The 72,089-nt window shown below is 47.1% G+C and overlaps 1 protein-coding gene across 1 annotated transcript; it reads right to left on the bottom strand.

Annotated features, from left to right (window-relative positions):
* Positions 1-25,303: 25,303 nt before the first annotated feature.
* H2BK1 (H2B.K variant histone 1) lies at positions 25,304-52,901 on the bottom strand. Its single transcript, XM_069643102.1, has 2 exons — positions 52,604-52,901; positions 25,304-25,613 (listed from the first exon to the last, which is right to left on the bottom strand). The coding sequence occupies exons 1-2, from the start codon at positions 52,721-52,723 to the stop codon at positions 25,377-25,379; spliced, it is 357 nt and encodes a 118-aa protein (XP_069499203.1). The 5' UTR covers positions 52,724-52,901; the 3' UTR covers positions 25,304-25,376.
* Between the last annotated feature and the right edge of the window lie 19,188 nt (positions 52,902-72,089).

Raw genomic sequence — 72,089 nt, forward strand, 5'->3', positions numbered from 1 at the left:
CCTTTCCAAAGTAGGACTCCTTACACAAGGCCCAGTTGCCAGACCAGAGCTTATAATGATCTGCCAAATCCTGTAACAATGATTGATGTGACACATTGTACAAAAACTTTTTTCATATATAAAAAAAAAAAGTACAAATTCAGTCAGGACCGCATTGAGGGCTACAATCGTTGAAGCATTCTGGTCAACCCCTGCAAGGTTCACAACATAGAGGACAGACCCCTTTGTGGATGTTGCACCGGAGATTCTAAATACTAACTTTAACCATCTTCCATCAGTAGTTACTCCTCCATTTTTAAAGCTCAGTAGTTTGGCCCGAGATCTGGCTTGCATTAATGTCCAGTAAAACATTGTCTGAAATATAACCTTCCGGACCCTACTCCTGTTTCTTCCAAGAGGCTGCTTTATCCTTGCCAATCAGTTCAAAGAAAGCAGTCATTTTAGACAAGAAGTTATTCTCGTTTGATTCCTGGGGTTGAAGTAACTCCTCCATTGTAGATGGAATAACTTCCTTGCCTAGCAAGGCCAGCAATGGTAGGGCCCTTGCATGTTTCAATTGCCAGGCAAAATTACATACGGCCTTGGGCCCCATATTCACTTTCCTTTTCTCTTCTTTCCTGACCATGAGTGCGCATTCGGTAGTTGACCACACTTCTGATCTTTCCTAGCACTGTTGTGCGGTCTAACAACCCGGGTGCCCCCTTTCACACACAGCAGAATGGGCCCACAATATTTCAATTATATACTATGCGGATCATATGCCTTTCAAGGGGACTGCTTGAAGGCTCTAGGCCCACAGTCCCCAACCCTAGAAGGAGGACCCACAAACTAATGATTACATTAATACTGTGTAGATCCCATAATGTTCCAAAGGAACGGCTCCAAGGCCCACAGTCGCCACCCCAATACCTCCTTGTCGTTTTCCAAACAAGAAAAAAAGGAAAAGAGCACAAAAGTATAATCACAATAAACAGTAAGCCTGTCTGGTACTTTAACTTAAAAGAACAGTTCAATGGCAATCAGCCAGCAGTCAACGTTTGACCATTTAAAGCACAATATCACCAGTTCCACACCAAGTGAAAACGGTTACTCTCTCAGAGACAGAAGTGCGGGCGATCTCAAATCTATTCACAAGTCGAGACACTATTTTATTGAGGTGTAAACTAGACCTGTCATACTTCGGGGCTATAAGCATTGACCAGCTACTGGCCCAAAATCACTTGCGAGATCAAGGCATATGCAGAGCAGGAGCTGGTGATCAGAAGGTTCCCGCCCCCACAGTCCACAGGAAAACAAGAACACACTGCTGCACTCTGCGCTGCCTATGTGGATTTAAGGTCTTGTGCTGGCTCTGGCTCTGCCTCTGAGAAAAATCTGCCTCCAGAAAATGAACGAAGAAAGGTTTCACGCAAAGATCAGACCGGGCCACCAGTAACACGAGAAGACACCACACACTGTGCCAAAATCATTTATTTCCTATAGTCACAACAGATGGTGAGCAGAGACAAGCAGGCTGCATCTAGAAATGGAACATATAAAGAACCTAAGGGTGTGGCTCCCAAAAGACCTCAAGGTTATACAATCTCAACTACAGACGATACCGAGAGCCCTAAAATCCGTCCTGGACAGAGGAGTACCATGACAATTTTCTGGATGGGGTGGGGAGCATGACAGTCATAAAGATAGATCTACCTAGGGTCCTCTTTCTTTTTTCTATGCTCCTGGAGACCATCATTTTAAGGAATTAAACTATAAAATCAAGAGATTCCTCTGGGGCAAGGAAAGCAGTCGGGAAGTATTGATGAGACCTAAAGAAGGGTGTAGATTCAGCCTGCCAAACCCACCTGAATACTACAAGGCAGCACAGAGTTTTTTCCCTTGAACACAATAGAGATGGATTTAAAACATATTGGACTTACCTAGAGGACTGTGTAACGCCCAAAGGTCAGACTTTGTGTGGGGCCCAAGGAAAGAAATTCCATGAAAAGTTAGGGGCCGCCCAGTACTGAGAGTAATCTGGGAGTTTTGGAGGGGGCAATGCATCGAACAAGGGCTTATCAACATGGCCATCGCGAATGAGCTTGGTCGCAGGAAAACCAACAGACCTAGGGAAACTAGGAGGACAGATCTGGTCGTATTGTGGGCTGGAGAGGGTCAGAGAATTCTTTACGGCAGGTGTCTTTAGAGAATATGGGGAGCCCAAAAATATACTGGGAGATTATAAACTAGGAGTACTGCAATGACCGAGAATAAAAGGGAACAATCCTGAGGACAGAGTGGAACAAAAAAACATGAGTTCTCACTCCAATCGAGGACATCTGGAACAAGGCTAAAAACAGAAAAGGGTAAAGCTAGAAACTATAGAAGGCGATTTGGCTCAGCAACCTAGAGTAAAAACCAAAATGTAAGGTACAGTGGGAAAAACCTACAGCGGGATCCAACTGAAAAGCATTGGGGAAACATTTCTAATCACACATTCCATGGGAAAATTCAACCGATGCATGGACGGGATGTTTCAATGCTACAAAGATGGCACCTTAATCCGGTCAGGATTGCACAGAGGTTTACGGGTAGCTCACCCATTTGCTGGGGGGGGGGGGGATGTAGAAGCCCAAGGCACGATCTCACATGTGGTGGGGTTGCTCCACTATACAAATATATTTGTGTGAGCCCTTGATTTGGATTAGAAAGATTATAGGGCAGGCTCTGGCAGCAGGACCATGGACAAGATTATTCTGTATGCCTCCGAGGGTATATAACCACCATTGACTCCCTAAGATTCGGGTAGGTTAGCTGTGGCACAGAAATGGAAAACCGTTGGGACACCCACAAAGTCTGTGATGTGTTCATGTTAGATATGTTCACCCACATGGCTCACAATGATTTGGGGGGAGTTTATGGTGGGTTTTCCTGGACAAACACGATGGGGACCCCTAGTCGCTGTTTATACCACAGGTATGGTCATCACTTCTAGTATAGTAAGACAGAGGACCAAAAGGGAGTGAAGCAAAAAAATTGAAGAACAAAAAAGGGGGGGGAGATGGGCACAAGGAAAGTAAAAGAAAGCAAGAAAAGAATGGGAAGGGGAAAGAAATGGAGCAAGAGGGGAGAACGTGAAAGTAAGGTAATAAGGGAGGGGAAGAAAGGGGAAAAAAAACGCGCACGTCCGGGTGCCCAGATGGGTCCTCCATCTCAGAAAGATGGATCTGGTAGGTCGAAGGGATAAGAGGGAGGAGAGCACAATGGCAGAATTTGGACGTAGGGGAAAGGAACAAGGGCAGTTACCGTTTGTTTCTTTAATAAATTGTTTAACATGTTAAAGTGTAAAGTACACTACGGGAGTAGGGTTTAAAAGAGATACTGGTAAAGCAAACATTCGTCAATACCTAACGGATGCAATTAAAGTAATATTGGATATGGAGAGGGGTTTGCAGGACCTAGAAGGGGTAATGAGATAGCGGTGAGCTCGAGGAGACTGGACAAGAGCATTAGCTGCTTAAGGGAATGGACGATGGACATCTACTGAACTGCAGCATCTCTGTTTCCCCTTCTTAATTTCAAGCTTTAATACAGAGGTTATCCAAAAAGTGATCTACATATGAATGAGCTGGTACTTGCATTGCTCTCTCTTTGGAAAAAAATGCATCTTCAGCTCTCACCAGGGAAAAACATTGCCCAGTCACCCCCAAACTCCTGTCAGAGCTATTCCCCATATGTTGCTGCAGGCAGCACTTTAGTCTTGTAAACTTTGAGAGCAAGGCTTACTATTTATTTTTACTGTGTGCTTGTTAGGCGTTTCTACAATTAGAAAATACTGTTTTAAGCAACGACAAAGGAGGGAGCAGGGGTGGGAAATACGTTAACAATATTTAAGAGCAGGGGGGGGGGGCGATCCTACTATACCTTGTAAGTATTCAAAACGTGCAAGTACAGCAAGGACGAGGGGTGAGGGAAGAGGGGGTAAGTGCTGGGGAGTCCGAGCTCATGGGTGAGCCACATATGAAGTGCTAGGAATGTTGAGTGCTACATGGACCCGGCCACGGGAGGAGTAAGTGCAAACCTCCAGGGCGCAGGTTGTGCGGATGCAAGTGCTGTGGATAGACGGGAGCTGGGCAGAATTGGTGTGGCAGGTGAAAGCACAGAGGGTGCATAAGGGCCCACGACACCAATCACCACAACCGTGGGATTAGCAGAGGTGAGGAGGAAGGGGCAAGTCTTCAGGAGCTTCCAGAATTTAAGAAGATCCTGCTCAAGGCACAGAGGGAGGGAAAGTCTATTCCATAGGAGGGAGCCCGCTGAGGAAAGTGAACAACCACCTACTCTTCCTTTAGCAAAACGCTTTACACACAGAGTTGGTGCGAGAGGAAGAGTATTTAGTGAGATAATGTTGAAGATAGTGTGGTCCCCGGGCCCAGACAGCCTCGTGGATAATGCAGAAGGATTTTAATTGAATCCGTGCAGCAACCAGGAGCCAGTGAAGACTTATTAGTGCAGGAGAGATGCAGTCCCTGGGTTTAAGACCAAGAATAAGTCTTGCTGCCCTATTCTGGATTACCTAGAGGGGTCAGAGTGGAAGAAGGTAGATTCAGGAGGCTATTGCAGTAGTCAAGCCTAGAGGGAACTAGGGCTTGGGTCACATTAGGCCTCTAACGGAAAGTGAGAAAAGGTAAAATTCCTTTGAGAAGGAAGAGTTGACAGTGGGACTTTTTGGCAATGTCTGGAGTGTGAGGGAGGAAGGAGAGGAAGATGACTCCAAGGTTTCTGGCTTCAGTTGAGGGCACAGGGGAGAGCCCAAGGAGGAAGGCCAGACTGAGGGCAAGAAAGTGGGAGCAGGGGTCCCATTGGGAAGGATCTCGTTTTTACAGGCGTTGATATCGTTGGAGACTGGATGGCAGATAGGCAGTCAAGGATGATGGAGGGTGCAAGAAGGTAAGCAGGGAGTTTGAAAAAGAGCTGTGTCATCTGCATAACATTGCAAGTTGGAGAAGGCAGCAATGATGCGAGAAAGCAGAGCAAGATAGATGTCAAAGAGCCAAGGGGGAACGAGTACAGAGCCCTGAGGGACACCACAGGTGGAGGAAGGAGGAGAAGGAGGCCAGGATGACTTGGGAAGAGCGGTTAGTGAGGAAAGCAGTCAGCCAATCCAGTGCCGGTTCTGAGATGCCAAGTGTAGCAAGATGCCAAGGGAGACTTTGTATGAGGGTAGAGGAGAGATCGATAAGAACAGCTGGGGAGTTTGAGTCCAGAGATGTAAGTAGTTCTTCACGGGTGTTCAGAATAGCAGTTTCCGTGCCTCTGGGTGCTCAGAATCCAGATTGATGGTCGTGGAGACCACCAACTAGTTCAGTGTGTGAGTTGAGTTGGGCCAAGGGCAGCTTCTCAAGCAGCTTCCCCAGGAAGGGGGTGATGGAAATAGGACAGTAGCTGGCAGGCCAAGTAGGGTCTGAGGATGGTTTATTCAGGAGTGGATGTACAAGCGAGTGCTTAAGGGGTGAGGGGAAGATCCTGTGGCAGAGTGATTGCAGAAATCAGCGAGAGCAGTGGCAAGAGAGCCAAGGTCATCCTCGATGGTCCTGGATTAGCAAGGGGAGACCTGTTTAGAAGAGACCTTCATGGAGCAGACAACACTAGTAACTTCAAGTGTGACAGGTGAGAAGGAATTTGGAGGGAGGGTGGGGAATGGAGTTGAGGGGGGTGTGGGATGGGTTGTGAGGGAGTGTAGAAAGAGTGGTCAGGATGGCCTGAGTTTTGTTGGCAGTGTGAGGCCAGTGCGTTGCAGAGGGCCTGGGAAGAAAGGTTCAGCCATGGTAGATGTGCCAGAGACCTAGGCCTGTATGTGGGATCTTTTCTTTGCACAGCGTCTGTATTGCCTTTGGAACAGGCGGCAGGCCAGTTGTTCAGAGGGTGATCCTGAACTTTGCCATTTCCATTCTACCACCCTGAACTTTGGTTTCAGGGCCGCAAGATCAGTGTCGTACCAGGTGTTACATTTAGAGGCAGGTTTCAGGCGGATCCTGAGGACTGTGGCAAGATCATCAAGAGTGTTGTGATGGACAGGTGGAGTTTGCTGAGGGCAGAGTCGTTAGTAGAGTCAGAGGAGAGGAGGTTGAAGGTGGGGGGGAAGGCAGCCACAGTCACCCGTTTCATCGGGCAAATGTTAGCGAACGAGTATGGTGGAACATTAGGGGGGGGAGGGGCAGACAGGGGGCCAAATGGACCCAATTGGGCAGAGAGGAGAGAATGGTCCATCCAGGAGGGAGTGGGGTGACTAGTTGGGGGAAAATCGGTGGGGTCAGAGTGTATGAGAGCATCCAGGGTGTCCAGCTGAGTGGGTTGGCCCAGAAGGGAGAATGGACAGAGAAAGTGAGGTGCAGGGATCAGTGAAAAGAGTGGATGCAGAGCCAGGGGATTCCAGTTGAATGTTGAAGTCACCCAGGAGAAGGATTAGGTTAGAGGTGGATGAAAGTAAGGAAGAGCAGAAGTCAGCCCATTCAGTGTGGTGGTGCCTGGAGGCTGGTAACCCACTTGAGGAAGATGAGGTAACCCACCTGCCAGTACCGTGAGGTTGCGGCTTGGATATGATCTGGATGCCATTAGAGAGGAGGAGCTGGCATTGAACCATGTCTCAGTAAGAGCGAGAATGTCGAGGTCAATCTTCAAGAAGGAGACCGATGTTGGAGAAGTGTTTGTTGGCTGAGCAGGCATTAAGAGTTGCTAGGTGGAAGAGGTCTGTGACTTTGAAAGTTTTCTGAGGTGGAGTACAGGAGCGTGGTACACCAGTCAGAGGAGGGAGCAAGAGTAAAGGGGGAGATGTAGTAGAAGGATGGAAGTTAATGAGAGAAGGCAAGATCCGGTCAAAGAGCAGACGGTTGGGTTGTGGGCCCTGAACCAGGATGGTGCCCGTGTGATAGACATTAACAAAGCAACGTGAGGATGAGAAACCGGCTCAGATGGCTTCCCACTTGGTGCCACTGTTAATGAAAGAGCATGTGAAAGGAGGGAGAGGAGATGTGAGATGGGGTGTCCATAGATCTGAAGAGGTGACAGAGAGAATATTATATCAGTGAAAACCTCTCTAAATGAGGCACTGACATAGGTGTCTGCAATGGGAAGTCCAGGGCTTGCACTTAGGATGTCTTTTTTGTGCTTTTTCCTACCAGATATGGGGGGGCCGGTGGACGAGGTGATAGTGTAGCAGTTACAGAATATAGGAGAAATTGAGAGCCATAGGTCGGCAGAGGTTTTGACAAGTAAATAAGGATGAGAGGCTGCACAGCACAGTTGTAGCTAAACGCACCAGGACAAGTGGTACAGAAATGTATTAACTATATACATAAATTCAATTTTGAAAACCGAGGCAAAAAACAATGCAATGTTACTCGGATGTAAAACTAAAGCAGATGGAGCACAAATCTATTTCCAAGCAGAGCCAACTTCGATTTTAAAATGGAGGCAGCAAAACAATGCAAGCAAGCAATTCCTTTCTGAATTTTGAAACCGATCAGGTTTACCATTCAGGTGGCAGTGGCCCTTTACATTGTGGGATCCAGGGAACTATTAGTAATAAACCAGACAACCAGATAATGTGACCACTATATCTAGTAGTACAGTACCTATATCAAATTTCAGATCTTGGTATTGCCACGACCATCTATCATAGCTTGATTTTCTTTACATTAATATGTAGGTAAATATATGTAAGCGGCTGAACTGCCTGGTAGTGTGCATACCACAAGAGTCACTGCACACCAATAACTGGATGAGCTCATGATCTCAACAGTAGCTTTATTTTAAGAAATCCAGATCGCACCAGTGCCAACAAATTGGGACCAGTTCCACCCATTGCATGCCCAACACCAGCATCTGATCTCCTCACAAAACTGCATTGCCCACCATTGGTGTGCTGGCAGCTCCCTGCCAATCATCCAAGGTGCCTCATTCCAGGTTTGCAATCTCTTTCCGCCCCGTGAATACACTGTCCTACTTTACTTTTAATTCAAAGATGGGCTGAGGTTCCCTACGGGCCACCACAGTGCCATTTCTTCCTTGGGCACTGAAGGCATGTGCAGGTTCTTAATCATGCCACACATGATGAAAACATCTCGGCGTAGAGTTCCTTCAGGCTCCTGTTCACATTTCAGAGGTTCGGCAAAAAGTCCAGATAGTTGAGGAACAGCAGCAATTCTACTCTCACCTGCAGGCATTTGATAAACAGTGTAAAATAGGGGTGGAAACCCTCTGAGTGAGCAGAGGTGCCAGGGGAAATCGCATGCCAAAAAAACAGTGCAAACATTTGCCAAAGACCTGTTTTAACAAAACCCATATAAAACAGGGACAGCTGTGGACATTAACACAATCTCTGAGCTTGCAGGTGACTCCACACTTGGCAACAGTTTAAAAGTGACAATTACACCATTGTGCCATTGTCTTCACGATTACAGAACCCTAGGGTGGGAACAGATTGTTAGGGGAATCAACTAGATATACATTCCATAGGGGTTAGTACATACATTGGCTGCAATCTGGTAGCTCTGCTTGAGACCACCTACTAAACTGATATGGGTGAAAACATAGCACACTACGATTGGCTATTCCAACATTTATAGATGAGCGTTAAAGGTGGGTAGGGATTGTTCACTGGTGTCCTCAGCCATGGCCCCTTGGAATGTTACCAGCACATTAACAATAAGGGTTGGTGAGATCAGCACCAAGGCACAACTTCTCCCAATAAGGTTACCATTTCTGGTTTTAGCTTTCACCATTGCGCTACCTTGCATCTTTTGTCCATCAGAAGAGCAACCCAAGCAGTCCGGCATGTATATGGGTGCTGTGACGAGTAGGGTAATCAGTCCTAGAGACTTTCTATATGTTCAGAGTGCCCGAATTTATCATAGGTCTGCCCTGCATTCTGCGGTCAGGTGTTGAGGCGTAGTCTGTTGTAAGTAGGCAGATAATCTATGAACAGCACAACCACATCCTTGCTGTATACTGTGTGTGGATAGCCATGCCAGTGGAATGGTATATTCTACTTACCTTGCAGCCATTGGTGGTACGTTGACATTAGGGCATCCACTCAAGTATTTGGCCTCTTCTGTTGTAGCTGCTTACTTTATGCAAAGCTGCAAGAACAGTCTTTTAGGATACAAACGGGCTGTGCTTCCAAATTCTTCTAAGTGGCTCAGGTGTACAATTGCAGAGGTGGTAGCATTGGCTCTACACCACCACTGGGCTTCCAGTACTATTGCGATTGGCCCGTTTTACATACATGCCTGGTGCAGGCGTTCATTGATATATGGGAGTGCTGTGAATCATCTTGAGGGAAAGGTAAGCAAGCTATATGGAGGTGTGTTGTCCAGACAATCGCAAACAGCAGGTACCACCTGGTGAGGCAGTTCATGTGTATGTATTCATGATTTATGGGGTTTTCAGGATAATGCAGTAAAAAGCAAGGGTTTCAGGGCTTTTTTGACAGAGGTCGTTTTTGGTGCAGCAGAGGAAGTGTTCCAGATGGTGGGTGCTAGGCTAGAGAAAGCCGAGCCACCATCTCTAGTGGAGTGGTGCAGTAGAATAGCCAGGAGGAAAGCCAAGTCTCAGATTTCTAGGGGGCTAGTAGTGGATGATTTTGTTCTACAGCCCTGTATGATTGGGTGCGGGATGCACATGGCTTTGAAGGCTGCTGTTCAGTTAACCGGGAGCCAGTGCAGATGACTGTTACGTGAGGTGGTAGTAATGCTTTTAGGTTGTGGTTTCCCCTTCCCCGCCCAGCAAAGTCAATCCATCCTTGCCATAGTAACCCACGCCGCGACAGCCAGCTACACCATATGTCTGGATATTCAGTTACCAGCCAGGCAAATGCACTAACCAGCCATCACATTGTTAATGCTTTATGTGAACTACAGCTTTCAAGAGGAAAGACAAATACTGTACTGAGCAACTTGAAACAACACATCTACAGAAAGTCAGAAGCTTCCGTTTAAAAGAATCACAAGGACACCTGTAGGAACCTGGAACCCACAACCACCTTACATGGTATCTAATCAACGTAGCTCAGTCCATTACCTTCTTGCACCCTTTTTCGACCTTACAACCCATATAGCAAAGACACACCTATCAGCTGCTCTTCATTTAGTGCGCACAACACGCACACTCATCTGGTCTATCCCACATGTCCTTACCACACCCACTCGTATGATCACTCAGCTAGCAATATAGCATCAAACCAGGACCCCCCATATGAAAACAATATTCTTGTGCCCAAAACACCTAGACTCTCCACATCAATCGGTTGCTCCTTCAAAGTTCTATTCCACAGTACATCCACCCCTCCCAACTTGCAGAAGCTCGCACCAAGAAGCAGCAGAAACAACCAGTTGTACCATCATCGATTAATGTACTTGAGGTCCAATTGAACATGCCATATTTTTGGGGTGGGTAAGACGACCACTGCAAGAGGACCATTTCAGAGCTGGAGGAATTTCTCCAGTGGGGTCCCTGAAGCCAACAGAGCAGTGCTCGGTTTCCCTCAAAGGTAAAGACCCACGCCACAGTTTCTATGGCCCTGTACTCCTAGCAAAGCTTGCTGGCGGATGCTCACGCTGCCCGAGCATTACTGCACTAATGGGGCTTTGTCAGGTGTTTGTAGAACTACCAGTTTACTTCAGCGAGCAGCTCTATGCTGGGGATCGGTCGTGACAGGAACCAGATTTATAAGGCATCTACAGGGCGACACTTAATAAAAATAAATTTACAGGGACCCACCTGACCAAAGGTTTATTTGTATAGCGCAGCAGAACCCTGGGGTAACTGTACGCTTTATAATTGTCAGCAGTGGTTACAGAAGGTTGCACATACAATGTGAAGGAAGATGAACCAATACAACGGATAGTGTGAGGGACCGGGTTACAAGGTGGTCCTTGACGAGGCATAGATTAGATACAGAGTACATGCGTCACATCTTTGATAGAAGGAAGAATTAGATACAAATAAGTGCCGGTTTAGGCTAAGTGTCAATCTATTGCTGAGCTGAGTTCCTTCACCTTGTGGCTCTTTCACCATGAGAAACTGCTTCAGGAGGCTTACACCAGACAAGTCACTGTTACACATGGCCTGCTGGTGCCCACAGCACAACTAGAAGCTCATACAGTCAAAGTTCAAATGGCAGCAGCCATTTCACCAGGATGCAACGCAGTTGGTGAAAGCAAACAATGAAGTGCTTCCATTTGATTCAAGCACTAGTGTGCGTTTGTGAAGTTCTTGTATAGTGGTGCAGTCGGCAGACCAGGTAGTTCCATCCCCAGGAACAGGTAGGAAACCTCCACAAGAAGGTTTATGCAAGGGAGCAGTAAATCTAGCTGAAAGAGCTAACCCTAGCTAGAAGGTGTGGGGGAGGGGGGGAGGGACTGAAAGGACAAAGTGAAGTAGGATCATGGGGGAAATTAGTGGTGGGGGTTAGTGGACACCCAAAAGGCATGGTATGGGAGGAAGGTTGATAACCAGGAAAGCGACTAGGGTAGGGTGGAGGAGACGCCCAGGAAAGACCTGGGGGTGGTGTTGGGAGACAACAGGAACAGACTTGAATGCGGATGGGAAGCCACACCCAGGAAAGACTAGAATTGGGCTAGGGAACCAGGGACGATGGGGTGGGATGCACACCCAGAAAATGACACGAGGTAGAGGGTCAACAGGAACAGATGGTGGCAATAGGCAAGGTGAAGGAAAACAAAATGGGAGGCAAGAGACAGAGGTGAACCAGGCATGACTGGAAAATTCGGAGAGGCTGGAGAACAATAGTTCTGGGAGGAGCAGCAGAATATGGAAAGTCATCCAGGAAGAAGGTGCGAGGAAGGAATGGAAGTAAGACACAGCTGATGGGCCCCAGATAAGGGGCAATGAGCTAACAGGGTGCATAAGGCTCAAGTAGAGACGGCAGGGTGTACAACCAACACCAATGGGTTAAGCCTAGTAATCCCAGGGACCAGCAAAACACCCTCAAGTGCCATCAGCATCAAACCTACATCCAGTTGAACCGGATACAAAGACTTCAGCCAAGCATTACAGCCTCAAAACTAGTAGTTAAGACTTTGCAGAAACCAATCCCAAAGCAAGGGATGGGGCATCATTGTGACACCTACAGTGCATAGAGGGGTGCACTTCAATTTTGCACAAAGTAACTTTACCATGTAAGAGAAGAACACAGTGAAACCCATTCACACATTAGTTCAGTGAACATGTACATTTATTTTGTTTGATTTATATAGCACCTTAATCCAAAGCAGTTTACATAAGAAAGTTTAAAAACATTACAATAGTGTGAGGAATTGCATAAAAAACCAAACATCAATCCTGCTGGATAAGATCAACGATTTAAGAAAATAATTAGGCACAAATGGACCGTAGTTAAAGAGCATTCCAATGCAGAGGAATTAGAAGAGAGAATGTACAGACACGTGACAGCACAAGGAGCGTCTGGCAACATTAAGGCGAAATAGAGAGCAAGAATGAAGAGAACTGGTATAAAATGAGACAAGGATAGATAATCCAGGCCAAGACCATGGAATGATTTAAAGAAAATCAAGTTGAATTTAAGTTGAGCCTGGAAAGGAAGCCAACCAAGATTAAGAGCAGAAGAAATAGAATCATGTGGAGTCTAACAAAAAAGTACACAAATTAGAGGCATTGAAGACAGGGGAGCAAGACAAGAAACCAGAAGATCAAAGAGCATAGTGGAATAGAACCAAAGATGATCAGTATTTGGGTGGCATCAAAAGTTAAGAGCGAAAGCAACTGGCGTGAGAAGGATTGAAATGTGATGTGTAAAGGTAGAGAAAAGTCAAAGTAAAGTCCCAAATTACGAGCAGTTGATGCAATGGGGAGGTTAGATGGTGGAAATTGTATAGACGCTGTAGGAGGGGGAGGAATAGTAATGAGAGGAAAAGAAAAAAAGTACTTCCGTTTTAGCAGTGTTAAGAGTAAGATAATGAGGACATCCAAGATTTTATTGCCAGTAAGCATGAAGACAGCTGAGCATGTATGTCAGCTGAGGTAGGAAAGAGTTCAGTCTTCAGCATAGAACTGATTTGATAGGCTGTTAGAGGAAATAACCTTGGCCAAAGAAGGAGAACAGTAAAGGTCCCAGAACTGACCCTTGTGGAACCCCCTTTAGGAAAGAGCAACAGTCTGAGGTGGACCCCGACCAGGAGACAGAAAATGCCCACTGGGATAAAAGATTTGAATCGAGAGAACAGAACCTGAAAGACCAAAGGATGAAAGACCAATAGAAACGAGTGGTCCACGGTGTTAAATGCAGCAAACAGATCCAGTAGGATGAGAAGAGTGTTTGGAATAGCATTCAATGAGCAATGAGTTTAGAACTGACAGAACAGCAGTCTGTTGAAGGCAGGGGGCAGAAACCAGACTTAAGGCGAGGGAGGATTGGGTTTGTCTAAGCTACTTTGAAATAAAGAGACTTGGGCATAGAGACATAAGGAAACAGATTGGACAAAAATGCAAGACGAGAGAAGAGTTAACAGGTTTTCAAAATAGGACTAGAAGCATGCTTAAAAGAAGGAAAACTGAGGTTGAGACATATCAAAGAAAGATGAAAGGTAATATGAGAGATGGATAGACTTTAGAAATAAGAATCAATGGGCTAGGGTCTGTAGGAGCAGTAGGACGGGCACAGGTGGGACAGCAAAAAGGGAACTGTCACCATCTGGGATGGAGGAAAAATGAGCGAAGTTAGTAGGGGGCAAAGCAGGAGAAAATTAAATTGTAGGTATGGCTGAACGATGAGTGGATAGCCTCATTTTTCTCTAAGGTCACCTCTCTTTGCCTGGCTAAGTCCGAAGCAGAAAACGAAGAGTTAAGCAATGGGGGAGGAGAAAGTGTTCGAAAAGGTCATTGTGGATGAGATGATTATGTATACAGGAGATCAGAGAAATATGATAGTTTAGCAGAAAGAAGGCAGTCCTCATAAAATGTGATATGAAGAGTAGGATTTAAAGACAGCCTCAGACGTTGAGTGTAGCCACCACCTTTCAAGACTATGTAAATCATGTCACATTGAGAGAAGGTGGGCCGAAAGCAAAGGCTGTGAAGGTCAGCGAGGCAGAAAAAACAGGATAGGGTGTCAAGAGTGAAAGTGAGTAGCAGGGGTACAGAGATGAGGCAGTCTCCATGAGAAGCTCCTCTCTCCAGGGCCATAAGGAGGGTCAAGCCCACCCTCCCACAAGAAGCCCCCACCAGAGGCCCAGAGCACCGTGCAAAGTCTTCCTCTGGCTGGGCAGTATGGGAGGAGCCAAGGGCACCCTGCAGTCTCGGCCCCAGTGCAGAGGCCAGATCAGGGACCGCCCCCCCATTCTGCCTCCCCCACCCATGAGCAAGGGAGAGAGTAGCAACAGAAAGCAGATGCTGCCCCAGAGCAAAGCAGTGGCCAGAGACAAGCTCCTAGGATCGGAGCACAGCAGGTACCTCACCACATCCCACCAGAGCATAGTGGGGCACCCCCAGGGAAGTGCTGCAGCATCCGCCCGTAGGTGGTTGTCTTGACCTGGTAATGTGAACAGGGAGGGGCTGAAGGTGGGGGAGGCATACTGGATTTTAGGGAGGGGGGGAATCTTTCCTGGTACAGGCTCACAGCATTAGAGACCTCTACGAATAGGCACCCTGAACATAAAAAGTTTGAACTCAACCCACCAAACAATCCCTGGTTACAAGGGAATTTCGAATGTCGGAACTAGATGTCATGTGCCAGGAAACCAGGTACTTCAAGAGAGAGAAGAGTCCCATGCAGGTGGGTTGGCCAGGAGTTCTGGGGCTCCAGCCCCATGAGAAAGGCTGGGGTGGGTCTCCTGATAAAGAAGGGACCTAGAATGGAAGTAACTAAGGTTTGGTCAGCTATGGAGGGGAGGGCCCTACTGGTCTCGGGGGAAATTAGAAAGACAAGGTACACGTTTGCCACTATACACCCCTAATCCGGGTCAGTTAAGATTTCTGAAGGACAATGGCAAAAATGTTGGTAGAAAGTTTGGGACATTTTATCATGGTGGTGGGGGGCTTTCAACATGTGAACAGACCCAGACATGGATAGGTTTGGCACGGGGGATAGGGCATGAGAGCCTCCAGACTGTTTCAGGACTCCTTGGGGGAGGGGGGGGTTGAAGGATATATGGTGCCACCTTCACCCACGGAGGTACATGTTTTACTCCCCCACCGCACAAGACAATAGGATTGATTACCTCTACATCTCCAGAGACATATGGGAAGAAGCTCGGGGATCATTCAGATTTTCTGGTCCGACCAGTATATGGTGACAGTAAACATACAGTGGCTGGACCCACTGGGTCTAAATGGAGGAGTAATGAATCTCTTTGGAGGGACCCCGTGTTCTACTCCGAAATGAACAAGGTAATAGTGAAAGATGAACGACAATGGGGAGGTGGATAAGAAACGTCTGGGAGGCAGGGAAGGCGACCTGGCGAGGGAACCTAATTCGGGAGGGAGCATGAAACAAAAAAAATAAAAGGGGAAGGGCACTAGTGGAGCAGAGATTGAGGGATGAGATAAGAGTGCATGACCCCTCCCAGAGTCGGGAGGAGTACATACAGAAAGCAAGGGGGGAAAGGGAGGAACTGAGGCTCTTGGAGGGAAAATTATAAATCTGCAATTTAGAAGGAAAAAAAACGAGAAAGGGGACAAAGCAGACTCCTTGTTGGCCGCTAGGCCGAGGAGCCACTGTGCAGACAGGTGGGTGGCGGAAATTGAGGGGGACAGGGCAACAGATCCAATAGGTGAGGGCGTTTGAGGCCTTTGCAGCCTTTTACGAGAGGTTATATGCCACAGAGGTGAACCCAGAGGAGCACAACAGACTCCTACTTGGAGTCCACTAATCTTAAACTCTGATGGATAAACCTCTGTGCTGGAAGCTCCCATAATGGAGGAGGAAGTTAGAAAGTCGGTGGCAAGTTTACCCCTGGGGAAGGCCCTGGGAGAAGATGTTTCACTGCAGGATTCTATTAAACATTCCTCCCCGCCCTGCTTCCCTTTATGACTGAGTTCAGTCTTACTTAATATGGGTCAGGCCACGGAATCCCGCTAGGCTCTTATTACAGTGATACCCAAAGGGGTAAGAGACCTTCTGAAGTGCGGGTTGTATCGACTGATCTCCATCCTTAACACGGATGCCAAGCTCTACACCAGGCTAATAGCCATGAGAATGGCAGGGTACATGCCTAGACTGATTTCGCTGACCAAGTGGGGTTCATTAAGGGGCAGCAGAGTGGACACAATGAGGAAAACATTACATCTGCTACATGCATCCATGACATGGGGGGGGACCCGTCCTATCTCAATAGATGCTAAAACAGCCTTTTGATAAGAGTTCAGTGGGGGCTTCCTTGTTAATTTGGTATTGAGGACGTGTACACTGCCATGATCCCTTGCAGAAGCCTGTCCCAACAGCCTCAGTCACGGTGAACGGGGTACTCGCGGTGGTTCGCGCTTGGGAGGGGAACCAGACAGGGGTGTAGGCCTGGTCAATAGAGCCTCTGGGCCAGAGGATCAGAGAGGACCTGGGACTGGTGGGTATGTCAAGCAGGGAGGGGTGAGGGGGGTGGACTATAGGGTCACCTTATATGCAGACGACATGTTGCTACATGTGAGCAAACCCATGGTCTACAAACCAGCTGCATTGTGCTTGAACACTATGGTGCTATGGCTGGGCTGAAAATGAAGAGATCAAGTCCGTTCTGTTTCTCTTGGTCAGGGGGGAATATTGGTTTACACCCCTCGGGCTGGAGGTTACTTTCACCACAATGCAATACTTCTGAGGGATCTTGAGGTTATTCGAAGCAGATTACCCAACCATGAGATTGTTGGCTTCTGCCATTTCACTAATTTTAAACATCAGTGGAGGGGTAATCTTAATGCATTTAAAAATGGTCGTCCTTCCGAGGGTTCTGTACCCATTCCAAATGCTCCCCATATAAATACCCGAGGGGTTTTGTTGGATATGGGGCTCTACACCGGTTTCTCTGGCAGGGGAAGAAGTCCAGAATTCCCAAGGCCACTTTGATTTTACCAATGGAGAGGAGGGGTGGGCCTCCCTGATCTGTGGCTCTACTATAAGGCCACCCAATATTATACATCAATATAACAGATTAAGAGGAAGCGCTGGGCATAGGCAAACTCAGTTTCTGTATTTGCAGCTAAAAGGGGCTCACAGAACATCAGGGACAAGACAAGGAGAGATCTCGCCCCTTTTCAAACATTACTTGACAAGGGCATTGAAATGAGCGTGTTGATATCAGCCATGTACGGTCCTGTGGTTGGGGCTGTTAGGAAAGATTTCGTAATTGTAGGTCATTTTCCTTCCATGTGGCAACCCCTAAATTTTTGCTGTTGTTTTTCACCTTGTTCTTGACTTTGCCAGAGAAGTGCAGCCTTCTGCCGCACTCCTCTGGGCTTTCGCTCCTTTTCTTACGGGGAAACTGACATGCCCTTAAGACAGTCAGTACCGGGGAACGCTGTTTCCCGCAGTTTCTTTTATCATGTTGCGGCTTTAGTGCAACATGACACAAGAGGGCACTGTAAGCTAAGTTACAGCTCTCTTGGGTCTCTAGCCTTCTACAGGCCCTAGATACTCTTTTAGGATGGTATTTTGATCGGTGCAAGTCATTCAGGGACTGGAATGGTGGCAGCGATCGATTTGTGTATTTTGAGCTCCTTTTGGCGTTCTGAGCGCGTTTTTCGCACTGAACCCAAAATGGTGGCCTGGCTCCCAAAATGGCCAGACCACGAGGCTCCTTTGTCCTGTCCACTGACCGTCTTGCTCCCTTCACCTTCCCCAGGTCGAGCGACCCGGGGCCTTCCTTATTTGGGCATGTACTTTCCCGCGAAACGCAAATGCTTTCGCGGGCTTCTACATGTCGTTTGTGTGCCTCCAGGGTGAGGGCTGGGATGTCTGGTCCCAATACACATCCTGGGTGCCAGAGAGTCTAGAGTGGTGTGAATGCCTGGGACCACCGTGGTCCGTGATTGGTCCACGTATGGTATGTGTGTTGATGTGCGGATCTCCCATTGGCTCCCCTCCGTTTTGGCGCGAAGGGAACCGTGGATAAGAGGGGGCTGGAAACACCACTACCATGTCGATCTCCTGAGTTCTCACGAACGAAGGAATACAGGAGCCAAGTATCCTGCAACTACGAAGCTGGACCGAGGAATCGCTGGTGACCCGCTGAAGGAATCCTCCTTTGCACTGCTGTCGTCCTTTGAAACCCTTTCCTCCTTGGATCGAACCAGAAGGCCTGTACTGGTGCTTTGACCTTTGGAATAGCAGGAACAGCTATTCCCGGCGACTTCATCATCTCCTGCCAAGGAAGCCTTCGGAAGTGTCTCTGGGCCATCCAGTTGACTGACCAGCTTACAAGGGAGTCCTGCTCTGTAACCGCCGCCAGGTTGTGTTGTATTTCGAGTCCTTGTCACTCTCCCACGCTTCGTACGCTTGGCGTTCCCAGGTCTGAAGGGAGGAGTGTACATTTGGCTCGAATACATACGGCCGCTCCGTTGTCCTGCTGCGGCAACAAACTGTGCCGGTTTCGTCGATTGGGACGTCTTTTTGCTCTACACGACCACGAGGCCTTCCCTGCTCTTCTGAACCTGCCAGCTGCTGAAACTAACGTGGAGAAGCCTGGGTCTGCTTGCTTCGGGGACCGGTGAGTAGTATATCTAGGATCTGGTCGCCCTCCTGCAGTATCCCATTGCTTTTCCCTGCTGTGTAAAAACAGCACCCTTTTGCCGTACTCGCGCTCTGCTTCTGCTCGCTGTGGAGGCTGCGCTTGAGTTGCGGAACCTGTTCCCCTTCTGCTGTGCACTAACCTGAACTGCCTGACTTCCTACGAAGAGCTTCCCCTTTTGCCCGTTGGCACCGGCATGGCAGGTACTTTGAGCACAAGGCTCCACTCTTCGCAGGGCTCGGACTTCCATCTAGTTAGGTGCCTCTGAAGGCAAACTGAGTCTAAAGCGTTATCGCACTGCCTGTGTTCCTTTCCTTTCAGGTGGACTACATATTTCGTGCTTTAAACGCTTGCGACTGTGTATTTGTATATATATTGTGTTGATATGGTATGTGTTGGTTTAATATTGTGATATTGTGATTTTCTCGCTACGGTCATTATTTTAAAGGCCTTAAAATAAATGTGTATCTATTTTTGATATAACAACTGTTTGGAGTAGTTTGTAAGCGCTCTTGCTTTGTGTGCTCATTGCGGGCTTTCAGTCACCCTCACCCCTCTTGAGACCTAGTCTTGACCGCCGCGATGGCTACCTTGATTGGTCTGGCTTGTCCAGAGGTTACCCTGTTCCAAGTAATTGGTTGGCCTTCTGAACTTCTGCGCCACCAGGACAGAGTTCAGAAATCCGTCTTAACAGGGGCGACCACAGATAACGTGGTGGGCAAGAGACTTGAGATGGAGTACCTCTCGAGAATACTGTGCATGTGGGGGTTTCTATGACATTATCTTGCCAGTATAACAAGCATTCCATCAAGCGCCTCAGGTGGCAATTTGATCTGTCAGACTGTCAAAGAGGTTTCCCGCTACGAGTCCCAAGTGTTGTAAGGGTGGTGTAGAGAGCCAATTGGCAGATGTGATGGGGCCGTCGCCAGATACAGGTCTTCTGGATGAGGTCCTCGGGTGGATCATAGACCTAGATGGGATAATTAGAATTAAGAAACCCCTTACTGGCCCTGTTCGGGATAGAGAGTACTCCAGGCTTCTGCAAATGGCAGCATCTTTGTTGTTGGCCGCCAGGGCATGCATTGCCACCAAATGGAAACACCCAGCAAGAGTGAATGGTCCAACATGGCCAAGAGCATTTATACCATGGAGAGGATAATGGCGGGGCTTCACGAAGGTCAGGGCCAATGGACAGGGACCCCTTGAAAAAATAAATGTGAAGCCTGAACCGTGGGATGGGCAGATCCGGTGTAACCCCCCCCCCCCCAACCCTCCCTTCCCCCAAGGAAAGGTGTAGAAAGGAGGTGGAGTATTATGGGTGGGGGGAGTCTAAGAGGAGGGTTTGATATATCAGTGGGTGCCTTCACGGTAAGGGGTGGGGGAAAATGAGGGGCCTAAAAAGTACATGGCACACCCGACAGGGGGTCTCAGCACTCTAGTAAACAAGGGGTAAGCAGTACCAGGGGGAAGGGAGTTGCTTGGGATTCTCTTTTTTGGGACTGTTTTTGAAATTGTATTCTTGTAATGTCACTCTTCTGCCAGATAATAAAATCAAATGTGGAAATAAAGTGAGGAGAAAAGGACTGAAGCCACGTCAGCCGCCGATGGTGCAGTGAAGGCAGAGTGAGACGGTAAAACCGAGATACAAGAAGCAAGGCGCAGAGCATCGAAACTTGCAAGAGAAGCAGTCGGTAGTGTTGGCAGTGTATGAGAAATTGGAGCAGAGATAAGAAAAGAGATAAAACTCGAGAAAGTCAGAGAAGAGGAAGCAAAATCAAGATGGGACCCAGAAATGCGAGGGTGTGTAACAAGAAGAAAATAAAATCTAGCATGGCGAGAAGTGGAAGTGCAGAATCAGTAAAAGATAAATCACCTAGAAGAACGAGGGGATTAGAAAATGGAGATGGAAGAAAAAGTGTAGAATGAGAAGTCGATCCCATGGGGATGATGGAGCAGTAGTAAAGAGATGAGGTTTTTAGAAAGTGGTAAAAGAACAAAGGAGGAAAAGCTTGGAGAAGGTGAAACTACATAGCTAGCACAATATAGTGTTCCAGTCCCTCCACTACAACCAGAGGCACACAAGAGTATAGCAAAACGTTTGCGGTAGTCAGGGAAGCGGCAACTGTGGTATTGAAAGATGAGCTCCATGTCAGTGACAGAGGAAGTGTGAATTCAGTCTACGAAACCAATCCAATACAGAGGAGGATTTGTTGCATAGTTATCTAGCATTCCGTAGACCAAGATAAACAAGGGACAGTGGATAGATTCCATGCCTAAACGCCGGAAATACCCCTTTTCTGCTAATGTTCTTCCATCCCGTCTCCTCCCATCCTTTTTCCTCCCTCTAATCTCTCGATTTCTCCTACTGCTCGCAATCTCGGTCTTTACTTTCACTCTAATCTCTCATCACATCTCGCCTCACGTGCCTGTCGTTTTCATCTCTAAAATTCGCCCTCACATTTTATGCCACTAAGCTTCTGGTCTCCTCACTAGCCTTTTCTCAACTCTTCTACTGCTTGGTTCTATTCTTTGGTCTTCCCTGCTCTCGCCTTGCCCCTCTTAAAATCAATCTATCACTCCTCTAGTAGCTCACTGTCTGCTTTCTTACTTCATCTCTTCCTCTAGGGTGGTCCACTCAGCTCAAATATAATTTCCTCAGTCTAGTATTCAGGGTCTTGCCCCCGATTACCTTGCTTCTGTTCTCATTCTATTCGCCCTCAGCCTATTCACTCTGCTGGACTTTTCCAACTTACTGTTCCTTGTGCCATTTCCAACTTCTTGCCCCTCTTCACTGGAACCTCCATCTCTGCTCCATTACCCCCTATTCTTTGTTTCGCTCTTCCTTAAAAAACTCACTTAAGTCAGTCATCTGTGATTGTTACTGGTTGATTTTGAACATAGTCTATGCTGATATTATCAGACTGTTGACTAGTCTCGCTAAGCACTTTCAAATACAAAAATAAATTTAGATGAGTAGTTTCTAGATGTCAAAAGCCATGACTTACCCAAGCAAATTGCTGGTGGCATTAAGGTCATGGGCAATGAGCTAGGAAAAGTACCAGCAAAGGACCAAGTTAGTCATAGCATCCAAGTTGGTGTTCTGGACTAGCTAGCGATGGAAAGACTGCCTTGAACTGCACCAGAGGAGTAGGCATAGCAGATGCAAAAGCACGGGAATGCTGTAATGCCTCCCACAATGGCTTACAGGCTTTCCAAAAGCATCCACTGCCCCAGTATGAAAGTCACTTGCAAGAATTTCACGCACAGTGCGCCAAGCAGGCATGTTCTATTAGCCCGGCCCCCAACACCTGACCAAACAACATCCAGTGGATTGGCAAAACCACAGCAAAAGTGGATGCATGTTTGATTACCTGCGGAACTTTAACCAGGATCCCAGTGACATCAGTCGGCAGAGACTAAGATGCTGAAGGGCGACTGGATGTCTGCCTGAAAGCCTGACTGGAGTAGCTTTGTATTAGCTAGACGTGAGGCTGTTTGGGTACTCGTAGCCTTTGAATACTGACACATTGGCTTAAGCGCGTCTTGATCTCTGCAGTCCCAAAATGTAAAGGACGTCCCAATAAAAGATGCCTAGGGCAAGTTCTGCAACTACACAGCAAGTTAGTCCCTGCATGCCCGTGGGAGAACATGAAATGCAGTGACAAAGCCACCCCTCTCTTTGGAGAGAGGGGAATCATGTCAAGGAACATAAGGCATTTGGTCAAAACAGTGATATTGGTGGAATTCAATGGAAAGCTATGTAGAGGGCAGTGACTGTCACCACAGGGAAATGTTTGCACTCATTAGCAGACTACTACTGTGGGGAGATCACGGCTGCACCATAGGACAAAGCAAGCCTAGATATCATCACCTCCCTTGACCAGATTAAAAGTGTCAGCTGGTGTACAGGGATGGTGGCCCACCACTTTATTCCAGACACAAGCAAAGGGCTTCATAAAGATCTCGTCACTGGTAACTGCTGTTGGTTTTACACAAAATAAACGGTAAGCAATTGAAAAAGCCCTGTATTACACAATGAAATGTGTAGGCAGAAAGGCTGGACGGTAACAGTCAGCAACTTCTTCCAAAATTAGTACAGGTGACCTCCCCATCACCATTCCAGATGATTTTGGATGGCCTGGGACTATATTCAGGCAGTTTCTCCATTATTGCCTGCGATGCAGATTGTAGGGTGAGACGAGCAGCCAAGAACCAAACTCTGAAATCCATATGGGGGATGTGGAAACCACCAGAATTCACAGAAAAACTGGAGATGGGCCATTTGAGAACCACCCTGAAGTATGGAACATGTCTGCCCTAGACAGCTATTGAGCAAGGTAGTTTAAGTCTTTGAAAAGGAATGTTGGTGCCACTGAATGTTGGTAAATGTATACCAACGTTTTGTCTTCGACCATGCATGGATCCCAGTGGCTAGGTTGGTTGTAACAGATTGCTCTTGCTTCCCTCCTACAACATCTCCCAAATGTAATCAGAGTTATGTTGGCACGCGACAGTTACTAGATGCTACCAGGGCATAGGGCAGGGTAGCAGGGGGTACTACATTATGGTCCCATGGTGAAGCCCAGGATGCAGAACCTAAGCAATACCTTTTCCAGCCATCCTCACGGGGCTGCAAAACCAAATCTCCAAAACCGTTTTAGGTGGCGCTGGTCGATCGTTTGACAGAAACAGCAAGCTTTGTAACCGTAGGCTCTCTGCTGACAGGGTTTACAACAGTCATCAATTCCAAAGTTAGAAAGCAACGTTCACCGAGGAAGCAGGCCCGCCCTGCCAGTAATGGCCCACTGAACAAAGTGAAATCCCCTTAATCTGGTTGTCAGTTCCTTTGGCAAATAGTGCCATTAGCACCTGTGAATTACATAAGGTGCAACAGGCTGGACTAAAGACAACTAGGGAGAAGTCATGAAGCTCTACTGTAGAGTATGCCCAGGACATCAGGGGAGGATTTTGTATAGGATGGCATCAGATTCACAATGAAGACTATTTTCTTTAATGTAATTAGAGCCCTTGGCACCCACGTGCCATCAAGGGCTCAGCCCAAACTACTCAGGTAATCAGACTATAGGCTTATATCTAAATAAAGCTTTTACTCGAAGCATCCAGATGGTCCAACACTAATCCAGGGTGCCACTGTGTAGTGTGGAACCAGAGCTCCAACCAAATAGACCTACATGCTACGAACACATCGCCAGCTCTCCGCCCAGTCGGCAAGTATGGAGGTGCTGCCAACTCAGGAGGCTGCATTCCAAGCTTTTTTTCATGTACACTGCTCGACTTGGAAGAGGGCCAGGCGAGGCTGTGCGTTTCTACCAGGAGCCCACAAGCTTCAGTACTGTTGGTCTATTGCACTAGGTAACCTTACCACTCAGAAGTCTTCGGCTAAAACGGATAACTTGGGGGATAGTCCCCTTCCTCACAACTGAGCACGGGTGTGCTTACACTACAATAAGCAGGCCAAGGAACACTTCAGCACAGGTGTCCAGTTGCATTAGAGTACGAATCTGGCATTGCTTCACTTGTTAGGAAACAAATCAAATGACAGGAGGTTGAAATATAACTGGATTGTGGTGCCCAGAAGTATGCAAACACTCTGAATGCGTGGGACTTTCGTTTTAATGCTTGCGGCCAGATTGTGGGCCTTGGTTCTCTTCTGTGGACTTGCAAAGAGTCGCGAGACCTACCAGTATACAATTTACTCAGTAATTAGGAATTGTGCACATGAAGGCCTGCAGGTTCTGGCGGGGCCCAGGACTGCAATACTGGAAGACAAGGGGAAGAGAAAGTTGGGCAGGAGTTGTGCCTCCCGAGGAGAGGGAGGGGTCCTGAATAAGAGCCAAGGCAGTACAATGAATTCACACAATAAGGGCCGGAAAGGTAAATGAGACTAGTCCTATTTGGTCAAAGGTGAAAAGGAGCGAATGAAAGCTTGGAGGGCAGAATTAGTAGGTTAGCACAGATCAGGTGAAATGTTGCTGCAAACGCTTAACCTATTCTACTGTTCAGCTAGGTCTAATTGGCGTGTCAATACACGGCTCGCCAACTAGGAGCCCCATAGATGAAGTCTCTGAAAAGGAATCCATCTTTGGGGTACCATGAGGCAAAGAATAAAAAATGTAGAGCGTCAGCTTAGATCACAAGTCCCATTTGAGGGCTAACTTTGAATGATGGGAGATAAATGAGATGCCCCAGTGGTGCAATTACATTTGAGACATTAGTAGCATCCAAGGAGGAGCTTTTATTATACTTTCTGTAACACTGCTCTAAAAAAAAAAAACCCGACCACCTTGGCTCAACAACCCTGTCCCATTTCACACACAATAGCACTAGCATGTGGAGACTGCACTAGATTTCCCGATAGGCCAGTACGAGCCTGGAGGTACTGGCTCCATCTAGTTGGAAGCTCGTGCAAAATGGTTTTTCCTGCAGAGGTGTTATTCAAGGCATGAGGTTTACTCTTGTAGAGCTCCTGGATGGTTGCACAGGGTGGTTTTTGTTCCAAGACAGGCTATCACCATCCTAACTTTAGAAGATTCAGAGAAATGAGAAAATGGGGCGAGTCATGAAGTAGTCTTTATTCAGATAAAGATCCATTTTATAATAATGTAAATCCAAGACAGTTGTCCCTCATTTGCTGCTCGTGTACTTGGTGACCGCCTTGGTGCCCTCAGACACTGCATGCTTGGCCAGCTCCCCTGGAAGGAGGAGGCGCACTGCAGTCTGCACCTCACGACTGGTGATGGTGGATCGCTTGTTGTACTGTGTGAGCCGTGCTGCCTCTGCTGCGATGCGCTCAAAGATGTCATTTACAAAGGAATTCATGATGCTCATGGCCTTTGAGGAGATGCCGATATCTGGATGTACCTGTGGGACAGAAGTAAGACAATGTCAAAAAATATATATTTATAGCTCTAAGAACCCACAAGGTGTGGGGCAAACGGACACACTGTAGGCACACATTACACACTAGGAGACTTCAAAATTCCAGGGACCAAAATAGGGTGGGGCAGGGCAGGCAGTCAAAAGTAACCCTTAATGCTACACCCTCCGCCTGAATCCCAACCCAGCAAGGATAAGGACATTCAAACCCCCTTATCCGACCATTGATTACAGTTAAGCAGATTCTGAATCACCCACATACCCCCTTAATGACTCCCAATACAGCTGGAAACTGCTCCAGACGTTGCAGCTGCAAGATCAGCATCTGTGTACAAGCAAGGGTCAGATACAACACCCTCAAACTAGTAGTACTAGCTCTTGCAGGCCCTTCAGACATGCTTTGGTGCTAGGAATATGGTGCTCCCATTTTATGTTTTGCCTTTCAGTCCCAAGTTTAGAATTATTTTGACTGGTACAGTAGCAAATGTAGGGCATACATTAATTGTTCAAGTAAGCATGCAAGCCCCTATACTGAGCTGTATATTGTGGGGCCTGGTGATGGCTAGTGCCAGACATCGGAGCTCCCAAACAAGCTGTGTGAACTTCCATACTACCCCCCGCCCCCAGTAAATGGTCAGGATGTGGAGGTGATGTGAATATGTGGAGGCGAGCGCCTCGGGCATCACTCCACTGCAGGTACAAGTAGGGTGTATGTGCTGCCTGCCCTTCCCATTAGCGGGGCTTGGGAACCTGCTTTACCACCATTCTAATGTCCAGCTTGACTGGGGGGATGGGGGGCGGCTGCAGAGGCCTGTAGTGTTCCAGAGATGTCAAGTCACCAAGTCCCCACCCGACAGCCCAGGGATGCCATAAGACACATTGTTGGATGTGGTTTATTGGGCTGCCACACCCCAATCTCAGGCAAATTAAATGTGGCAGTTTCAAGTAAAATCTCATTGGTGCTTCCAATCATTCATAAAGGGTAGACATGGTGGTCAGAAGCCATGTTTCCAGTTAGCCATTAGACCAATCTTTCTATAGCTACAGAGAGGTACAAGGCCTTACTGCTCGGGTAAAATCAAGGGTTTAAAGTGAACAAGCAGAAGGAAGCAGTCCCAAAGCTTCGTTGGATCAGTCAATATGACATGAGAATTTATTTTTTGCCATTGGAGATATGATCCGCCCCCCCCACGCTCCCTCCCCAAAACACTGCGTTTCCTTTTTCAGACGAGTTGGCCTGCTCCATTTAGTAAAAATTGACAGTTAAAGCAGAGCCCAGGACTTCACGAGTATTGGGCATTGACTCTGCCCTCAATCCTTTATGCAAAGCAGATTGCCTACTAAGCAGAACCAAATAGGATGCCTGGGAATAGAGCTGGAGTAACCAGGACATCGAATGCAGGATGCCTGGGAATAGAGCTGGAGTAACCAGGACATCGAATGCAGGATGCCTGGGAATAGAGCTGGAGTAACCAGGACATCGAATGCGATCTCAAACACCAAAAGAAAAGACTGTTGGCAAACATGCTGGGTGTCTGGATAGATTGCTGAAAGTAGAGGATTACAGGGAGTGCTGTCTGACCACTTGGGACAGGTTAAAAACAGCAATACAAAGGGGCACGGTCTACTATCCAGAACAGATTGACCATTCAAATGTTAGTACAATATAGGCTACCTGGAATGGAACACTTACAACCCATCATGGTGTGGTACCTGCATCACATTGCTAATGCATGCAATCAGATTACTTCATGTAAACTCAGCAATAGCCCTTTGTTTAAAAAAAAAAAAGGATGCTCAAGGTATCACTATGACATACCACTACGCTAAAAAAAATGAAAAACTCAAGTGTACCAATGGGGATTCGAAGATGGCCACCGGTGGATAAGGACGTGAAGTCCTTAGTCCAGGCACACACTTCAGCAGGTCGTGCACCCAGGCCGGCCAAAAGGAGACATTGGGAGCCAGGAAAAAGCGAGGGATAAACAGTTAGCCGAGGTTCCATCCCTCTGAGAAGGAGCGATCCGCGGGTTTACAGGGACACACCCAAGTGCACGAGGGGAGCCAGCCAGGGTCGGTGAATGCTGCTGTAAAAGAAAAGTTGATCGCAAGTGGAGAAAGTGATATTTAATGCCTCAATTGTGCAGCAGTAAAAGGGTGCACCAGCAGAGATTCAGCGTGGGAATAGGTGGACAGTGGGTGCAACCCCTCAGATGGTCAGGAGACAACACGATGAGTCAAAGCATGCATTTATGTTCTGCGGTGGTAGAATGGCAACATAAAGGTCAGAAGATGAGCCTAAGCCAAGTAGCCTGTGACTTGGGCAGGGATAAGAAAAGCAAACAACTGGCGCAGAGCTCCATTTGAGATTGAATGTGTGAGCACAATGATTCAGCATGCAGAAAGGGGAAGGAGAGGTGGACTGGCGTGCCTACATAGTATTTGCGAGGAAGTGGTCAGTGGCTAAAGGTGAGGGGGCAAGGAGAAAATCTGCACACTGCTGCAGTAAATTTGCGGCTGGAATTAGCCTAGAGACCAAGCATCAGGAAAGAGCAGATAACAGTGCAGTCAAAAGGATCAAGAAGCCTGCTGAGGTAAGCGGGGGTAAGGGGCTAAGAGGCTATCAGCACCAGACATCGCTTGAGCCCAGTGGACGTGATTGTGCATTTACAGACTCCCCCACCCCCCCCAGATTGGCGCATCTTATAAGTGCCTATTAGTGGTGGAAGGGGCATGACAAGAAAGAAGGTGTGCTAACAAAGTGAAGGAGACCGAGGTGAAGAGGAAGGAGCAGTGGCTTTAACAAATATCGTCAAGCAAGGAAAGAATGCGACAGTGGGGATGGACAAGTATCTAATGGCACAAAGGCGTAAGGTCAATCGAACCCTAATGCCAAACCAAGGGTACCCAGGCTAGAAGGTGGCAACCTCACGTTGAACAGGAAGGTCAGCTTGAGCAGTGATGGAAACAAAGGGGAGGCACAGTAACAAGCAACAATAAGAAAGACTCAGAGGGGGGGGGGGGGAGGACATCCCGGAAATGGTGACATGGTGTTCACCAAGGAGGACCTCCAACAATGCTGAAGTGAAATGAAGGGGGGGTGCGGGGGACTCCAGGTTTGGGTTTATAAAAGCTGGCGATCTGTGGGCCCGCTCAACAGCAAATTGTGGTGACAATGTGGGGTTCACCAGGAGTGCAGTAGGGTGGATTCTACCCATTGTTCGAGGGAGGGTTCAGAACTGCTCTCTGGGACCCCAATAATGTGAATGTTGCATCGAGAACGAGATTCTAGGTCGACCTTTTTCTCCGCCAGGCGTATCCCGCCTGGAGAGTGCAGCTAGTTCAGCCCCCTTGCCTTCCACCAACGTTGGTTTTTGGTCCCCCTTGGTCATCCCTGTGCGGTAACGTACAGTTTGAGTGGAAGTGGGGAACCTAGGATAGCAGGCTCCGCAGACCGTGATCTTCTGCTATGCACCACAGTAAACCAGCCGGGCGGGGGAGCTGCAAGGCACCGATCGTATGTCAGAGGGCCAGGATAAGTGGACACCAGGCAACCTCAGTTGTGTCTACAGCCTGCGCAGGGTAGCTTCAGTGTGGGTGTCGGGGCCCTTCAGGACAAGATATCTGAAACTTGTGCAGGGCACGTGTAATGGCCAGATTACAGGGAGGACCAGTCTGCAAGAGGCACAGTATAGCCACCCACCTCCTCACCCCTGCCAAAAGGGCACCCAGGAGGTACATCCACTCCAGCACACAAAGCAATACAGGTTGCGTTTGCAGGCTGTCCTAGGCAGACCTTGGGCACTGCCGGACAGATGAAGGTGATGACCTGCAGCCACCGAACCTTATAATGGCTTGGTAATGTGCCACAGATTAGTTGGAATAGAAGGTAGGTGGAAAGATAGGGTAGCTTTAGTGTGGGAGCCGGGGCCTTTCAGGATAGCTGTTAGGAGTGCAGGCATCAGAACCTATGGAAGGGCACAACGAGAAAGTTCTGACCCGCCAGAGCAGAAGCATGGCCACTCACCTCCACACCAGGAGAGGGCGCTCAAGCCCAGGACAGCGTTTTACATGCAATAGGGATATTGCAGGCTATGGCACCCTGTGAGAGGGATTATGTTGCTGCGACTCCAGGTGGATCGCCCTGACAGCGCGAGTTAAAGGGCTGCACCCCACAAGGCCTTGCCCCGGACACAGATCGTGGTTATGCCTCACGTCATGGGGCAGGTGCGCCAAAACCAACAGGCCAGTCCTGCAGCAATTCCACTGCAGCGCAGTTGCAGGTGAAGGGCCGCTCCTCAAGGAGGCCTCTGATGTCTACACGATCCCTGGTGGTGTGTGTCAGGCTCTCAGCCTTCCCCCTCACTACCGGCAGCGCTCTCAGGCAGCCGGGCGTTTCGGTCCTTCAGGTGATCTTTGTCCCTCACTTGGTGCCGACCCCTTTGGCCGTCAGATCTTAGCTTTGCTAGGTCAAGAGAGAATTCCCTGGTAGCGCAGCATATGTAGACCCTGCTGATAGCACTCATTGAAGATAACAGCTGCTGGAGCAGCATATGTCCCGCCACAAATGGTGCTGTGTCGGAGCTCTACAAGAGCAGCCATCTCTTGGCGTGCAAACCCCCCCACCCCCCAAAAACGGCTATAGTTAGCTCCGTTAAATAAGTGTAAAGAATTAAAGAGCAGAGAGTTGACAACTAAAGAATTATATTAGAGCTAAAGCGGATACATTGTTAGCCTGACACTTGAAGGGAAGGAGTCTGCGAAGCGGATACAGCGATTATCGCAGCCATATGGGTCGATGGTAACCGAAACAGAGGCAAGAACGGAAACTTTATCCCTTTCTATGAAACTTTGTATGCGTCGAGCCACCCTGACTATCGTGAGATAGTGCTACATAGATGGGAATTTGCCAAACAGCAGAGGAATGGGAGGGTTTAACAGATGAGGTGGTTGTGGCAGCAATAAGAGTCATCAATGAACAAAGCACCTGGACCAGATGGTTTTCCGGCCATTTTTTTAACAAATATGCGAGGCAGCTAGTCTCAATTAATTGAGCTATTCAATATGATAGTGACAAAGGGAGCTGTGACACCAATGTCAGAGGCAAAGGTGGTGGTCTTTGGAAAACCAGGGAAAGACTGAAATGCGGGTCCTATAGAACCATTGCCTTATTAATTACTGATGCAAAGTTATATTGGCTGCGAGATTAGCACTGCTCCTTCCGGGATTGATACATACAGACTAATCCAGGTTTATATTGGGTAGACAGACTTCAGATAACACTAGGAGTGTGACCCATTTCCAGACCCCCCCCCCCGTCGGCGTCCCCCTGCCCCCTCCCAGCCACAGTTTGTGTCTTTTGCGTGGAATGGCCATTTATTTTCCACAATGGAAAATATGGGAGTAGGGACCAAGTTTATAAGCCATGATACAATTGACGATTAAACAACAAGTATAGAAGTAAGGGCACACAACAGGGGTGCCAGTTATCACCACTACACTATATATTGGAAACTGTTCGAATCAGAGCGAGTGGGACAATACAGGGCATCCATTTGGAGGGGAGGTTGTTTGGACAAGAAAGGCCTCCAAATACACAGGTTACCCAGATACTTGCAGCGATATTGGATATAGCTATCGGTTGGGAGCTATGGCCACATGCCCATCTCCATTTACTCCACTATTTAGTCATCTGCAATTTCACCAAGGGAAATTACAGGGAACGTTTATACCATTTTGGTTTCAAACATCTGGTTGGCCTTACAGAAAAGGCCAAGTTGGAGTATCATCAACTAAGACATTGGCTTGTTGGATCAGATGGGCCTGCAGCAGCAGGGAGAGCTCACATTTGAAAAATATATTACCCCACATACCGGAATGGTGTCTAAGCTGTTGATTGAAGGCCTGGATATATGCATAAATGGAAGACTAGAGATAAACCTCCTGAGAAATCATTGGGAACATATCCCCATGTTAACAAGGTTTATTCAGATTAGGGAAAAGTGTTAATGTACCAATGGCATTATACCCCTGAAAGATTACATAAAATACCGCTACAGAAAAATGGAGGATGTGGAATGAAAGGGGACTGGTGACAAAAATGGTGCGATTTGTTAAGAAATGTTTTAAATAGTTACAATCCAGATAAAATTGTTGGTTTCCCCTTTAATATGGTTGGTTCGATCCAGAGAACCGTTTACCCACTGCGGTCCAAAACAAAGCTTTTATGTTAATAGTGATAGCGGCATGGCTGGTTCTTGCAAGTGCTTGGAAACAAAAGATTGCCAGGCGTAGGGTCGGGGTTCATTGGAGTGGGCGACATACAAACTTCAAGGGGAACAAGTAAAATGTCAAGAATGGGCGGTAGTTATGGACTTTCCATGGTAACTTTGTACAACAATGGTGTCCACATAACTTAAAGATGTGGAACATTATGTAAGCAAGAATTGTCTACTCAGACAATTGGATTATGTATCGGATACGAGGGAGTTGTGCGAAATGTTATTTGAAAGTGAATAAAAATACTTTTAAAAAAAAAGTTCCAATGGTGGACATCCACATGCTGTGCATGCTTGAGCTACATCATGTTAATGTAACAGCCACTCATCTATTGTAGTCCCAACACTCACAAATCGCTGTAAAATAGCACACTTCATTGACATTTACTTTACAGGCAGCAAGGCTTCCAAAATCATGCATTCCCACCAAGCTTCACTGTTAATATAAAATGGTGAACTGCTCAGTTTATCAGGGCCCTTTTGAGCCATTTTAGCCACATTTCCCAAGTTGCTGTATTGGTGGCAAAGTTACTGAATTTACACTCGGCCACTCAGACCAACTCTACAGAGCCATCGATTCCTGGCTAGATCTTTCTTCAGAAGCCATTACTTTAGGCGGGAGTTACTCGGCAAGTCAGAGAATCTCGAGATCTAAGCAGATTAGGCAACCATTTTAACAGGTGTGCCTCCCCCACACCCCATTCATTTGTTCTCACGGACCTAAGTTTCAAGACAGTTTAACCACCAAATAATTGTGAAGTCATTAAAGGCTTTAATTTCCCTTTTTACTCAGTTGTCCGCAAGATTAACGTTATAATTCTGCATTATACAGTCCTACATGCCAACGTGTATTCTACATGGTTATTTCAGATGTGAATGAATAAAACTAATTTAAATTAAATCCTCCAAGTGTATCGAAACTATGCCCTCAAAATTATGATCTATTCAATGGCCAGGGAAATTTAACAAACGGGAAGAAGGTGGCCAAGTGTATGGGAGAAAACAAACGTTTAAAAAAAAAAAACTATGTTGCAGCACCCTTACTTTGAATTCATGCCACTCAGCAGGTTATGCTGGACCACTTAAATTCCATTCCATCAATGGGGTTCCTCCTTAAGCACAGATGCAGCGATTGGTTTGTAGGTCATCTGAGATGGCTGTCACAGATAAGGTCATTATGCATCACAAAAGTTATTGTAGGGAAAAATGTGCAAGGCATTTGTTGAAGGTGTACGAGTGAATGTGGTTGTGTGTCAGTTGAAGGGATTCGCCATTTGCCCTTCATTCTTAAGGTTCGCTAGAAGATGCAAAAGAATTAAGCTGATGCACCAGCAAACGAGGCAGGCATGCGTATGCGGATTGTGTTGGTTTGAGATTTACTGCAGTGCATGCAAAGCCATCCTCGATCACACCTCAGTTATACGAGTGAAGGTTTACTGGTCCTCATAGTTTGCTATACTTGTGATGTGATCAAGGAACTGGTCCACTCATTGAGAGAGGCGGAACACTTGGCCATATGCCACCATGTCGGAACATTAGCTGGGTTTTCTAATGCAATTGAACCCATCTCAAATTTGTGCCATTGCTGGTGTACCCAGAACTTGTGGCAGGACACGGTTTCAATTACGGCAATTTAATTACTGAAACAAGAGCCTGCTTTCTTGGAGGGTGGGGCTCTCCACTTGCCCCTAGGTGCGCTAGTTTCAACACCCAAGCTGCCCGACTATACAGTCCTAGCCATCACCTTAAACACAGGAGCCAATGCTTAGCCGGAACATCCCCCCCCCCCCCCCCCCCAAATGTATTCTTTAGCCATTCCCTACAACTAATAGGTAACGGGAGCCTTTTTTAACTCATTATCCCACAATACAAATTGCCTTACACAAAAAGTGCTTTAAAAATGCACCTGGCAAAGTTACACTGCCCTGCATGAGTAACAGGCTGAGCATGACCTTCAAAATCTTATTTAGCCCAATACTATTGCAAACAGTAGTTCAATCAAGGTGAAACTGGCATAGCATAAATGTTATACATCAAAAGTGTAGGTAGCTTGGGCCGAGGAAGGCTTTAGGAGGATCCAAGCCAGCCTAGAAGCATCCAAAATGTTACAGTATAAGGCTTTGAAGGACAGAACCCATTAGAAACACCCCAAGCCCTCTAGTGAGATGTACAGAGATTGCAGCTTTGGAGAAACGGTACTGATTATTGAAAGCCTCCCCCGCCCCCCCGTTACTCCCAACAGTACATCAGGCCTTAAAAATGCAACTGTGGCCCACAAACCAATGCCGGTGAGGGTGTTGGGGCGGGGAGTAGAACCACTGATCACTTTCAGGGTCAGCAGAGATCCTGTATTCAGGCTGGTTGGTGAGCTGGCTCGTCAGGACTCAGTGATGAAATTCAAAGAGCAACAGCTTGGAGTGGGGAATTTGTTATGCAAAGAAAGATTGAAAACTGGCTCCAAAAAAGCAGCGCAGTTGGATTACAGCACAAAGCTTTGTACAGGCAGTGATGTTCTGGCAAGAATAGCTCAAAGCATCTTGAAGTTGGCAAAGTTGCATTTGGTGCATCATGGAGTGCTCATACTGGCTCTTAACTGCAGAGCCAAAGCTGCTTTTTGTCCCTCTAGGACTGGAGTGCCCTTCAACAGGTTCCTGTGGAATGGAGAGTTGCAAGCCAATCTTCTGCCTGTTGCAGCTAGACTGTTGCCAGGAACACCCGCAGGTATTGCCACAAGCAGCAAGCATTGCATCAGTGTCCACCTGCAGTCGGAGGTGTAGACAGGGTAGGGCCCAAGCAAAAGGCCCACCCAAAACCTGTAAGTGACCACTCAGCAGTGCTGTGTGGGCATTTAAAGATGGTAGTGTCACTGCAACGGGCCCAGTTACATTAGCTTCACGTCCCACTTGTCCTGGCTACGCCTCGGCCTGCAGTCCGAGCCGCTCGCCTGAAGCTGTAGAAAGAGGGTCTGCACCAGCTTTAAGTCCAGTCTTCACCAAATGGACTAGTAACCAGCAGCCTACAAGGCTCAAGTGAGCTTAAGAATGCAATTGGAGTGTCAAGATTTTTTAGAATCCAGGTGGGTTATATAGCCACTGCAACATTGTTGCATTCCATAAATGCGAATAGTGCTTAATGCTGTACCAAGGGTTATTGTTGGTGGCTCTATACACTAGTACAGAGCTGGGGTGTCCATTTTCGGGGGCTGCATTGAGGACAACAAAATATATGAAAAACGCAAAGGGTTCCACAGAAGTTACCCACCTTAACATGCACAAGGTGTGAACGTCCACACTTAATACAATTATACACAAAACAATAATCAATAATCTCACAATTATTAAACACAAAAAACAATACATGATCTAACATTCACAGATGCTCTTAATCACTAGAGCAACACCACAAAAGTGTTAATTCGGTCTCAATCACAAAAGTCAGGTTAGTAAGGGGGCGAGGGATGCGATTTTAACAATTAGCCCTCTGTTTTCCTCCTTAGAATTCGTCTACACAGTTTCTGGCTCCCAAACCAAGATGGCACGCAATTTAATCAATCTCATTTACATGATCTAATGGGCCCGTCTTCAGGACACTAGTGGCACAAATTAGTCAGATTATGTATTGTGTAGAAATGTTCAGATATAGGGCATGCGAGGGGTCATCTCTTGACGATTGTGACAATCCATCGTTGAGTGGCACTTCATATCCACTCGATAACTTGTCAGGATATTCCCCGTATCTTGTTCCGTCTACCTTCACGCATTATGGATACACTCGGGCTTTGTGCCGCGCTACAGAAACTGCATGAGCGTCTTTCGATTGTTTGATTCACGATTGACAACTCCAAGTAACACGAAGGTCCGCCTTCCGTTCGTGTAAAGAAACCACTAGAGTGCAGGAAGTTATGGGGTCTTGGGAAGGAAGAGAGGGGCTGGTGACCCCAGGATAAACCGCAAACGCTCACCAGGAACAGATTACCAGAGGTACCCTTTAAGACTGCTCTACTGGAACAGGTGTCCCATTTACCAGCAGAGAAAGAAGAGAATCGTGGGCAAGGACCACCATATTATGTGGGTCACTTTCAGGCCAGATAATACACACATGGCACTGCAGCCAGAAAGGCAACACATTGGCCATAAGGACAGATTGGATTCTGACTATTGTGGCTGTACATGGGTTCTCAAAGTTTATCAAGTTCTACCAGACAAATTAGGAAAAGCCGTTGAAGGTTAAACACAAGTGCCAGTACCAGACTACAGCATGCATCTACTCTGTAGCAGCCATGATGCCAAATCACACATCAGGTGCTCGTGAGGGTAGAAGCCAGGGCACAGAAGGTACACGTGGGAACTATTTACAACCACATGATTTCACAAAGCAAACGTGAACAGAAATGCACACCCAACCAGATGGTACGATGTCACTGGATAATTTAAAAAATGCTCGTGGGGAACCCCTGCCCACCCTCTCCCCACTTACTCTGGGGAGGGCTCCACTACTACATTTCACCCCTCATGGAAATGGACGGTGAGCAGGACTTCCTGCATGAACAGATCATTTCATCCATCTGTTGCATTAGCAGGCCCAGTGAACCGATGAAACCTGTGGGTGAATTTTAGGTCCTGCGTGGACTTGTGCAGTGGCGTCGCTAGAGGGAGGTCTGGGGGGGCCAGGGCCCCTCTATGAAACCCGGTGCCCCCCTACCTAAGACGAGCAGTGACCATGTTCTCCCCTACTTTTGTCTGTGCCCCCTACTTTTGTCTTTGGCCCCCTCTGTGCCCCTCCTAAATTTGATTCCTGGCAACGCCACTGGACTTGTGGTAAACCTAGGAGCAGATGAATACAGGTTTATGGTCCGTCTTGTGCAAGAACAAAGGCATGGTTCTGCTACAGGGTTGACTGGGCCAAGACAGTCTTAGTAAGAGTGAAGAGGATTCTGACAAGTGCCATTTTGAGCAGGTGTGCCCAATAGTCAGAAGTCCACGGGTCTGAAACGGTTTCAACTACTAGCTGTAGAGTTGGAGCTGGCGCAAAAGGAAAAAAGTAAGCAAGTCTAACACTTGAACGGTATAGCAGGTGCTCAGGTGTACTCGTACCCGCTTTAAAATCAGACATGCCAGGTCAATCATTAAGTTATATCACGTGATAAATCTGCCCCGTAATGTTCAGAATATGTCTACAGCCAACACACCACGTGTTCAGCACCTCCTAGTAGCCTTGTACTGCAAGCCAAAGGCAAAGTGTCTGGCAACAATAAAACCGCATTCTACTCTGCAGGACACGCCTATCTGCAAGTACCTTCTCAGAAGCCCGGCTGGTTTACCATCCCACCATCAGGTTGCTCCCCATCACTGGAACTGCAGCAGATGCCGTTTAGGATAGGGTTCAGCCCAAGGGTTTTGTTACCCCCTTAAAAGTACATTTTAAAAAAAAATCATTTGGCAATCTCACTGACCCATTTATTCAATTACTTTTTGTAATTTGAGCACCACAGCCAAATCTACCAATGTATTCCTTAAACTGGGGAATAAACAAGACTGCGGCCAATTCACGCGATTGCGGTTGAATACAGATACAATTATGGCAAAGTTGAGGCCCCAAGACAAGTGGAGATTCTACCTGCCATAATGGACACGCCAATCTGGATTTCTCATAACGCGCCGAATGCCAACAAGTGGTTTCTAAGAGCGGTAGCAGGATTCATATCTTTGACACTGAATGGTTTTGTTTCCAAGACAAACGTTTCCACCGAGACATGCTTCCTCCCACCACTGATAAACACTACAAGCATAGAAGCTATTCACTGGAGGAAGCATTGATATTAGATTTGAGCTTTTGGTCGCAATTTCTTGGGCTTTAGGAATATTTGCTACCCCATTCACTAAAAATCGATCAAGTCAACCATTGCTAGGGGAAAAGGGTGCCCGCCCCCCACCACCTTTTTGGATTGTAATTTGCATGTAAACCCTGGCTAGATGCATTGAAAATGCATTCATTTGTATCCTTTACAACACGTATAATACCGGCGACCAGCACGGTCTTGCTTCCGAGACAGCTGTGTTGCCTCCGAGCTATCCATGCATAAAGCACTTCGTATAGGAACCGTTTTAGCAAACAGTGAAAAATGGTCTAATCAAGTGGATGGATATTTAGTACAGGAGCTGGATTTCTGGCCAAAGCCCAAATATTGCTAAATGTGAAACAAAGTCATGAAAAGGAATTCCTTCTAGAGTGGTCCAATTCACCCTTTACCTAAAAAAATTGAATTAAGCCCGCCTCGCCACAAACGGCCCTTTAACAAATTTAAGATTTAAATAAATAGATTGACTCTTGAGATAATCCATACAATATCCCCAGGCTTCTACACTTTGTGTCCTTCCCATTGGATCTGCGCAATTTTTCCAGCGCGGAAAAGTCATCGATGGAAAAGTTTGCATGAGAAATGTGTGAACCACAAAAGGTCCGCACATTTCCCATGTAAACGCGCATCTACAAACCCACACTCCACCCACACCCACCATACCCCTACCTTACTTATCTTCCTGCTGTCTCCCTGTGGCACCAGTTCCCCTTCACTACGAGTTGGGGCAAGGCCAGCATCTTTCACTACCACACGGAATAGTGTGTGGGGTGTTGCAGGGGCCACCCCCGCAGTTTAATACTTACCTGCAATGCTACCACCAAAGGTTCGAACCTTGGTGGTAGCATTTTTGGGACTTTTTGTACGGTCAAATCAGTCAGATTGTACAATTCCTTCCCATCACGGTCCACCACCTTAAGAAAAACAAGGTGCCCATTGTGCTAGATCTTCCTTCCATCAAGCATTTGGTGGGGCAATAGCCTCCCAAATAGCATGTTGCGCAATGATTTACAATCTTCCTAAAGGATTGTTGAATAGAACACAAGGTTTATTTATTGTTCGCTTCTGTTTCAAAGCGCCCACGGGACAAGAGGGAGGGGACATGGGAAAGAGAAAGTTATTAACTACAGTGGAGGATAAAAAGATGAACATACTAGTTTTCAGAACGTGCAAGTGCAGAAGGGAAGGGGCAATGGGAATGAATAGGTGCTGGGGTGCCCACGCTCGTGGGTGAGCAACAGATGACGTGCAGAGGAAGACAAGGATAAAGAAGCTGGGGGTGATTGAGTGTGGGAGGACAGGGCCCCAAGGATGCATATGGGCCCTGGTACCCAATCAAACAAACAGATTAGCAGAGAAGATAAGGTGGGACATGGGGGAGCTTGTGTAATTTAAGGAAGTCCGGCTCAAGACGCGGAGGCTGTTCCATAGTAGGAAGCCAGCTAGTGAAGCCATCGAACCCCTGCCCTCTGTTTAGCAGAATGCTTCACACGCAAAAAATTGGATGCCAGAGGAGCGCAGATGTCTAGTAGGTAACTATCAATCATTGCAGATAGAGTGGTCCCAAGCCCCAGAAAGCCTTGCAGATGATCAAGGGATTTGAATTCAATCCGTGAACCAACCAGGAGCCAGTGAAGACTTACAGTCCCTGGGCTTGAGGCCAAGTCCAAGTCTTGTTGCCCTATGCTGGTTTAGCTGGAGGGGATGCAGAGTGGAAGAAGGTAGATGAGGGTCTGGGGGAAAGTGAGAAAATGTAGAATTCCTTTGGGAAGGAAGAGCTGAAAGTGGCACTTCTTGGCAATGTCTAGTATGAGTGAAGGAGAGCGGAGTCGAAGAGTACTGGGGTTTCTGGCTTCAGAAGGAGCAGGCAAAGAGCCCATGAGGAAGGGGAGCTGGGGTACCAAAGGGAAGAATCTCAGTTTTGCTGGCATGAAGGCATATATCATTGAACCAGGCCTGGATGGCAGATAGTCAGCGTTGAAGGCAGTCAGCGTTGAAGGCAGTCAGGGATGATGGAAGGCGCAAGAGGGTCAGCAGGAAGTTTGAAAGATCTGCATAACAGGAAGTTGGGGAGAAGGAGCTGGAGCGCTAGAGCCAGATGGAGAGGATAGAACCCTGGGGAATGCAACAGGTGGAGAAGGAAGTAGGAGCAGAGACCAGGATGACTTGCAAAGAGCAGCCAGATAGGAAAGAGGTCAGCCAGTCCAGTGCGCGATACAAAGGGTATTGTGGAGCCTTTGGATGAGGAGAGGTCGAATGTGTCAAAGGCAGAGAGGAGATGAAATAGGAGGACGATATCCGGGGAGTTGGAATCCAGAGATGCAATCAGTTCTTTACGGGTGTTCAGAAGAGCAGTTTCCGTGCCTGTGGATGCTCGGAATCCGGATTGGTTGTAGAGACCAACAATCTCAGTGAGAGTTGATTTGGGGCAAGGCCTACTTCTCCAGAGGTTTCCCCAGGAAGGGGGCGACTGAAATAGGTTGGTAGTTGGCTGGGCAGGTATGGTCAGCTGATGGTTTATGGAGGGGCGCACAAGGGAGTGCTTGAGGGAGGAGGGGAAGATCCTGTGGCAAAGGAGCGGTTGCAGAAATCAGAGTGGGGGCAAGAAAGCCAATGCGGTCCTTGATGGTTCTGGATGAGCATGGGGTACCGGTTAAAAGAGACCTTCATGGAGCGGACAACTGGCAACTTAAGTGTGACATGGGCGAAAAAGAAGGGGGAAGAGGCGGGTAAGGGGACAAGATGTGTGGGATGGGTTGGGCAGGTGAGTAACAAGGCGGTTCAGGATCTCCTGAGTTGGTGGCGAAGTGGGTGGCCAGTGCATTGAAGAGGCCCTGGGAAGGTAGAGGGAGGAGACGGCTGCGGAAGGGTTGGCTAGTGGCCAGCAGATTTGAAAAGTTCAGCTGTGTTGGATGCACCAGACAGCCGTGCCTGAATGTGGGCCCTTTTCTTGGCACAGAGTCCGCATTACCTTTGGAGCAGGAGGCAGGCCAGTTTGTCAGAGCGCGATCCTGAAATTTACCACTTTCGTTTCAGGGTTGCAAGTTAAATCCTACCAGGTGTTTAAATTAGAGGCAGGTTTCAGGTGGATCCACATGACTGGGGTAGGAAGATCAAGAGTGTTGGTGATGGCCAAGTGGAAGTTGCTGAGAGCAGTGTTGGAGTCCAAGTTAGGGGGAAAGGAATAAAGGTGGAAGTGAAGGCAGCAACTGACAGGCGGATGTTCATAAATGAGGTTGGCAGGGCTCTAGGGGGTGTGGTCAGACGGATCCAGGTGAGGGGTGACCATAGAGGAGAGGGGGGTGAGGAGAGGAGAGGGGAGGTCAGAGTGGGTTGGTCCAGAAGGGAGAATGGAGAGGGATAAGAGATGCAGAGGTCAATGAAAAGAGTGGACGCTGCGCCAGAGGAGTCCAATTGGATGTTGAAGTCACCAAAGAGGAGCAAATTGGAGGAGATGGCTAGTAATGAGGAACATAAATGAGCCTATTCAAAGGGGGGCAGGGAGGTAGCACCTGGAGGACAGTACATTGTAGCAATGGTCAGGGTGGTGAAGGAGATATGACCAACTTGCATACCAGGCTTGGTGGGTAAGATGGAGGAAGGAACCCACTCAGGGAAGATTAGGACAATCCCACTACCAGCACAGTCATGTTGAGGCTTGGAAATTATCTTGAAGCAGTCGGGTATGGAGTCAAAAGCAGTGACTGAGCTGTGATTAAACAGTCTCAGTAAGTTATGTCGAGGTCAGTGTAGTTGAGGAGGCAGAGTGCTGGGTGAGTGGTCATAAGTCGCCAGGTGGAGATGTCTGCCTTTGAGGTGGAGTACAGGGTCGTGGTACTAAAGGAGGAGGGGGGGACAAAGTGGTAGGGGAAGAGGTCGGAGAAGGAAGAAAGTTGATAAGGGATGGCAGGAACCAGTCAAACAGGAGGTTGGCACAAGCCAGTGTGATAGACAGTGATGCAGCATGATTGAGAAGCCCACCAAGAGGACTTCCCACTTGGTGCCACTATTAATGGGAGAGGATGTGAAAGGGGAAGTAGTGAGGAGGTTCATAGGTCAGGAGAGGGGACAGAAAAGGATTAGTGAAGATCTCTCTGGAGGATGCACCGACCAGGTGTCTGCAATTGAAGGCCAGGATTTTCACACAGAATGTCATTTGTGCTTTCTCATCCAGACTTCGAGAGAGGGGAATAGTTGATAGTGTAGCATTTAGAGAAGATATGAGATGGCGAGTACCATCTCGGAAGCAGAGGATCGATGCGAGCGGGAAAAAGAAAAAAGGGTGCTGCACTGCAGTCCTGGCCTTACACCAGAGGTGGCCTAGTAATAAGAGGCAATACAGAGAAATTGGTGGGGGTGCAGGATTCAATTATAAAATCCTCACAATGCAGTGCACAAAAGCAAGCTATAAAGCACACCAACCTAGATACAGTTTTAAAAGGAACCCAACGCAGTGCACAAAATGGATGCAAGATTAAAGCACACTCAACTAGATATGATTTTAAAAAGGCACAGATTAATGCAGTGCACACAGGGATGCGAGATGGAAAAGGAAGAAGCACAGTGTGAAGTAAAAGAAAATAGTCGAGGGAGAATAAGGTTGGCAGTTAAGGAGATAGGTGGAGGAGGCAGAGGCAATAGGAAGTTCAGCCATCATTCACATTTGATCAGTAGGGAGCCTGGAGGCGCTGGGTCAATGTTGATGCAGGAGCAGGACATGCACAGAAGGCTGCAGCAGTGTTTGATGAGTGGCACGGAGGTGTGGGCCCACCTGAGCACCAGGCCCAGACAGGACCTGGAGGGTGGGTGCCGGCACTCCCATTTGCCCTTTGAGTCAGTGGTGGGCGAATCACTGCAAGCAAAACGAAAATGCAAGGGAAGGCGATCCGGTGCTTTGTAGGAGGGCGGCAGCCATAGCGTGCCCATGGTAGGTCAGGCCCAGCTGGGCACGTTGCCACAGTGAATCAAATTAACATTAGTGTTCATTGTAAAGTGCCCTCAAGCAGCCAAGTTATATATCATACAAATGCCCCCAGAGCACTCTGTAGTGTATCAAAAAACGGTGCACAAGCCCTGCTGGGCTTACATGCCTATGATGCAGCCTCGTGGTGGTCCATGAGGAAGGAAGGATCCTCTGTTGCAGAGTTAGCGGAGGAAACAGAAGAAAGTGAACAGTTAAGGTTCTTATGCTGCGCACTGGTCACCTGTTGGTCCCTTGGCACACTGTCAGATCTTAAAGCCAGAGGGTGAGGAGGGGGTGTTTATGTTGGGACTGTGTGAAAAGATCAATAGCTGTGATGTGCTGTTGGCAGCTTCTGTTCGGTTTACACCGTTCACCGAGCTTCAGCATGTTTGTTTGGTAGCCATCATGAGTGGTTGTGCGAGGCTAGGCAATGTTTGTTTTATTGTTGTGCTGCAGAGATAAGAGTGTTTGGTTCAGAGCCAAGGTGTATGCAGAGGGGCATTTTTTTTTTAGTAGGGTTGGCAAGTGCCATCACTAACTAGATGATACTCAGGCTAATCGCCACTATTCAACCCCCTTTAAACAGCCCTAAATGCAAACTGGCCGACTAACAATTGGCGGAGTACAATGATGGTGTCCCTACACAGCGCGGCTAGATTCAAAAGGCTGCAAGTAGGTTAAATGCAGACTATGGCTGATACGCATAAAAAGGCTGAATGCTGGGGAAGTAGGCTACTAGGCAATAGAGAGCTGGGGTAGTTAATGGAAAACAGCATTGGCTGTACCCACTACCTACACCACACTATCAGTTGATGCTGGTTGACGGTTGCAGGCTTCCATGGCGAATAAGGGCAAACATTGACTGGAGCTCCCCTTTGCCTCAAGGTACTTAACTGAGGGCTACCCAGGGAAGAGGCTGCCCAATATAAAATGAACAAGGAAGCAGGTGGGGAGGGTCTGGTTAAGCACTTGGAGGGCTGCATTTCAGAGAGGCACTACAAAAGTTAAAGGGCCTCAAATAAGTGGTTAGGGCAGCAAAACATTTTTTTCAAAAAAGCACCTGCAACACATGCAAAAATGGCCCTCAATTTATATTGTGCCTCTACTCCATTGTACAAGTACCTTGAGGAATTTAGAGCAGCCCTGGCAAGGTGACCCAAAATACACACTCAACTCTACTGAAATAAAGCACAAAGAGGTAGGCTGGGTCTTGGCCACTTTGTCGCCCCACTCTCCCCTGCCAAAGTCCTTGCCAACACAGTTCACCCGCAGGGTTTTACAGGTTATTCGCAAAGTGGGTTTGAAGGTACCCTAGGAAAATGGAGTTCCTTTTGGGGAGTGAGCACAGGTGAACTACACAATGCATCCCCGGGGGGGGGGGGGGGGGGCAGGGCGCTTCCCCCTGCCAGGGGGAGCCTAATTAACCAAAGGCTCCATGGATCCACCCTGTCCATTTATTTACCCTCTGCATATGGTGGTGGCAGCAATTAACATATGAATAAGTATACTTCAAACCAGCTCACATTGGGTCTGGCTGCAGATGTTTAACAAAGGAGACAGGAATCCCAACAACCTGTAATGCTTACCTGGACTCCTCAGGAGCGTAATGCCTTAACCCCCTGTGGACCTGCTACATAGGCACTTTTGGATCCCTTTTCTGTGTAAACAATAGAACTGCTATAACATCTATTTTCTGAGAGGTTACAGTACAACTGTACTTTGGTAATCCTTCTTGCAAGTTTATTTTTTCTGGAGCTCTCTATCCTGCTAATCTATAGAGGTGCGTTGGAATGAAGAAACAATGAACTTTTGAAGGCTGATGTGTTCTATAGATTGCCTTCTCATTTGGATAAGTACCTGGAGAATAGTTCCTACGTTTGAGAGATCTCCCCTAATATTTTCTTTTACTTGCAGGTTCTCAGAATTCAGAAAACGTAATGGCTGTAATGACTGCGACATTACTCTGAATGAAGAGTTAATCTATATGGAGTAACTGCATCCTTCAGGGAAGAGCGAACTTAAAAATCTTCAGGTACGTAAAATTTCTGAAGTTAGTCCATGAAAATAACTTGTCTGCAGGTTTTCGGAAAGCCTTCGGAAGATGCTGAGGCTGCGGAACAGATACTGCGAGCGAAGACTGCTGCTTGAAGACGCTGCAAAAGAACTGACAGAAGATGCTGCGGCTATGAACAAACGCGGCTGACTGAAGAACCGCTTCGGAAATACTCGGTTCAGTACGTCTTTTCTATAACTATGGAATTCGGTTATTTTTTCTGCAACTACGAATGTCTCCATTTTCTCCGACGAGACGCGCTGGTAGAGATTCCCGCTGTCAGCGGAGCAGAGGCGAAGCAAGCGCTACAGCAGAGGCGGGCTTAAGTAGCTCTCTAATATGTATAGAGTGTGCTGCAGGTTACCAATGGATCTTGTGGCGGCCATGTTTAGTGTACGAGACCACTGTAAACACAGAGACTATGAAAGCATATGCTATGATGGTGCAAATGCCAGGTTTGCCAGGCTTGCACCCACTTTTGACCTGGGTGTTCTCCCTTTCCTCTCCTGCATGCCTGAACGGGAATAGGGTTCACTGACTGGGGTCATGACAACCTTTAATAAGCACTGTGTCAAGCCAGCTCCCACCTCAGTATCAAAGGCAGTGCCCCGTCATGTCTGAACTATACATTAGTCATCCCCACAGGGTGACCCCATTCAGAAGGTATTAGTATGTGGTTTGGCAGAGGCAAAAAGACTGGTCCCATCACAGCCAAGGGAGACCTGCTGCTTTACTCAGAAAGTGCAGAGAGCTAATTAACCAGAGAATGATCCACATCAGACAGAAGATGGCTGGAACTTAGTATTCCATGTTTTCACCCCTTTACCTTTTCTTTTGCAGAGTGTTATGACCTCATGCATACAGCAGATAGTTGGTGGGGACCCAGGATTGGCTCATTAAGATAGGTAGACCCTACAGCAATCACTGTGGCCCATTTGGCTTTAAAGAAGGGTCGAGCCCCTCTTGGCAGATCTCAAGAAAAGAAGTAACAAGAACTCAACTGGACCCTGACTAAAAAGGTACAGTCGGTCTCTGCCTTACAGCTTCCGCCATTGAAGGAAGGCCAGGATTTCCAAACAGTGAAGCAAGAGCCCTCCCCTAAACATTTGAGGTAACAGAGCGAGATACTGAATCCAGAAGGACCCTCCAGCAGCTCCAGAACTGGTACCCAGCCAGCACACAGCGTGCCCTGCTAGGCTCTGCAGCAAGCTTCGTAGGTGGGAAGTGCCAGCGAGTCTCTGAACCAAACCAAGGATAAGGCTGCATCTTTGGGCCATCTGCCTTAAAGATAAGCCCAGTGAAGAAACGAGGAGAGCATTGACCAGCATCCACCTTAAAAGGACGTTTGAGCCAATCTAGCCCCAGCAGCTGCATACACCACTGACTTATGCCGTAGTCGCTCATGGTTTAAGGCTCTTTGAGCAGTGCTTCACACCCGCCAACCATCAGACTATCCCTGACCCAAAGCTGCTGTGCATGCCAGCCCTCAGCCGTCCATCCAGCCTCGCCCAACTGCCTGGCACCTGCAGCTGTAAAGCACCCTGAAACCGACTCAACCCTGTTGAGCAGCATGAACTTCTAACAAGCACATGGTACATGCTGTCTGTCCCCTGGTTCTTCTCCCAAGGCCCCTGGTGACATTTCACGACCCATTGCTCACTTTACGCTGAAACAAAGTAGCCTTCAACTACCCTCGTGCCAGAATACAGAGCGCAGCCCCTTTCCCTCTTGAAACGGTCTGTCCTCTACATTCCTTTACAAGGTGGGTTGTATATTGTATTGTGCTAGAACTATCTGTTGTGATAATGAAGTAGATGTGTGTGGAAGTAGATGTGTATACACCTTGACTGGAGTCTTAACATTGGGTAAATGTCATTGTTGCAACTAACAAATGATCCACGACCTTGGGGAGATGATGTTAAAGTAAAATTGGACAAGGAGGTTTATAATTGCCTTGTTTCTTCGATCTGTTCAGATCCCTTCTAGTGTACTAAGTGTGGGGCTGATGGTTTAGAAACGGATTATCCCCGGACCACTGGTGCCATGGAATTCGATTTATTTATTTTTTTATTTATTTAATACATTTGTTACTCGCCCAGACCCTGGGGTATCACGGCGAATGGATACAGAAGGTAGTCAAATTAATATACAATGTTACAGTTTCAAGACAGTAATATTTTTACAGACATTACAATGGAAAATATGGTCCTAAATCAGATTACAATTGGTGAGATAGTTCAATATTTATTGAATAACCAGGTTTTCAGAGCTTTTTTAAAGTTTTGTAAAGATTCCTCCTTTTTGATGCTTAGTGGAAGGGCGTTCGCACAGGTTGCTTAACATGGAGTCAAATAACCTAAGTTCATCATATTTGACTTGGGTTCAGGTTGCAACTTTATATCATTTGCATAAATGTAATAAAGTTGACCGATTCAAAAGTGAACTGATAACAGCACAGGGGCAACATGCTGGTCTTGGAAGCAAGACCACACAGAGCAACAGAGGTTCGAATCGCAGATCCGCACTTAGAAACCAAACTGGGTACGGTATTAGGCGCGTTATAAAAATAAATGAAATGGTTCAGGGCTATGTTCAGTGCAAGGCTATATTTGATCCAGACTTTGTTGGGATTGTGCGGACAGTTTTAAATCACCCGAGACACTGTGGTGGGAATTGTCAAGAGTATAAATGAGAATCCCCTGTCCAGAACAAAAATCACCTGCATGAAAAGGCCAGGAGCAGGGCAAAGTTTACAGAAGCAACCCATTCTGCGGGCACCAGGCCAACAATCCTCAGTCTCTAGAATACGAAACAAGGAGTACGGCCATAGATCAAGACAAGCCTCCCCTTCCAGAGCGGTCCCCTAGCAACGGGAAGACCAACTCTAGAGCCAAAGGAGCAGGGACAAGTGGCCATGACAGAACACAGGGAAGACCACCAGAACAGAGAGACCAACACCTCTACCGCCAAAGCGAAGCCACCAGAAGAATCACTGCACAATACACAGACTACCAATACCACCTCAGGGAGTAGAGGCAGAAGGGAAAATTAGCTTTAAAAGCCCCACTGGGGATTCCAAGATGGCTACTGTGCACCAAGGTGGTGTGCAGGCAAAGCTCCTCCCGAATTTTGCAATACTGGCACCTCAAACAGACTTTAAATGGCGGTTTCCCTTCCTAGATTGCTATGAAGATGGTTCACTGAGGTTTATGTTCCTCCAGCTACTATTTGGCGGATTGTGAACTATAATCTTGGGTTTAGCGGTAACTGGACCGGCCACGCCCTAGATTTGCATTAAAGCTGCACAGGTGTGTCGGATACACGGCTTGCCCATATTAGGTGAGACCCCATTGGAGCGGGAAGCAGAAGAGGGAAAGACAACACCTTGCGCGTGACAGGATAAGATGGACGTTACCAAGTTCTCCTACACTCAATGAGGCGAGCCAGTGTGAAATGCTGGTACACAGAGGAGACACTTGCCTCAAAGACTGGGAACTTCAGCTTCCATGTTAAAACGTTTCATGTGGAGCACAGGGACCTGCAAAGCATCAGTGTAAAGGGCCGGGGCGTGGGGGCCCACCTTCCTGTCACTTACGGTGCTGCCCATTGTGGGGTGCATGCTGCCCATTGTGGGGTGCATGATGCATGCTTAATCGATGGGGTGGAGTCAGTCTTATAAACACGAGTGAAGTTGGTCAGAAATATATCAGAGACTGTGGTGGCGAACCAGGAAGTCCTATAGTGTGAAAGCATTTATGTTATGGACTAATGTACCGTGATAAGTACCCCTAAAACAGATCAGGCAAAATATATTCCATTTGTCACTTGCACTTAATACGGCAGGCTTGGTTGGCACAGAGTACATGCTCAGCGATCTCAAGAAAGGGTGCGGCTGTGGAGTAGAAGCTTCAATAAGCATGTTTCTGGGCCAACACAGACAATGCAAAAGTAGTCATAGTGAGGTCCACTCTTGACAAGCCACGCCATTAGCAGAAATACAACCAGCAAGCCGGCCAGCCACAATTCATAAGACAGAGGACCACCCATTACCACCTCCACAGGAGTAAGGCTACTTAGTTGCAGCGATCTCAGTCAGGTTCTGGCTTACTCCTCCAACACTAGATCGTGTAGGTTCACAAACATTGGATCAATACTTTATATACCTATAGAGTCTGGGGTACCTGCATCTGAGTGGGTGGTGGTATACTAGTAGATTCAGACTTTGCGTCAGGTATATTGTATTGACTTTTCTACTGTGGCGCACCCGCTATATCCCTCAAAGCTTGGTGCCACTACTCACTCGAATTGTTACTGTCATAAATTGTCAGATCGGGGGCACCCCACTACTGGTCAACATATTCCAAGAACAAAAAAAGAAAGTTTCAGTGGCCAGTCGTTCTGTCCCAAGCAACGAAGGAAAGTCCACTACAGGATATTTGGGCTAGAACCTCTAGGTCCCAACAACCCATTACTCCCACTCGACCGGCAGACACCCCAGCAGTAATGGCAGGAGCAAAGGAAGATTTTGCAAAGTGTTTAAGACTTTGAGCTCATTCAATACAACATTTCAAACGCAGTTCACAGCATTCACATCAGATCAAGCAAATTGTTGCAGATTTCAAGAAGGATCTGGGTGAACGCACAGATGCAAGAGATAGGAATCCAAGAATTGACTGACAATAGGCAACCTGAGGAACTGTTGGACACTTGGCAAGACCAACTCACAACTTAGAGATACAATGTGAGGATTTAGAGACCCAGACTTAATATCTACTGGGCAATGATGGGAAGAAGGACCCACCCCTGCAGAGTAGAGAAATTGTAAGCACGGAACTGGAGATCACAAATGGTAGCTGCCCCAAGACACAAGGACCGCCAGGCTACAGCAAGGAAGACCCAACGTGGATGGGCAACAGACCCTCGGATGGAGCCGTAAGAAACCAATCATCCAGGGAAGGAAAAAAGATAACCTAGGTGCAAAATGCCCAGAACCCATCCCATAAGCAGCGTGAAGACACTGGGGGCCACTGAAGTGCTGTGACCTGAAAATGGCACCCGCCATGAAGAAAGCACAAACCAGCAAAGATCGAACCACACATACCATGAAGGCAACGGGGAGGGAAAGGGGGCCATCCTGAAGTACAAGCCTGCCAGGAAAAACCCCACTCAAGCATTCCATCCAGATGTGACAGGCACAAGATAGCGGCAGGAATTACAAATCCATCACCAGACTGTCCACCCCCCAGCATGTTTAGAAACACAAACATATCCTGGGTGAAGGGCATGCCACATGAAGAGGTGTCTGAACCACCATGGCCCAAGGATACCGGCAGCGCGAAAGATCTCACGCCCCGACTCCAAGCAGGTATTATCCGACAAAAAAGGGACCTGCACAGCACCAATGTCTGAAGCAAATCCGAGAGGCAGGCCGAAGACCTGCACATACCGATTAAATGTACAATGGACCCAATCGCCATTGCAAACACACACAATAAGATGCGGAGGGAAAGACACCTGGGCTGGGACTACAGGAGCAGGCCAGGATTTGTGCCATCTAGCAAGGTCAACAAACCAGACCAATCCCCATAAAAGCTCCACATCAGCTGTGAAGACTGACCCACCATAGCACCTGGAAAAAAGGTCACATCAGGAGACCTGGAGGAACACCTCACTAGGCACCGGAGGATTGTGCCAATTGTAATCGACCAAGGTAGAAACAGTCCACCCCCTGGAAAAGGAGAAAGGCTGGACAAGAACCAGGGCTCCACCATGAAGACAGCTTCCACACTTACAAATTCACGAGCTTGTCAACTGGCTTGACCATAGATGGCAGATCCATGCCCTACCCCACAAGCCATTGGGTCCCCCCAACCCAATACATAAATGGGAGCTTCGATGGTAGCTCCCAGAAAACAGCCACAACCAAAGCAGAGCAGAGCTACTGTGAGAACCTGGAACATCCATCCAGATCCCAGACTTCTACACTGAAACATCAGTGGAACACCTACACATCACAGAAGCTCACAACATGAAAACAGTGCTCCAGAGGGTGCCAAAAGCAGCCTGTAACCATGGAACCCGCCAGCAAACACTGGAGCAGCTCAAGGGACAGGAGGGCATCTTAATCCCTCTACCACCCAGAACTTTTATTTTGACTGAGATGGGAGGGGCAGGACACGAAAAGGATTCCTGTTGGGGGAGGAGGGGTGAATAGAGGCGTAGACAGGGTGAGGCCCACCCAAAATCTGTAAATGCCCACAAGCATCCCTGTGCGGCCATTTATTGATGTTAATGGCACTGCAGTGGGCCCAGCTACATTAGCTTCAGGACCCACTTGTTAAACAATCCTGGCTACACTTGGGGCTCGTGCCTAAAAAGTGTGGCGGACTCCTTAACACGTCAACAGAAATTAGCATATCAAGGTGCCCTCTGAAAAGAATGCAGGACTTAATCCACTTCAATCATGGGTAGGACACCTCACGTGCGAACACTGGGACATGGCACGTGGAGGTAATTTGCTTTTGCTGGTGATGTGGACTTGAACTGGCTGACCTATAGAGCCGTGGCGGGACAGGACCCAACAATAACTGCCCCCCCCCCCCGTGGTTGCACGGATAAAGGCCCGGAAACTCGTGTGTTGGCACCTACATTCGTGTACATACATTTTAAGCAACTGAAACCGCGATTTGACTTTAGATCTTGCATGACATCTGGGGAATGATTGGCAGGATAGGAGCAAGACACTGCTCATTCGCACAGCAGTAGATTCAGAAATTGAGAGTTAATAGCTTGCAACATTGAAGCTGCATCAGGATAGTCTCCGAATGAGCAAAGAAGTTAAATGATCCCGCACAACACTTTCCCAAACTGAAGGGTTCACCTCCTCCTAAATTTTAATCTAGGCGCACCCCTTCCATTAAAACCGGAGAAGCCAACACTCCACCCGGGGTTGGCCGGCTCCCTAGCCAGACACTTGCCAATATAAAGGCGTCCACTTCAAGCATGAAAAACAGTCTACCTTGAAAAATTAGACCAAAAAAAATACCTAAACACACGCCCGTTTTCACGTTACCAGCAACATTAACACCGTGTTTTGGGGATTCATTTTCCGAAAGGCAAAAAGTCTGATCCTTGCAATTTGCCCACCGACATAAACGTGCATATTTCACTTTCCGTGTGCCACTGAGCGTTAATTATTCCCCATTCCCTCCGCCCCACCCTAACGCTTTTGGGGGGAATCGTCAATCCCTCGGGTCCTTATGCCGCTTAAATCACTGGGCAACTGGTCACTAAAACCTCTGGCTCCCAATGGCGCGCCAAGCCTGGTACCGCCTCACAGGAATAGCGGGCATTTGAGGTGTCCGTGGAAGGGCGAAAGCCCTCGCACCGTCTCCCCCTAAAAGAGATCCACCACACCAAAGATACACACAAGACCAACCGCACAATAATTCACTTTAGAGACAGGTACCCCAAACATCAACTCACAGAAAGAGCTGGACATCAGCTTTAAGACACCCAACCGAAAGACGGAAACGCGACGTGCGCAACAGAAGGGTTAAGAGTTATGCAAACTGAACGCACCCGTACCTCACAAGGGTCAGAAACAACCCCAATTCCACAACTATTAAGATCCAAAAGTGTAACCCGCCCCGGCCCGTGGTGGGCTCCTAAAGCCGGGCCTTAATTACCCCCAGGCTCGGTCCTACCCATGAAGTCCCTAGCTCCCCCACTCGTCTCCCTTCCCTGGACAAAATTCATAGCGCCGAAATTAAGCTCCCCACATGATCAAGCCAAGGCACCCTCTTGGGGTACAATTTGTCTCACCTGCTTCAGCACTTTATAAATATATACAGAATAGGTCTCGCGTCTTTTCCCTTTCCTCTTGGGCGCTTTCTTGTCCCCTACTACAGGTTTGGGTTTCTTCTTCCCAGCATCTGCAGCCATCGTCGCAACTCCACTCCGTCTGCACTGCAACCAAACCACTTTCGAGCCTAAAGACCACACAGGTGCTGTGAGCCAGGCCCTTTATTCACTCAGCACGCACTGCCCCACCTGGGGCCACTTTGAGGTTCTGCAGCACACAGGTGTGAGAGCTATGCCAAATGAGGGGGCGCGGCGTACTGGCAGAGATTCCGATTCCACCTGCCACTCACTGTTCGGCTCCTTGTGTGACATCATCATTGGATGTCCAATCACTGGGCTTTAATCGGGTCTTCTTGCTATGCCCCAAAGGACGTGTTTATAAACAGCGTTTAACTGGAATCAGGTACTTCTCCCCGTTGAGAACTTTATTTCTTTGCATTATGGTGGTTGTCACATTGGTTTTGTTTTTTTTTTTTTAAATATCGGAAACACAAAACTAAACGTGACATAATTTAAAGTGCTGAAGTGTAAAAAGCCAGGACTGGATCAGATACTCAGGCTGAAACCCAGACAGCGGTTGTGTTCTAGGTTATTTGTATGGGGATCTGCACAGCTTCCACTAACTGTGCAATGTGACACCGTCATCTCGTCCTAACGTTTTAGCCATACACATTTTGCATTGCGGCCTCTTGTCTTACCTTTTACATTTTTTAATATAGTCTCTCAGTGCCTACATATTTACTAACATGGCCAGGGCTAGCTGGGGGTACCGCTGGTGCCAATAAGCAGCTGTTATGTTATATGTTGTTTATAAGGCTGCTTAAAAAGTGCTAAATCGTACACAAACAAAACAGGAAAACATCGTAATGCGATTTTTTTAACCTTCGCTGGCAATTATAGGAAATCCTGCCTGAGTTCAAAGATTTGCAGTGGGCACTGGCAGGTGTGGGGGCCTCAGAGCGCCGAGTGCCATTAGGTATGCTCTCATAAACGCCCCCACCCACTCTTTCTCGTCCCAGGCATACTAATGTAAACAGTCAGCGCCCCCCTCCCCCTAACAGAGGCGTTGCTGGGGGGAGGGTTACTGAGGGGGCTATAACTCCCGGTCTTTTGGTTGGAGCAAGTGCTTTAAGTGGCCCGGGTCCTGTTTTAAAGAGATTACTTGAAAAGTGCACACATCACAATAAACCAAGCAGATTATAATTGTAGCTTTCTTTTCCCTCCATCTTGACTGGAAGACTACAACTAATAGAATGTAAAGTAATATGCGTTATGTAACTAATGACAATAAAAAGGCTAAAGTTTGGGTGATTACACAGCCTAAGATATAAGGCCCCCTCACGCTGAATATGGGCTCATTACAAGTTGGGCGCAAATACTGCAGTAATTCTGCCTCAGCAGTATTACTGTTATCCCCGTGATGGCCAGCGGGATTACCGGCATATCATGACTTGACAGGCGTGTGCAGACGCCACTGCTGGTAACAGTAATACCGTCCAGCGGTATTACTGCCGATAATGGCTATGCGGAAGTAATACCACCCAGGTACGATGGTATTACCCTTACCGCTAGCATGCCCAGTGGTATTACCGCCAATGGTATAAGGTTAGCTGCCTACTCATAATTCGGCAATATAGTAAAAGTGGCAGTAATACCGTTACCGCCACTTTTACCATAAAATGCTGTACTCCTAATGAGCCCCTATGTCTGGAAATTCTCGGCCTCCCTGAATTTGTAGGACAGTGAGGGGCAGGGCAACAGGTCAAGGGACACGAAACTCATGAACCTTTGTAATTGCAAGATAGCTCAGTGAGGTTCATGTTCCCGACAAAGCTTTGGTTTGATTACCGTTAGGGGATCCAAGCTTTATAGCTTTATTCTCCTGCCCCCAGCTAAATGGCTATGTACACCAAAAATCCCAGCAGTCTCCCTCTCTCCCCTGCAGACCCCGGAGAAAGTCTTGAAAACCCAGAGTCTCCAGGCACATCCCAATGGGTAGGCAGACCTCTCTGTCTAGCTGTTCAGATTTTAAGATGTGCATTAACCCACAAAGCCAACATTCCAAAAGAAAGTCACTGAGCGAAAAGGTGAGAATGAACGTTAGCCATTTTACTGTTTCAAGATTTTTATTAGATTAGCGTAAACGCAAATAGTACAAGAATAGATAATCTATTTTTAAACAATTATATGGTCTCAGGTGTAAAAAAACTATTGATCAAAAACAAGTTGACCAAGTTATGATCAAGGACTTTTTTAAAGTTAAATAGTAAATTAGACAAAACAGGGGGGAAAAACAAACACAGATACAGGACATAAGACAATAGGAAAGGACAGGGCAGGGATAACATTGACAAAGTTGATAACATTTAATCATGAGTGTTGAGGTATTGTATAAACACATTCAATTTTTTGAAACAATTGTGCAAACAGTCAAAAGAAGAAGCATGACATTTTTCTATCCGATGGGTGGAACAAATAGAAATAGAATTGTAAGATAGGTTAGTTGCATTCTTCCAATTATATGTAATATTCTGAAAAGCAATGCTTATGAACACATTAAACAGAGTAGGAGAATCAACCTGTTTTATAGCTGGATTAACAATAGAACCAATCATAAGGTTAGCTAGCGTTAGAGGCTCTGCTAAATGAAAGATTAATTGCACGCGTGATCAGATCTTAGACCAAAAAGCATGAGCATATTCACATTTAAAAATTAAATGAGGAAAGTCTGCATTAGGTCCATGACATGACCAACAATTATTGGATACATTATCTACAGCTTTGTCAATACGCCGATGACATATTTTCCAAATTTTGGTCCAATAATCTGGAGTAGGTTGAAGATCCCAGCCAGTTTCCCAGTGTCTGATAATGCTAAGATTTAGTGAGTAAGGGGAAGAGGGGTCATTTAGGAATGCATATAGTTTGGCGGCAGTAATAGATGGACTGCTAATTAAAAATTTCAAAAAAGGCAAAGGGCATTTTTGGTTGAAAGTAGGCAGGGATTTAGTATTTGATTGTATGAGGGATGTGTGAAAGGAGAGGTCTGAAGCGGGGATATTGTATTTTGAACAAATCTGTGGAAAAGGGATTACTTCTGAATTGTGGAAGAGTTGTTTGACACATTTAATGCCTGATGAGTACCCTCTGTAAATAGTGATGAGATTAGATTTGGTGGAATTGTGTTTATTGAACCAAAGAAAAAGGTCATCTGGGTTGGTTTTAGAGAAAGAATTTCATGGGAAGCTTACTCCAGATAATTTTAAGTGGTGTAGTGTAGGCAAAGTAGTGATATTGGGCCAGGAAGAGGTTATTAAGAAGTTGGAAAGGGAGAGCGGGGAAATAAAGCTAGCTTCGATATTAATCCAGAGGGGAGCACTATCAAGGTGGGATTCATAATGTTTAAAGATGATTTATTGTTTTAGGACTAAAGCTTTGTGATATAATTGAAAATTAGGGAATTTGACTCCTCCTGAGGATTTGGGAAGTCTTAATTTATTGATGGCAATGCACAGTACTTTATGATACTATAGGATTTTAAGAAGAATGGAATCAAGTTTTTTGTAAAAAGAGGAGTGAATTACAGTGGGGATCATGGATAATGAATAGAGGATAATGGGGCTGGTCATCATTTTAACCCTTTAAGTGCCAAGGGCGAGGTAGCTCGTCCTTGGGATTACCTCCCTGTTGCCAAGGACGAGATACCTCGTCCTTTTTGGCACTTAGTTTTGTGTAATACAACCGCCTGGCTATGTGAGGGGGAGGTCCCCCCCTCATTGCCAGGGGGTTGGATTACCTTCAGTTTCACGTCGGCATGCATAACGCACGCCGACATGAAACAGAAAGTATTTTCACAGCGGCAGCCATTTTCTGCTGCCGCAGGGAAAATAGAAGGCGAGATCGAGGGAGGTGTCGTTGGAAAGGGGAGATTCACCTCTTTCCAATGACACCTTTTGTGAAAGCATTGCTGGGCGCGGATCGGGTGCAGAGTACACAATCCACGCTCAGCAATGACAGTGGACCACCAGCGATCCGTTTGTGACATGGGGGGCAGAGGGGGCTGCTTACAGTAAGCAGCCCTCCCCCGGCCCCAGCATGGGGCACATATATGCATGGGGCACGTATATGGAGAACCCTGGGGGCAGATGGCTGATCATCTGCCCCCAGGGAAGGGGGCACATTGGGGGTGGGGGGCCACTAGCCACCAGGGATTTTATTTACATAAAATGGGGGTGGCCCTCTCCCCCTCACCCCAAGAGGAAAGGGGGGCACCCCTTGTAGCCCTCCCTGGGGGCAGGTTTCTGCCCCCACGCAGGAGTACATGAGGAGACCCCCCATCCAATTGGGGGGTGGGGAGGAGTGTGATGCTGGAAATGCATTGGAGGGACAGGGCCTACCTGTCCTTGTACTGTAGTCTTTTTTCATTTGTGTTTGGATTGTTTTCTGCCCAGGAGTCCATGTGGGACTCCTAGCAGTGCAGCTCTTACTATTTTTGGTTTGGTGTACAGACCCATGGGATACCCTTATGGCACCCATGGGTGGGGGTGCAACCCTGTGCCCCTGGTGTATGTTTTTGGGCACCTGGGTGTGGCCCACAGAGCAGGGTATGGGTTGTTGGCAGCTCCATACTGAATTTGACAGGTGCTCTGAGTATCCTCCATTTTGGGATAGCCAGGCCCTGCCATTGGAATCAGTTGATTTATGATAGGAAACAAGATGGCCCCTGTGGCCTCTTGCTTTCTATTGCCTGTTACCTTGTTTTCCCAAAGTCCTGGGAAGCCTTGACTCTGTCCCTTCCCCCTGACTGGCTGTTGGGTGGAAGTTCCATATATGGTATTGTGGTGAGTTCCAGGCCAGACTGGCTTGTGCCTTCCCAGTGACTGTATGTTGTGGGTACACCCTGTGGGTGGGACCTGGGTGAATGGAGTGTGTGACCAATATGCACTTCTTGTTGTGGATGTCTGGTTTCTGGTATGAAACACAATGACTGAGACATCCCTACCCGAAACTGGTATGAATGCAGTGTGTAGTGTTGAATGGCTGGGTACTTGTCCCAATACACATTCCTTGTTGTGAGGGTCTGAGGGGGAGAAGAATGGCCTGAATGCACTGTGCGCCTGATTGGCTGACTGACTGCCTGAATGCCCTTCTGAGTGTTTGGTTGCCTGAGTGTGACCCGGCAGAATGAATGGGAGATAACAGTATATCTGGGGGCCTCTCACTGCTAGAAGCTGGGTTTGAAACTGACATTGAAACTGAAGCTTAAACTTGAAGCCCTGCTGGAAGAGAAGTATTGCTGTTGCTCTACTTCGTCGATCTGAAAGCTGCTGTGTCTTCAAGAACTGATCCAGAGAGGACCTGGTTAGGCGCCCTCTTCCCAAGCTACGAGGAACCATTGTGTATTGCTAACCTTTGCTGAAGTGCCAGGGAAGTCAGCCTACGAAAGACTGTCAGCCGGAGACGGGGACCGCCGACGAGAAACGAAGAGAAGCACCAGATAGCAGTCCACCGTCGTCGACCAGGGTTTGCAGGTTTGCTATAACCGCTGGAGACCCGTCAAAGTTAGTTGCCCAGAAGCAGGGACTGTTTGACGCTGTGCCGTCGACGACTGGAGCTGCAACGCTGCTTTGCCTAAGACAATTGATTCCCGGACATACTTGTCTGCACCGCCGACCACCTTATCCTGCCGGAGAAGGCCAGGCCGTCGACGCGCCGAGGAGCATCCGCCGGTGGGTTTCCCGCCACCCAAAGACCGTAGAGACGCTGGACGACTCAACGCCCTTGCTGGGCTAAAGTTCTTCAGAAACTCTTTGTGGTCCTGAACTATCGACATCGAGGTGCCCCGCACGCCTCATCCCTGCTGGACGTCTTCGACTCGGCGTCGACGAGCACCGCCGGACCGAAGCTGCTGCCTCGACACCACCGAACTTTCCATCGACCATCCTCGACGCCAAGTTCACTTTTTGTGAGGCCCGTCGACGATCCGTGGCTCCTGCTTTAAAGGGAGTCACTCAAGAAGGATCCATTGACGCCTCCTCGAGGAACTCTGCTATTCCAGGTACATTGAGGTGGTAGAAAATTTTTAGAAGGAAATAAGACTAATTGAACAATACATGGACAGGGCTTGTAGTATATCTTTATTTTACAGGTTTCGCAGGTGGGGGGGATCTCCACACAGAGCTGTGTCTAGGTAAACGGGGCCAGTATTCTGCCAATTCTAACTGACTGCTTTCCTCCTATGTCTATTGTTGGTTACCTTTATTAATTGATTTGTGTGACATTTGACCAGAATACAGTTGATGCACTTTAATGAAATCTGATAATAATTGTGGTACCACTTAGAACTGTATATATTTGCCATTGTAGATTAACGTGGCACAAAGTGAGTTATTGTGATTTGGGTATATAACCTTGAACCTTAATTGTATAAAGAATATGTTTTAACTAATACAGTGTATGGACATTCCTTTGTGAGTGCTTGGGGTCTACACTGTACTTAAGAACCAGCCTGCATCACCCCCTGAGAAGCTAGGCCTTGATTGCTCGACCATAGCTACCGAATAGAGAATCTTGGCTGGGGTCCTCTGTGCCGCTCCTCTGCCATATAGAAAGCAGGAGGACACCCCCTCCAGTCTTTACACCGGTGGCAGCAGTGGGATGCTTATGGTTTTAAGAATCAGTGTATAACCGTGCCACTTAAAAAATATCTTCACTTTGTTAAGTTGAGGTTTAGTTGTGTACAAGATAACTGCATTACAAGCAATGGAGTCTATTGCAAATGATAAATTGACTAGGATGAGCTTAGAGGCTCTCCAAGGTGCTTGTGAAGCCAGGGAATTAGACTTTGAGGATAAGTCTAGGGCTGAGCTGTTAGCTGCCCTGGTGGACTACCAGACTGATTGTGAAACTCTTGAAGGGGATGATGTAACCATTGAGGCCCCTAACCCTGGAGGGGGAGGGGGGGTTGAATCTGATTCTGGGAAGGCCACCATTCCTGCTGCCTCTGTTCCGACCTCCAGCAATTCCGTGGAACTTGAGTTATTAAGGATGAAGTTAGCCTTTGAATACAAAAAGTTGGAAATAGAAGCTGAACTTAAGAAAGAGGAGTTGGCACAACAAGTGATCCTTAAAGTCAGGGATCTGGAACTAAAGGATAAGAGCCTGGAACTTAAGAGCAGGGACACTGAAGGTCAGAAAATCCAGCTAGAGAAAGCTAGAGTGGAGACTTCAGCTAAACCAGTTGAGAGTGTCAGGTCCCCAGCCACCAAGTTTATGACAGATTTGGTTGGTGTGTATGTGGAGGGTTCTGATATCCTCCAGTGGATTGAAGCTTTTGAAATGGCTTGTGCAATTCATGATGTTGATAAGAGAGATTGGGCTAAGTGTTTGTTAAGCAGAGTGCCTGAGATTGGGTATGACTGTATTCTGAAACTGAGTGAGGAAGAAAGGGGTCAGTATGAGTGCATGAAGTCTGCTTTGATTGCCAAGTTTGGCAAGACACACACCCAATACCTTAAAAGGTTCAGGGATTTTAAGAAAAGAGAGATATGTCTTGGGTTGACTGGGTGAGTGCTGCACATATGAACATGGGGGGTGGATTGATGGATACAAGGTGAAAACGTTTGTTGAATTGTCCCACCATTTGTTTTCTGAGCATTTTTCTGAAACCTGTTCACCAGAGCTGCGTCAGTATGTTGCTGAGCAGAACATTTTGGATCCCTTTAAATTGGCCGGCTGGCTGACAAGTGGGTCTCCCACCGGGTGTCCCCCAAAGACTCAATTGGGAAGGACAAGGACAGAGAAAAGGGGACCTCTCAGAAAGCTGGGGAGTCCCCAAAGCAATCACAGTCGGGTAAACCAACACCTTCCTCTCCTAAGACCCAAAAATCTAGTGGGGATAAGTCCTCTGTGGGTGGGAATAAGAGTAGTAGTCCACCTGCTGCAAAGCAGGCTCGCAGTGGTTCCAGTACAGTACCCTGCATTCCTGGCACTTGTTGGGGCTGTGGGGCTCTGGATCACAAGAAGGGTGACCCCAAGTGTAAAGGTAAGGCACTTGGAGTCCAGGCTGTCAGTCTGACCTACCCTCACCCTATGCCCGAGGTGGAGGCCACTGTCCTCCCCTCCTCTACAGGGATCACATTCAGTGCTCCTGTAGAGATTTCCCTAGTGTCCCTTGGGGCCTGGGACCAGTACGCAGAAGTACTGGCGACAATCCCACAGAACACCCGTAGGTTTTTGAGAAGTGTCCTCTTGAATGGCCAGCCTTCTACTGGTTTGAGAGACACTGGGGCAAGCATGACAGTGGTGGACAGGACCCTGCTCAAGCCAGAGGACTATGTAGGTGCTCCTCTGAGAACCACCAGGTTAGCTGGTGGGCCTCCCAAATTATCGCCTGTAGCCTTAGTCTTGATTGGAGACAAGACAGCAAAGCTTCCTGTCCTGGTTCAGGACAATGTCCCTGCTAACATTCTGTTAGAAATTATCTAGTAGAGTTGGGGTTGATCTCAGATGGTCTACCTTTGACTGCGGCTGCAGTCACTAGGTCACAGGTGACACAGGGTCTGGCTGTGAGGTATGTACCTGAGCCAAAGGCGAAGGCCTAAGGCAAGAAAACGGAAGAACAAGAAGGCCACCTCTGTGAAGGGGGATCCTTCTCTTCCTGCTGTTCCTACAGCACCCATTGGGATCCATGCTCCAGATGGGCTGGGTCCAGTGGAAAACCCAAACTCAACTCCTGAGGGAGAAGAGGCAGAAGACCCTCCTGCGGGAGAGGTGCTCAACCCGGAGGATCACCCTGACCTTCAATGCCTGTTGGCTGAAAGGGACTGTCCTGGGCAGACTTCTGTAAGGGTCAGAGAGAGTGCCACTCTCTCAGGGGTCTGAGGAAACAGGCCCTATCCAAGGCAGGAGGAGAAGTGCCTAGGACATTCCGGATCTGTTGGGTGGGTGAGTGTCAATAATGTCTTCCTCTAGTTCTGAGTACCTTGTAGCAACCGCCCCCTCTTCCTCCTCACCTGAAGTTATTGAGGTTGAATTAGTTGCTCTTGTCCTCCTCCTGATGGGGTTCTCCTTTTTTTAATGAAGATACAGTCTGTCTGGAAAGGAAGCCACTGTGACTGTGAGGTGTCGGCAGGCCAGTGGACTTCCTTCCGGAACAGCCTAATTGTTTGGGGAAAAAGCCTCCAGGCATAAAAAACCCCAAAGAACTCCAGAAGGGTATCAGATGAAGTCCACAGATGATAGGATCCATAGTCGGAGATTATGGAGCTTCCGGTGGACACTTCTAAATGGAGGGCTGTCCGTGGAAAGTTGGTAAGTATTGGGTACTCAGAGGATCCCCCAAGGGTTTAGGAGGAGTAAATATAAGGGAAACAAGATTCCCTAAGCTGGATGAAGGCCAAATGTAGAATAAGCCCCAGCGCGGAATGAACCTGGACGGAGTAAACAACACTACCGTCAAAGTGGCAATGAGAAGGCAAGGCAGAAGGAAGCAGAAGGCGAAGCAGAAATATAAGGTAAGCAGAGCCCAGCTTGGAAGACGGCAGCGGAAAAGGAATAGCACGCTGCAAAGGGCGGAGGAGAAAGATATGAGAAAACCAGGAGAGGCAGGGAAAGAAAGGCAAAGCGAGTGTCCAAGACGAGGGGGAGCGAGACAAGGAGCTGCAGAGGAAAAATCGGCAAGAAGCGGAGCACCGATAAGAGAAAGGAACTTACTGAGTGAAAGCAACAACAGAGGAAACATAGGACGTTGCAACGCGCCGGCCGCTGGGAGACTTCCGAAACAAAATGCTCCCGGCGGCGGCCATGTTACAAAGAACTAGACTGCTAAACCGAGTGCGTAAAGAATGTGAAGGGGAAATCAATGGAACCGAGATCTCCAATGATCCCATACATGCCATCCCCCAGAATGTATGACAGTGAGCTCCTTGTTAGTGAGCCCTTAAGCTCGAACCTTTTGCCCTCAAGAGGTTGCTGGTACCCCAGGTTTACAGGCCCTTCCTGCTGCAGTTGGTGCATGAGGTTACCTTAGATGGTCATCTTGGTACCAAGAAGACTAAGCAGAGGCTCTATGCCCATTTCTACTGGCACCGGGTGGGAGTAGAAGTGGAGTCCCACTGCAGGACCTGCCCCACTTGTCAGTTGTCTGGCAAGACTGGAGGCAGAGTCATTGCCCCACTGCAGCCATTGCCTGTGGTTGGCACACGGTTTGAGAGGGTGGGCTTCAACATTGTCGGTCCTCTTGACCCTCCCACTTCAGGTGGACATCGGTTCATCCTGGTCTTGGTTGATAATGCCACCAGGTACCCTGAGGCTATGCCCCTTCGGACTGTTACTGCCAAGGTGGTTGCCAGGGCTCTCCTGAGCATTTTAACCCATGTGGGATTCCCTAAGGAGGTTGTCTCTGACAGAGGATCCAACTTCATGTCTAGTTATATGAGAACCATGTGGAAAGAGTGTGGGTTAACCTACAAGTTCTCCACCTATTACCATCCCCAGACCAATGGTCTGGTTGAGAGATTTACTAAAACTCTCAAGGGCATGCTAGGCACTTTGGAAGAGCCTCTAAGGAGGAAATGGGATCTCCTCCTGCCATGCCTGCTGTTCGCTTACAGAGAGGTACCTCAAGAGGGTGTTGTTTTCAGCCCCTTTGAGTTACTCTTTGGACATCCCGTCAGGGGGCCCCGTGCCTTGATCAAAGAAGGTTTGGAAGCCACCCCTCCAGGTCCTGCCAAGCAAGTAGGGGACTATGTGTTAGGCCTCACACAGAGGATGACACAGATGATGGGTCAGGCGACAGCGAATCTCAAGGCCAGCCAGGAATTGAATAAGTACTGGCATGACCTTAAAGCTTCGCAAGTGGATTGGACTTCAGGCCAGGAGGTCCTTGTGATGGAGCCTACCAAGCCTCGAGCTTTGGCAGACAAATGGACTGGACCCTTCAGGATAATCTCCAGGATGGGCAAAGTCAATTATCTGGCTGACATGGAATTCTCTGGGGTAGCCCCTCAGGTATTACATGTCAACAGGCTCAAGCCTTCCCATAGGTGAGCGGAGGTCTCATGTCTCTTGCTAGCTTCAGAGCAAGAAGAGGATGAGAGTGAGCCCCTTCCTGATTTGCTGCATAGCAACCCTCAGGACGGCTCTGTGTAGGGAGTACATCTCTCTCCAGATCTGACGACAGAGCAGCAGAGGGCCTGCAGGGCTTTGCCTTGGCAGCATGCCTCTCTGTTCTCACTGACACCAGGCTTTACACCGTGGTGTAGGCATGAAATTGACACTGGTGACAGTATGCCTGTCAAAAGCAGGTGCTACTGTATGTCAGATACCGTTAAGAACCACATCCAGGCTGAGGTCACCAAGATGTTGGATCTGGGTGTTATTGAACCCTCAACCAGTCCCTGGTCCAGTCCAGTGGTCCTTGTCCCCAAGGCAAGTTCCCAGGCAGGTACCAAGGTTTGGAGGTTCTGTGTGGACTACCGAGGAGTCCATGCCGTCACCAAAACCGACGCGCGCCCATTGGCCAGAGCTGATGAGCGCGTGGATACCATAGGTGCTGCCAAATTTGTGAGCACCTTTTGACCTTACCTCAGGCTATTGGCAAATAGCCCTGACGGACTATGCCAAGGAAAAGACAGCGTTCTCAACACCTGAGGGTCTCTACCAATTTAGGGTCATGCCTTTTGGGTTGAAGAATGCCCCTGCCACCTTCCAGAGATTGGTCAATCATGCGCTCAGTGGGCTGGAGGCCTTTTGTGTGGCCTACTTAGATGACATTGCCGTCTACAGTTCCACCTGGGAAGAGCATTTGACACATCTGGATAAGGTGTTGCAGGCCTTGAAAAGGGCTATCCTCACTATCAAGGCCACCAAGTGCCAGATAGCTCAGGGGAAAGTCACGTATCTTGTTCATGGGGTACGAAGGGGGTCAAATCCAACCTCTCCTCAGTAAAGTACAGGATGTACATGACTCGGAGACTCCCACTACTCAAACCCAGTTGAGAGCCTTTTTGGGCCCAACTGGGTATTATCGCAATTTCATGGCGGACTATGGAACCATAGCTGCCCCTCTGACAGCTCTGACTTCACCCAAACAACCTAGGAAGGTTAATTGGACTGAAGATGGTCAGAGGGCCTTTGATGGGTTGAAAGAAAGTCTGTGTAGGGCACCTGTGTTGTGTGCACCTGACTACAGCAGACCCTTTATCGTCCAGACGGATGCCTGCAACACCGGAATTGGAATAAATTCTGGGCCGATTTGCCTAAGTCAGACCTCTGCGGATTCCCACCTGGTGTCTTCTTTTCGGAAATGCACAGGGTTCCCTGTTTTCCTTGGTGGCTTGGACACCCTAGGCCCATATCTGTATGGTGTGCGCTTGAGCAAAATTCCACAAATTCTGTTGTTCGAAAAGACTTGGGTTTAGCCACGTTTTAGGCTTTCCCCTTGGCGCCCAGGTAGCTGCACCCACACATATGAAGTACCAATTTCATTGGGACGCCTGTGGGAACGCGGGAACGTAGGCCATGTGATGTTGGTGGCGTGTTTCGGTGGGTGAGCCGAGTCAAATGTGCGGAAAGTGTGTTTTTTTCACCACATTTTGGACTTAGCTGGGGGTTCTGGGTAATAAATTCTGGGACGATTTGCACAAGTCAGACCTCTGCGGATTCCCACGGGTGTCCTCTTTTTGGAAATGCATGGGGTTCCCTGTTTTCCTTGGTGGCTTGGACACCCTAGGCCCATATCTGTATGGTGTGCACTTCAGCAACGTTCCACAAATTCTGCTGTCCAAAAAGACTTGGGGTTAGCCGCATGTTCGGCTTTCCCCTTGGCACCCAGGTAGCTGCACCCACACATGTGAGGTACTGTTTTCATCGGGACACCTGTGGGAATGTGGGAAGGTATGACATATGTTGTGCTGCCCTTTGTCACACAACCCTTTAATTTCCCGAATGTGACCTACATTTAGTCGCTGCTTTAGGCACCATACACTTTTGTAACCTGCACAAGTCACCTACCATTGGAAAGGTCTGCCTGTGCTCTTTCACAAAAAGTATGCTTGCCATTCCTCACCACATTGGTTTTCCTGATTTACACATGCTAAGTACATTTGTTCAGGCCGTAGGCATAAAACTCCTGTGTACCATGGCTCCGTTTTTGTCTTGTGGTATAGTTTGTGTTATGAACCATTACATAAAATGTGTGAAATTCCTAACTGCAAGAGTCGGGGAATGTAGCAGAGGATTGTTTTTCTCAAAATCCATAAAAGCCATTGCCGTACCAGGCCAACCATGTCCACCACATACCTTTTTGTTTCGGCCATTTTCCCGCTTTTTTCGCAAAACTATGGAATTTTTCCCTACCTAGTTGTTGCCTGACCTGCGCAAATCACCCCTTCCTAAACTTTTAATTTTGTCTACGTTTCAGAAATGTATGCCTTTCTGTCCTCCAATTCAGCTTTCCTACCCTTTTCTTCCATTCCGTCCACACATGTCCAATTGGCAAAAATGCCCAAAATCGCCTACCTCCCACAAAACAGTTGATAACCACATCAGAATAAAACATTTTTGTTTCCCCTCAACCTGGTCTTGAAAGCCAGGAGATAGGGGAATTCAGCACAGCAAACCATTTGTTCCTAGCTCTTACAAGGAAAAAAACCCCAGGCTTCTTTGTCCATCATTTTATTGGCATTTTCTTGAAAAAAACCCCAAAATGTTCTCCCTTTTTGGTTATTTTCTCTCACCCCCCTCCAGCAACCTAGGTTTCCTGAGTGGCGTTACGAACGTCTACATGTGGGGAAAAAAAGGGGCCTGATTTGGCCGAGATATCTCATGTAATAAAAAAGTTACAAAGCATTGAATCGCAACATACCAAAGTCACCAAAAAAGGCCTTGGCACTGGGGTGGAGGGGGGAACCCATGGCAGTTAAAGGGTTAATAGTATCAATGCGTCCCCACCAACAAAGAAAAAGAGGTGACCATCTTGAAGTCATTTCTGTAACTTTCTCATTTAAAAGATTGGTATTAAGATTAACAGTGGTATGAATATCTTTAGCGATTTGTAGACCCAGATATTTAATATGTGAGGGTTGCCATGACATGCCAAAAAGAAGGGTATTGGTAGGGTTATATGCATTAGTGAGTGGCATGATGTCACAGATGGGCAAACATCCAAGGTGCAGCGCTTCCGTGAACCATTGGCTTTGCAGCCGTTCCATAAAGTTAAACGGTGCGCGAGGATTTCCATCTGCCAAAAATGGAGATTGCCATGGAAATTGTCAACAAAGGCGCATTCTCTTTGTCATGTGACACGTCGGCTGTTCTCGCGGGCTGCGCTTCCATGCAATCCCCACCCACGAACCATCGCATAAATCCGGCATTTCTCTTTCCACCGGCGCTTCTAATTAGCGTTACTGTTTCCTTCCTTTGGTGTGATTCCTGATCCAGTTATGTTTCCCGCACTCCTTTCCGTCCATTTGAAGCTATATTTCTTTTCTGACTCAGACCGCTTCCAGGACTCCTTTTTGCTTGTTGATTCTGTTTCTGGCATTGCCTGCCGGCTTCCGACTTCGGACCGTTAATTGGATGGTACCTTCCTTCTGATTCTGCTGCAGTCTTCCTACCTGGTTTCCGACCTCGGACTGCATTTGGACTGCGCTTTCATCCTGATTCTGCCGCAGTGTTCCTGCCTGGTTTCCTGATTCAGTGTTCCTTCCTGGTTTCCGACCTCGGACTGCAACCGGACTCCTCTGCTTTCTCCTCCTATACCGTAAGAGTCTTGATTTCAGTGTCTACTACACTAGCATTTATCCACCACCTGACATTGGCCTGTGAACCTGAGAAAACTGTCTTACTTGCTGCTAAACCTTCATCTGCCTTCACCACAACACTTTTCCGTACTGGTTACTTTCTTGGATTTATTTCATAGTTGCATATACAAACGCTCTGCCGCCCGTGCACCAACCCCTTACTAGTGCATCCCTTGTGCCGTCCGGGTTATTTATCCCTATACTAACCTTCCTCTTTGTTATTTTCTCCTTCCGTTTTCTTCAGTTGAATCCTCCTTAGAATACATTGGTGGTAAGAACAATTCCTTATTGACTGGGTTGGTTGTTTAGGGGGATTAGCAACTTTAGGGGTTAAGATATGTTTTGGTTTTCACTGTAGGTGTAAATGCCATATGACCTAGCAAGATAACCATTCGGGTATGTCTACAGTCAATTCTAGGAATGTGTATTATTGGTTATAACTTGAAATTAATCAACACTCTGTGCTTTCATTACAGCATTGGTTTGGCGGTGCGTGGGTTCCCCGCTCTTTTGTGGTATGAACCCCTCTGTCTGTCTATTGTTAGAACAGCAGAGGGGTGTATCATAAAAGAGTTCCCTCAAGTTGAGGAGGCCTGACTTGTTGGCGGTCTCGGTGAAGTCAGGCTAGCTGTCGAGTGTAAGAAGTTCTGCTCATTGGTTCTCCTCGCTGATCTCGGGACGTCTATTCAACGCCCTTAGCAGGTACGGTGTGGTGAGTAACACATGACCTCAGATTTATCCAAATTTAATTTATATCCAGAGGCAGTAGAAAAGTTGTTAATGGTAGTTATTAAATGTTGGATGGAAGAGGCTGGATTGGAAAGGTAAAGTAGGATATCGTCTGCACAAGCAGATCATTTTATTTCTATATTATTTATAAGGATACCTTTGATGTTGGTGTTCGTTCTGATGCTTTGAAGAAGGGGTTCTAAAGCAAGATTAAATAATAAGGGAGAAAGGAGGAAACCTTGACGTGTTGCTCTTTGTATTTCAGTAGAGGAGGAAAGAGAGTTATTAATTAGAATACGAGTGGTAGGGGAGGAGTAAAGAACTTTGACCAGATTGATAAAGTGTGGAGAGAAACCGTGCCAAGTTAAAGAATGGAGACCAAGAGACACGATCAAATGCTTTCTCAGCATCGAGGGCTAGGAGAGCTAAAGGGTTTTTAGAATTTTGAGCATGACAAAGCATGTTAAATAAGAGTCTACAATTAGATAAAGCGTGTCGATCTTTGAAAAAACCAGATTGGTCAGAGTGTACAAGTTTAGGAAGATATAGTTCTAAGCATTTTGCAAGGATTTTAGCAAACATGTTCGAGTCTGAATTAATAAGAGAAATGGGTCTGTAGTTTTTAATTAGAGATGGGTCTTTGTCCGGTTTTGGAAAAAGTAAAAGAAGGGCCTCACCAAAAGAGCCAGGACTTTGGCCAATTTCAACAAAGTAGGAATATAATTCTAAATGTTTTGGTGCAATGGAGTCAATGAAAGCTTTGTAGAAATCTGTGGTGAATCCATCAGGACGAGGGGCTTTATTGGGTTTGAGGTCGAGTATGGCTTGTTTGATTTCAAGAAAGGAGATAGGTGTATCAAGGGTAGAAAGGTCAACTGGCTTGGAGAGATTTTATTTTTTATTTTTTTGAAGAATGAATTGATTTCTGAAGTGGTAATAGAGGGATCAGAGGGGTATAGGTTGGAGTAAAAATCGAGAAAGGCATTGTTTATGTCTTTTGGTTTAGTTAATCTATTACCATCAGATGAAAGAATATGGCTAATAAGGGATTTTTCTTTTTTCTTTTTTAGATAAGGGGCTAGCATTTTGCCAGCTTTGTTGGATCCACTGTGAAGTTTAGTTCTGGACTTAAGTAAGGAATTAGCAGCTCTTTCGGTGCAGATTTTGTTAAATTCAATATTTTTAGTCATAAGAGCTTTGTCAAAAGGCAAAAAGCTGGCGGATCACGCTTCACGGTGCTCGCACCCAAGAGCTGGAACGCTCTACCCCCGGCCCTCAGAAAAGAACCCTCCATCACCACCTTCAGTAAGGCCCTCAAAACACAACTTTTCCAAGAACACTCTAATGAACATATTCCACTATGGCTCACGGACTTAGAGAATATCTTAGTTATCAATACTGCATACTATTCTGTACTCTGTATACTAATCCATCTCATGAATACTATGCCTACTAAACCGCTATGCAAACCTATCCCTGTATAGATATGACTATACCCTGTATAGACATGACCTCGTCAGACCCAGAGATGTACGTCTATGTATAAACAACTGTACCCTGTATAGACATGACTGCTCTAGACCCAGAAATGTATCGTCTATGTATAAACAATTGTATCTGCAAGCAAACCTCCATGTAACAGCGCCACGATGCCCCCGGGCGCTTTATAAATCCAAATAAATAAAAATAAAATAAATATAAATGGTGTTAGAATCTGGGTTTTCACAGTAGGCTTGTTTAAGATGTTTGATTGACGCTAAGAGGGTATTATGAGTGAGTTCTATTAGCTACAAATTGGATTATGAATCCGTGAAGGGTTGCTTTCAAAGCGTCTGAGTTGTTATTGATGGAGGTGTGCTCAGGGCAATTATTAAAGAAGAATTCTTTAATGAAAGAATTTGTTTTTTCAACAAAGGATTTGTCTTTCAGAAGAAACTTATTGAATCTCCATCTTGGAGAGAGTTTAGCGATGGGTATCCATTATAGAATGGGTGATCTGAAATAGTTATGGGGCCAATTTCAGAGTTTAAAATGGTAGAAGTTAGGGAGGAATTAACAAAAATATAGTCTAATCTGGAAAAGGATTGACGAGGAGGGGAATAAAACGTTAAATCTTTTTCATCTGGATGACAGAAGCACCAGGAATCAATTAGATTTAGATTTTGCAATACATTTAGGAAACTGTTTCGAGATTTGGAGTTGATAAAGTTCGAAGAGGATTTACGGTCAAGGGCAAAGTCAAGAATCTGGTTCATATCACCAGAAAAAATGAGTTTATCTGGGCTCTTCTGTGAGAGTTTTGTAATAAAATTGGACCAAAAAAGGGGGTTGGGAGCATTGGGGCCATAGAGATTAATAATGGTAGCAGGCAGAGTGTTAATGATTGCTTCCACAATAATCAATCCACCTTCAGGGTCTTTTTCTACACTAACTAATGAAAAGTTCAAATGCTTATTAATTAAATGGAAACTCCACCTTTCTTATCTAAAGTATTTGAAAAGAGTGTATGACTGATCCATGTGGCTCGAATCTAGAGGTTTTCACTATCTGAACTCAAATGAGTCTCTTAGAGACATACAGTGTCTGGTTTTTGTTTAACACGTTGGGAGATGATCTTGCTGCGTTTGATAGGGTGACCCAACCCTTTAACAATCCATGTAATACGATTAACAGACATTTGTAAGGATAAAAAAGTAATGGCAAAAGTAGGGTAAAAAGCAGTGAACAATATATAAACTGCAATGAGTAAGATTTTAAAAATTGCAAAACATCAATGGAATACAAATTATTAAATACAGTTGCAACATTGGAGTACAAGGGGAAGAACATAACGAAGGGGAGACGACAATGGAGGAAAACACATATGAGGATGTACCAGTTAGATAAAAAGGACGAAATAAGAATAAGTAATGGCAAAAGTGCAAAGGTGAGGTTAGCTGGAACGTAAGTAAGCAAGAGTATCATGGGGGATACCAAAGTACAGAGACAGAATAAGCACAGGCGAAGAGAAGCAGAGAGCAAGATGAGAGTAATATCAAAGTTGTATAAGCATGAGCATGCAGAACAACCAATAGAAGTATGAAGTAGTAAAACGAAATGATTAATTAATAAATATATTGCAAGTTAGACAAAGTAATGGTGGAGCATATCCACATTTAGAGTCAGTCAAGTTTGCAAAGTTGAGAAGAATCAATGGATTTAATGGGAGATCTTGATTTGTCCCTCAGGTGAGTTGAAGTGGATGGGCATCAATTGGGATTCAAGAAGTTGATCTGCAGTGTGTAGGTGTATATTTAACGTGTTGATTCTTGGGTATTCTGAAAGTCGGCGAATGAAGAAGGATCTGGCTTGGAAGCGTTATATCCATCAGTGATATTTGAAGAGCTTGAAGTAGGTTATGAAGCTCATTTGGATCTGTGAATTCTGTAGTGGGACCGTCTGAAATGGTAATAATCATTCTTGCGGAATCCAGAAGACCATATCTGATGTTAAGGGATTTCAAGAGAGGTCTCATATCTAGAAATCTTTTCCTTTTAGCTTGGGTAATCCTGGAAAAGTCTGGGGAGATAAAGATTCTGTTGTTCTGGAAGGGCATGGGAGAATTATTCCTGGCAATTAGTAGCATTTGACGCACTTGCTGATGTCGTAGGAAGCAAGCGATGAAAGGTCTTAGTGAAGTGTTATTGTTGGGAACACAGGGTCTAATCCTGTAAGCATGTTGTAGTTCCAATGGGGGAGAGAAGGAGATCCCTAGGACAGAGGGGATCCAATTGGTAAGAAAGTTGATAGGATCATCTCTTTTCAGGGATACCGTAAAAACGAAGATTGTCCCTACGATTTCTGTCCTCTAATTCCATAACTTCGCTTTCCAATTGTGCAAGTCTCACTTGCATGCTCTCAAGGCCCTCCACTCT

Source organism: Ambystoma mexicanum, chromosome 2p (genome assembly GCF_040938575.1).
Source record: "Ambystoma mexicanum isolate Mex_15411 chromosome 2p, UKY_AmexF1_1, whole genome shotgun sequence".
NCBI lineage: Eukaryota > Metazoa > Chordata > Amphibia > Caudata > Ambystomatidae > Ambystoma > Ambystoma mexicanum.

What these genes read in the sequence shown, in the direction of transcription:
- H2BK1 (XM_069643102.1), bottom strand. Translation starts at nt 52,723, where the DNA reads ATGGCTGCAGATGCTGGGAAGAAGAAACCCAAACCTGTAGTAGGGGAC. An exon ending in TTTATAAAGTGCTGAAGCAG is followed by an intron (nt 25,614 to 52,603) that starts GTGAGACAAATT and finishes TCTGTCCCACAG; the next exon opens with GTACATCCAGATATCGGCAT.